This window comes from Haliotis cracherodii, unplaced genomic scaffold (genome assembly GCF_022045235.1).
Source record: "Haliotis cracherodii isolate W230 unplaced genomic scaffold, xgHalCrac1.p SCAF_3, whole genome shotgun sequence".
In the NCBI taxonomy this organism is placed as follows: Eukaryota; Metazoa; Mollusca; class Gastropoda; order Lepetellida; family Haliotidae; genus Haliotis; species Haliotis cracherodii.
Window position 1 is genome coordinate 17956358 of NW_027266286.1, and position 72089 is coordinate 18028446.

General features: G+C 40.8%; 4 protein-coding genes and 2 pseudogenes across 4 annotated transcripts in view; 3 read left to right on the forward strand and 3 right to left on the reverse strand.

Moving 5' to 3' along the window:
- The window catches only part of LOC139476024 (uncharacterized), an 18845-nt gene extending 15371 nt beyond the window's left edge, over window positions 1-3474 (forward strand). The window contains exons 3-5 of the mRNA XM_071259265.1: window positions 1178-1276; window positions 2535-2680; window positions 3395-3474. Coding sequence (XP_071115366.1) covers window positions 1178-1276; window positions 2535-2680; window positions 3395-3439 — 290 coding nt within the window. The 3' untranslated portion in view covers window positions 3440-3474. The remainder of the gene's footprint in view (window positions 1-1177; window positions 1277-2534; window positions 2681-3394) is intronic.
- An 8698-nt stretch (window positions 3475-12172) lies between these two features.
- Window positions 12173-44634, reverse strand: LOC139474366 (cytochrome P450 2C25-like). The gene is made up of 4 exons (XM_071257352.1): window positions 44208-44634; window positions 14862-15386; window positions 13427-13867; window positions 12173-12376 (listed from the first exon to the last, which is right to left on the reverse strand). The coding sequence occupies exons 1-4, from the start codon at window positions 44551-44553 to the stop codon at window positions 12189-12191; spliced, it is 1500 nt and encodes a 499-aa protein (XP_071113453.1). The 5' UTR covers window positions 44554-44634; the 3' UTR covers window positions 12173-12188.
- LOC139474367 (uncharacterized) lies at window positions 31777-43144 on the forward strand (annotated as a pseudogene).
- LOC139473987 (uncharacterized) lies at window positions 34777-41744 on the forward strand (annotated as a pseudogene).
- A 3427-nt stretch (window positions 44635-48061) lies between the features above and the next one.
- Window positions 48062-54234, reverse strand: LOC139474360 (cytochrome P450 2J4-like). Its single transcript, XM_071257346.1, has 4 exons — window positions 53776-54234; window positions 49839-50360; window positions 49085-49525; window positions 48062-48486 (listed from the first exon to the last, which is right to left on the reverse strand). The coding sequence occupies exons 1-4, from the start codon at window positions 54122-54124 to the stop codon at window positions 48299-48301; spliced, it is 1500 nt and encodes a 499-aa protein (XP_071113447.1). The 5' UTR covers window positions 54125-54234; the 3' UTR covers window positions 48062-48298.
- Window positions 54235-62333: 8099 nt separating this feature from the next.
- The window catches only part of LOC139474361 (cytochrome P450 2J4-like), a 15886-nt gene continuing 6130 nt past the window's right edge, over window positions 62334-72089 (reverse strand). Inside the window, exons 2-4 of the mRNA XM_071257347.1 lie at window positions 64637-65161; window positions 63507-63947; window positions 62334-62652 (exon numbers count right to left, since the gene is read on the reverse strand). Of these exons, the coding sequence (XP_071113448.1) occupies window positions 62465-62652; window positions 63507-63947; window positions 64637-65161 (1154 nt within the window). The 3' untranslated portion in view covers window positions 62334-62464. The remainder of the gene's footprint in view (window positions 62653-63506; window positions 63948-64636; window positions 65162-72089) is intronic.

The window sequence follows — 72089 nt, forward strand, 5'->3', positions numbered from 1 at the left end:
AGTCATCTGATCCTCCACGTGCCTAGAGTTTTATCGCAGCATCACTTGCAATACGATATAATCCTAGTCCTAGTTCTCATAGATGGTAGGAAGTAGCATCATGTCACTACAAATAGTTCCTTTCTGAATAGTATTTCTAAATGGATTTACCTTGTCGTTTTACTCTAAAACATCCACAATCTGATTGTCTGTTGCTGTTGTTTCATTATTGTGTGTGTATGGTTATGACTGCATACACAAGAGTGTGATTTTGTAACATAGGTGCATGAGTATAGAGTTCCTTTGCCATGAATATGTTTACCATGTAATTAATTGTGATATCGATCGGATATAACTAGTGAGAACTTTATACATACATGTATATGCGATACCAACTAGCTGAAGCATATTGCATAACGCTATCCTTAAAAGGCTTCCTGGTGTGGGCAGGTTTATGTGAACAAACATGGCAATTTATTTGGCTCTATTCTGATCCGTTATGATCTAACGTGTTGGTTAGTTGGTTTGTTGTTTTACGCCGCACTCAGCAATATTCCAGCTACATGACGGCGGTTTGTAAATAATCGAGTCTGGACAAGACAGACCGCCGTCATATAACTGGAATATTGCTAAGTGCGGCGTTAAACAACAAACCAACCAACCAACTCTATAAAACACTGAACTCTAAGAACCAGTGTACGATGATTAACAGTTGTCCTTCAAATGTTTCCACGCAAAGCAAATTAATACGACCATCTGAGTGCATATGATGAAAACGCTTTCAGATTTTTGTCAGACATGGTGTAGATTTCAAATCATGAAAAATGTGATACTACATTATTTCAAAGAACAATTGCGAAAGTGCAAAAGTTTAAAATTTCAAAGCATCATCACCATGCTTAATAAAAATGAGATGTTTTAAATAGCACAATGGAGCACATTGAATAGATACATTATACCCGCGACGATGTTAAAGGATGTATAACCAATGAATTGATTTTTTTCATCTTTTGTTTGTAACATTCAAGAGATGAAAACAGATTCATCTGAAATATTCATAAAGCAATTATGCTGTGTCGTCAAGATTAATGATGATAAGGCTGTGACTGACTCTAATTCAATACTTTATAAACGAAGTATTTGATGCAGTATTACTCCGACAGGACAAATTTATTTGGATGTTTTTTCACTGTTTCAGGTCACCACACATCGTCTTACATGTCCGCGTTCGCCAACACAGACGCTATCCCAGTGTATCGCGGGCATCCACAGAGAAAGGATACCTACAAGCGTGATGGTAAATGCATTATTTGACACTCCATTAAATTATTTAACACTTGGTTTTCACATGGCATCAGACATAAAATTCAAATGATGAAAGCTGCAACATCTTTAGAGCTCTTAATACCACACGTAGTCTAACGACCAACTAGGACCCCGTCATCCTACATCTACTAGTCCCTCGCTATTATACGTAGTCTAACGACCAACTAGGACCCCATCATCCTACATCTACTAGTCCCTCGCTATCGTACGTAGTCTAACGACCAACTAGGACCCCGTCATCCTACATCTACTAGTCCCTCGATGTTACACGTAGTCTCACGACCAATTAGGACCCCGTCATCCTATATCTACTAGTCCCTCGCTATTACACGTAGTCGCGTTACAACTAGGACCCCGTCATCCTACATCTACTAGTCCCTCGCTGTTACACGTAGTCTCACGACCAACTAGGACCCCGTCATCCTACATCTACTAGTTCCTCGCTATCACACGTAGTCTAACGACCAACTAGGACCCCGTCATCCTACATATACTAGTCCCTCGCTATCACACGTAGTCTCGTTACCAACTAGGAACCCGTCATCCTACATCTGCTAGTCCCTCGCTATCACACGTAGTCTCGTTACCAACTAGGAACCCGTCATCCTACATCTACTAGTCCGTCGCTATTACACGAAGTCTCGTACCAACTAGGACCCCGTCATCATACATCTTCTGGTCCCTCGCTATTACACGAAGTCTCGTACCAACTAGGACCCCGTCATCCTACATCTTCTAGTCTCTCGCTATTACACGAAGTCCCGTACCAACTAGGACCCCGTCATCCTATATCTACTAGTCCCTCGCTATCACATGTAGACTCACGACCAACTAGGACCCCGTCATCCTATATCTACTAGTCCCTCGCTATCACATGTAGTCTCAAGACCAACTAGGACCCCGTCATCCTACATCTTTTAGTCCCTCGCTATTACACGTAGTCTGGTTACCAACTGGGACCCGTCATCCTACATCTTCTAGTCCCTCGCTATCACATGCAGTCTCGTTACCAACTGGGACACCGCCATCCTGAAACATCCGCTGGTCCGTCCCTATGACACGTAGGCACATGACCAAGTATGACCCCGTCAACCTATACCACCCCTTAACTTTATCAATTTCAGTTGAAAAGAATCAAAGCCACTACATTTGTTCAATTAACTGTTGCCTTTTAGGCACCTTTTAGGTAACATTTGTAGCTTCTCTAGAAACTGCTATTTGTGTTACAGCATGCGAGCTCGAGGATGGCACGAAGTTAATACAGTGCAAATCGAACAAGTCCCAGTGTATTTATGACCACATGATCTGTGACAACCACAAGGACTGTGACGGGGGAGAGGATGAAGACGCGGGGTCGTGCTTGCTCAGGATCTGGGTAGGCTATTTGTTTACCTTTGTTCTGTACAATATCCAGTCTCGCTCGCTCGGAATATTGGTAGGCCAGATAACTCATCCACTTTGCTTGCAAGGTATCAGGGTAGATTAGATATTTTAATGGATTGCTGTACCATCTACCTTTTTGCTTACTTTGAATATGGACAGGCTAGAGCTTTATCAGTTTGCTGCCAACCGCACCTCCTATCGCCCTCGTGGGGTTCTGGGTTACCTCGCTATTTGATACAGAAAAATGTGAACACAAACGTTTGGTGTGTCTGGTATAATCAAGGCGTTGAACTCGACGAATGTCCATACGAAGGACAACATTATCACGTTTAGTGCTATACGAGTGTCCATACGAAGGACAACATTATCACGTTTAGTGCTATACGAGTGTCCATACGAAGGACAACATTATCACTATACGAGTGTCCATACGAAGGACAACATTATCACGTTTAGTGCTATACGAGTGTCCATACGAAGGACAACATTATCACGTTTAGTGCTATACGAGTGTCCATACGGACATCATTATCACGTTTAGTGCTATACGAGTGTCCATACGAAGGACATCATTATCACGTTTAGTGCTATACGAGTGTCCATACGAAGGACAACATTATCACGTTAACTGCTATAAGGAAAAATAGTAAAGAAAAGTGTGGATAATAACTTGTCCTCAATGATGATGTCTGACTTTTCCCTTCAGGTTCTCAAATGGATGAAGAGGGTTGAGAAGGCTATAAAACAGTAATGGCAATTCCCATTGCTACACAACGCTCTCCTCACTGACCCATACCCTCCAAGGCTTCGACATGGGTTGATTAAATATGCATATTTTTTTTGCTGAAGTTTTAACTATATGCAACCTTATGCTCAGTGAACTCCAGGACGAGTGAGCCAAGTCTTCTGTGTGAGGCTCAGTCAAGGCATATCGCCATAGCTTTCCAGTGTGGAACATCAGAGACTGCAGCGCCCAGCCAATGTATTGCCAAGGACGTTGCATGGCATGAACAATAACAAGATATGGTTTGACGACGCAACAATGATGGGGACGACGTTGCAACAACTGAAGCAGTGAAGAAGCAACAGCAACAGCAACAATGATCAAGACGTCTGTCTATATGAACGCGAAGACATTGTCTAATGAGCATTTTGTTTCGGAAAATGCGTTCATTCCCTTGTCGTATTGTGTCATGCATCATTTCAGTGACTGCTGATATTTTACATAATCAGTAAGAAAGATGTCTGATGATGTAAAGACGTATTCCATTGCCATTTACGAAGGGTTAGGATCATAACGTTGTTCACCCTTGCATGGGGATTCACATCATTGGGTGGTATAGTTGTTACGACACACACTGTAACCAGAAGCTATGTAATAGTGTACCTAGTAGTCAGCCACGACGACCAATGGAATCCCAAGGGGTACACATCCGTCACATGGTGTAGAATGGACCGAATGGACCGAAGTCTACCAAAAGTATTCTTTTTACCTTTATATTATTATTGCCTCGTAATGCATAATGTGCCGTAATAAATTGTGGTACTGAAAATACACAACTGACAAGTCGTGAATTTACTGTAAAGATTTTGTTAACATGTAACATATTTGCTGTACAAAATAGTTGGCTATGGATAATACACAATATACACCTGAAAAATAGCTTATAATAAAAAGTGACAAAACACTTTCCATAGCCACAAGAAATATCTGCTAAAAGCAAAGTCCATTGAACGAATCCGAATGTAAATCGTATCTTTTATTAATTTTTTTATTTTCGGACGAAATACTTTTGTTTTTATGTCTTTTTTAACTCTTTGTTTTTAAGGCATTTAGAGTGAGTGGGTGAATGAGTATGGTTTTACGCCGCTATTAGCTATATTTCAGCAATATCGCGGCGGGGGACACCAGAAATTGGCTTCACACATTGTACCCATGTCGGGAATCGAACCCGGGTCTTCGGCGTGACGAGCAAACGCTTTAACCACTAGGCTACCCGACCGCCCCTAAGGCATTTAGAAGTGATACACATAAGGAAGAGGATTTATGGATGTCAACTTCTTTTTTATGGGGAACACAACGTTTTGGAGTATATATTTACTCCTTCGTCGGGGAGTTTTTGTTTACGAATTAGCATACTCACTGAAACACAGAGACTGAAATCAATCAATTGTATAATGAAATGATTCGTTATTTGACTATAGTTATGTGGATACCCTTTACATAGCTTCCTCTGCATCTTCGCATCACGTAATATGCGAAAATCAGGAGGAACATACAGTGTCCTGTGTTTTCGTCAAGTTTTGGTGGTATCAGGTATTTCTCAAAATGAGGTGATCTAGATAGTTCCAAAAGATACACGGAGGTGGGGAACAAATGGAAATAAACTTAGCATTAATGTGTAATTATGATCTTGAATAACAATTCAATTTCTAGACACACGTGTTGCATTGAATGTACTCGTGTTAATGTCCAAACGGTCGACTTTTTAATGACGAATGTACAGCTTGTACCACCACCAACCAGTCGCCCTGGTGGCCTTGTGTACTACTTAGTGTTGTAAACGCTTTGTGTGGTATTTGCCGGACTACATTCTAATAATAATAATGCAATCTTTGCTTGTTTTTCAGTTCCTGTTTGTACAAACGGTGCAATATATTGTTATCGTTTCTTTTTAGCCTATCGTGTTTGAAATATATTTAACATGTTTCATCAAGTTATCAATATGAGATTATTTAAGATTATTTTGTTTAGACTTTGTTCTGAATAAAGTTATTTTGATTACTAAACAATGTTGTTTTGGGGTCACGACATGATTTCTAAGGTGAGTGAGTTGGATTAAACAGTATTTCAGGGAGGAAAGCCTAAAGTGATGCAGGTCTCAGATGCTGATGCTAGATGCTGTTTGAAGGAAGTGACTGCCCATCTCGATTGTCCCACGAACAGATTCTATTGGGTGTAAAACGCAAAATGGCGGTGAAAATTATATAAATGGATCACTGGAAATCAGTGATGACATCTGGTGTTCGCAAAAATGGTACGCACGTCCTCCTGTCCTACCCAAGTTTCGTATTCAAAGAGCATATCAAGCATGGCATTTCGAACTTATACAAAGGTTCACATGTAGACACGTGTGGACACTTAACTGATAAACTGACATTAAACTGATAAAATGACACTAAACTGCTTCCAGTTTGGGCACAGGAACCACTGGATCTTTCAAACAAATCTCTTTACTTTTTCCAAAAAAATGGTCCAATGGTTTTAGCGCAGACGCCCTTTGAATGAAAGCGATATGTTTCCAACCACTTTGAACACCGATAAACATTCAAGGATTACTTTCGTTTGCAGAAATAGTTGCTCGGTCCGTGTCTTGACGTCTTAATACAGTGATGTGTTCAATAACCTGTTGATTATGAGTAAGGGGGGGGGGGGGGGGGGGGGGGGGGTGAGTTGGGTTTTGCGCCACTTTTAGCAATATTCCAGCAAGACCATGGCGATAGAAATTGGCTTCACGCATTGTACCCATGTGGGGAATCGAACCCGGGCCTTCAACATGACGAGCGAGCGCTTTAACCACTAAGCTACCCAGCCGTCCCTTTTAATTACGAAATTAATATCAAAGTTAAGTGTAAATATCAATGTTACAAAAGAAAGATTTACTTTTGATGTAGTTAGGTAAACATAGAACATGGACATATGATGCTGATCTGTTAAGTAATTCAGCAGGCACCAATGAATAGACACATTTGGATTCAACGCTGTACGAAGACCCATGACATGAGCTAATTTAGGCGATATCAAAGTGATCTAATAGAAGCATTATGAAGAAACATGTTGACCATTTAAAGACTATTTGATATATAGAACAAGCGACGATCAAGTTACGATGACATCATGAGCTAAATACGTATTGAATATTCTCTATCCTTTCTGATTGAATAACAGTCTGTGAAAGTTGAAACTATTTCTATTCAAATTATAGTGTAAACATGTACAAGAACAAAATTGGTGAAGTTAAAGGTTGGTCGCGGGGAGATTCGAGGGCTTTGGTCCTTCCCGTACTGAAACACGTAACAATATTTATCTGAAGCTATTCACGAACTTTGTATGAAAGAAAAAAGCATCTTAACATTTAAGATCTCAAGTGAATTGCGTAAAAGGAGTTCAGCCGTCACGTATAAATATCTTTTGACCTGGAAACCTTTTGGTGGCCTTCGATGTCGACCTTTAAGCTTATAAAAATGAAAATACCTCCTACACATAATATCCGCCGAGTCCGCATCTACGATATCAATTGATTAAATCGTGTATTCATGTATTAATAAGTTCCAAACGGGAGTGTAATTTGTTTGATCACCTGAAACTCAGTTCAGCCTGAAAAAAATCTGGAAGCAATGTCTTCGTAGCGAGTGTTCACCTACATATGGCATTCACGTAGTTCTACTTTATTATAACGAAATCATTGTAATGTAAGACTCTTGATTCAAATATCATCCCATGTCAGGTTTAAGTGTCATTAAGCTCGTGAGAATATACATGTTACATATTCCTGGGCGTTTCAGTTCCGATTTTTAATAATCACACGACGTACAAATAAAGTATCTTAGAGTATTAGAGTATATATCTCGGAAAACGAAATAGGATACGCGGTATCATGGATCATGTCCAACGTAAAAGCCTTCATGAACGAACATAAAACATCCACTCATAGTCAGTCAGTTAAGTGAGTGAGTGAGTGAGTTGGGTTTAACGCCGCTTTTAACAGTATTCCAGTCATATCACGGCGTGTCAGCTTAATGTGGGAGGAAAGCCCGAAGTGATGCACGTCTCAGACGTTTACCACTTCGGTGAAACCCACGAGCACGGGTATGGTGCTGACAAACCTAGAAACATAATTGGGGCGAACCGGGATTCGAACCCACAATCATAGGTTTCTGGAGTGCCCAAGGGACGCAACTCTGCACAGCGAATCGCTGCGTCTTAGACCGGGATTCGAACCCACAATGATAGGTTTCTGGCGTGCTCAAGGGACGCAACTCTGCACAGCGAATCGCGGCGCCTTAGACGACTGGGCCACCCGTGCTCCCGTATACTGACATAAAGCGCACACATGTAACCCATTAGGTAAAACAAATTGTAATACCTTCTTTTGATTATGTTTTTGACGCTTTTAAACTAACATATTCGTATCTAAACACATGCAATAAAAAATCGTGTGAAACATCGTGAACAACGAAGCCATATTTGCAGTGGATCGAGGTGGTGATAAATGCAGGAGTCGTGTTTTTTTAACGAAGACAAAATCTCTTAAAGTATCTGTATACATGCATCATAATCCAGATGGATAGATGGAATCTATTTGTAAGGAGTAGGTGCATGATGTGGGCAGCACACAAGAGGCTCAAGTATACACACACTCGAAATGAATAAGTGAGTATTGTACTTTGCCGCTTTTTAGCAATATCCAGCAACATCACGGCGGGGGGCACCAGAAATGTGCATTCTACACATTTGGGGAATCGAACCCGGGTCTTCGGAGTGACGAGCGAACACTTTAACCACAAGGCTACCCCTCCTCTTCCACTCGAAATGACTAAATGTACTTTTAGTACATTGTACTCTCAGGTACGATAAGATAAAAGCAAATGCTATTTTATCATGCTTCTATCGAAATAAAGATATATGACAAGACCATTAATGGTAATGTTAGCTAATAACTACTAGATAAAATTGACTCGTTTGTTTGATGGTTAACGCAGCTATATGGCGGAGGACTGTAAATATTCATGAAGTCATAGATAAATAATCAACCATGAATTTGGAAGATGCTCGATTATGTTTGGTCAATCACAAATTTCAAATAACAAAAGAGAACCTCTGTGTGAAGAGCATGAGAGAAACTACACAGAGAGACAAGCATAATGTACTTGCGAGAAATCTGCCAGAAACCTCGCAACATAGAGAAACAAGAATGAGGGATGCTACACAGAGAGACAAGAATGAGGGAAGCTACACAGACAGAGATACGCATGAGGGAATCTACACAGAGACATAAGCATGAGGGACGCTACACAGACAGACAAGCACGAGGGAAGCTACACAGACAGAGATACGAATGAGAGAAGCTACACAGAGAGACAAGAATAAGGGGAGCTACACAGAGATACGCATAAGGGAAGCTACACAGAGACATACGCATGAGGGAAGCTACTCACTGAGACAAGCACGGGGGAAGCTACACAGAGAGACAAGCATGAGAAAGGGTACACAGAGAGACAAGAGTGAAGGAAGCTACACAGAGACACAAGAATGAGAGAAGCTACACAGAGAGACAAGCATGAGAGAAGCTTCGCAGAGCGATAAGCATGAGAGGGATACACAGAGACACAAGAATGAGAGAAGCTTCACAGAGAGACAAACATGAGAGAAGCTACACAGAGAGACAAGCATGAGAGAAGCTACACAGTAAGACAAGCATGAGAAAGGGTACACAGAGAGACAAGAGTGAAGGAAGCTACACAGAGACACAAGAATGAGAGAAGCTTCACAGAGAGACAAGCATGAGGGAAGCTACATAGAGAGACAAGAATGAGGGAAGCTACACAGTTAGACAAGAATAAGGGAAGCTACACAGAGAGACAAGCATGAGGGAAGCTACACAGTTAGACAAGAATGAGGGAAGCTACACAGAAAGACAAGAATAAGGGAAGCTACACAGAGAGACAAGCATGAGGGAAGCTACACAGAGAGACAAGCATGAGGGAAGCTACACAGTAAGACAAGAATGAGGGAAGCTACACAGAAAGACAAGAATAAGGGAAGCTACACAGAGAGACAAGCATGAGGGAAGCTACACGGAGAGACAAGAATGAGGGAAGCTACACAGTTAGACAAGAATAAGGGAAGCTACACAGAGAGACAAGCATGAGGGAAGCTACACAGACAAGAATGAGGGAAGCTACACAGAAAGACAAGAATAAGGGAAGCTACACAGAGAGACAAGCATGAGGGAAGCTACACAGAGAGACAAGAATGAGGGAAGCTACACAGTTAGACAAGAATAAGGGACGCTACACAGAGAGACAAGAATGAGGGAAGCTACACAGAGCGACAAGAATGAGGGAAGCTACACAGAAAGATAAGAATAAGGGAAGCTACACAGTTGGACAAGCATGAGGGAAGCTACACAGAAAGACAAGAATGAGGGAAGCTACACAGTGAGACAAGCATGAGGGAAGTAAAACAGACAGACAAGAATAAGGGAAGCTACACAGAGAGACAAGCATGAGAGAAGCTACACAGACAGACAAGAGTAAGGGAAGCTACACAGAGAGACAAGAATAAGGGAAGCTACACAGAGAGACAAGCATGAGGGAAGCTACACAGACAGACAAGAATAAGGGAAGCTACACAGAGAGACAAGCATGAGAGAAGCTAAACAGTGAGACAAGCATGAGGGAAGTTACACACGGAGACAAGAATGAGGGACGCTACACAGACAGACAAGAATGAGGGAAGCTACACAGTGAGACAAGCATGAGGGAAGTTACACAGGGAGACAAGAATGAGGGACGCTACACAGAGAGACAAGAATGAGAGAAGCTACACAGAGAGACAAGCATGAGAGAAGCTACAAAGTGAGACAAGAATGAGGGACGCTAAACAGACAGAGATACGCATGAGGGAATCTACACAGAGACATAAGCATGAGGGACGCTACACAGTAAGACAAGCACGAGGGAAGCTACACAGAAAGACAAGAATGAGGGAAGCTACACAGAAAGACATGAATGGGAGAAGCTTCACAGAGAGACAATCATGAGGGAAGCTTCACAGAGACATAAGCATGAGGGACGCTACACAGACAGACAAGCATGAGGGAAGCTACACAGAAAGACAAGAATGAGGGAAGCTACACAGAGAGACAAGAATGAGGGAAGCTTCACAGAGAGACATAAATGGGAGAAGATTCACAGAGAGACAAGAATGAGACAGCTTCACAGAGAGACAAGCATTAGGGAAGCTACACAGGGAGACAAGAATGAGGGAAGCTACACAGAGGCAAGCATGAGAGAAGCTACACAGAGAGACAAGCATGAGAGAAGCTACACAGAGAAACATGAATGGGAGAAGCTTCACAGAGAGACAAGCATGAGAGAAGCTACACAGAGAGACAAGCATGAGAGAAGCTACACAGAGAGACAAGCATGAGAGAAGCTACACGGAGAAACATGAATGGGAGAAGCTTCACAGAGAGACAAGCATGAGAGAAGCTACACAGAGAGACAAGCATGAGAGAAGCTGCACAGAGAGACAAGCATGAGAGAAGCTACACAGAGAGACAAGCATGAGGGAAGCTTCACAGAGAGACATGAATGGGAGAAGCTTCACAGAGAGACAAGCATGAGGGAATCTACACAGAGTGACAAAAAACCCGCAACACGGAGGAAAAAAAATGATTGACTTCACTTCCCAGAAAAAACAGGCCTGGTGTACTTTACAGAGTAACCCGATGCACCCTGAGTCCAGTGATGATCAGAAACGCGGCTTCCGTTGAAACAAAGTAACGGTTACTGTACAAGACATTAAGAGAAGCATATGTATATACCATCAAGCATTGTCCTACACCTGGAACACGTTCCTTGATGCTCATCTACGTGTGGACAGATCAATATATGCAAATTGATACCATTAATGTCTCTGACAGTTTGCGTAGGTACTAAATTAGTTAAAACGGAACGCCTGTAGCGTTTCTTGGTTCAGGTTAATTTCACATATAGTGACATATATTTGTGTACTTATACAGATTCGAGAGTGGGATGGGGGCTGCGGGTTAGTCCAGTGGTTAAATCGTTCGCCCGCCATGCCAAAGGATCCTGGTTCGTGAGAACAATGTGTGAATCTCATACCTGGTTGTCCACCTCCGTCATATATATGTTTGTCTAAAAGATAAATGACACCGACGGTTCTTCATCCTGCGATGAAGTACACTTATTGAATTACGTCATAATGGGTTGTCGTCATGACGCTGTTCAAATTAGTCCCCGGTTTCTGATATATCCTTGGTCATTCCTGTAAATATAGATATCGCATCTACATCGATGTTGTAAACAAACAGAGGTGCAACGTGTGGCAATGACTCCATATATGGTGTGCGTGTTGCCACGCCAGTGTTGTACTTGTAAACAAACACAGGTGTCACGTGTAGGAATTATGACTCCATATACGGTGTGCCTGTTGTGTCTCGCCAATATTAAACAGAAATGGTTCATGCGTACTGTTGGTTGTAGTTAAAAGTAAAGAAAACAGCTTTTATCAAGAGATTTCTTTTGATCATGCAAAAGGTTTCGTCGCTCACATATTATTATAACAAAGGTGTCTACATACATGTATATGGTACGTGCGTTGTATCTCGCCATGGTTGTACTTGTAAACAAACACATCTGTTACAAGTATTTATTATTGTACAGACTGGGCACATATTATACAGGGGTAGTCAGGTGTTGTGTCTAGGAGTGGCGATTATTTTGAATGGTCGTGGCATCCGGGTTATACCCAGAATTCCTCCAAGATCTGGTGGAGGTTCCCCTTCCGGCAACCTGAATTTGAACGTCTTCAGCAGTGACGTCAGAAAAAGAAACAGTTCCATCCGGGCTAGTGATTCACCAAGGCATATTCTTCTTCCTGAAAGAATTTAAACCAGTGTTCATTTGATTCAAATAACACCACGAAACATCGGTATTAGCGAGAGTACCTTATCTCCAATATATCAACTTGTTTTTCGCAACATTACTGAAAATAGCTGAAACACAAGTTCGCAACAATTATTGAAAAACGCAAATGACACTTCAATATTAACGTAACACTAAACATAAATATAGAGTTGCGTCCCTTATGCATGGTAGAAACATATAGTTCGAATCCGAGATTCGGACTGAGTATGGTCCTAGGTTTGTCAACACCATACCAGTGCTAGTGGGGTTCACCAAAATAGTGACATCTGAGGCCTGCATCAGACCATCATACGGGGCTTTCTTTCCACGTGAAGGTTACCCGACGTGATATAACTGGAATAAAGTAGTGCATATATATATATATATATATATATATGTGTGTGTGTGTGTGTGTGTGTGTGTGTGTGTGTGTGTGTGTGTGTGTGTGTGTGTGTGTGTTGTATCATGTTGCGACAACTTTACAAGAGTGTTGATTTGGTCCTTATACCATGGCGTATAGATCAGATGTTACATGAAACAGAGTCAACCAACGACCAGCAGCATATGTGTGTATGTGTGGGTGTGTGTTTGTTGTTTAAAGCTGCATTCAGCATTATCCCAGCTGCTTACATCTGCTACTAACAAAAATGCTAAATTAGATTTAAATTTGATGTTAAACGGAAATAAATGTTTGTCCATTATCGAAAATCAACACATCTTTAAAGAAGTGCAAATGTTTATAAGTCATACAAAGAGATTTGGGTAACACTTTGATGTACATACACTAGTCTCTCTCTTTTGTACATTTTTTGTTATCTTTACACTCATCTTCTTTTCTGTTTTCCTTGTATATGATTTACTGCACAAGCTTTGTAAATACCATGGAGAGAGAGTCATAAGTTGGATAACTTGTTCCCAATCCATTTCAATCTGAATAAAATATGTTTAAATCAAACTTACATCTGCTGTTTAGCATTTACATCCTACAGATATTAAGACAGTCCCTGTTCTTGTCACTTACCCATGAAGAAGGGGATGACTGCCTCATCTCGACGGACACTTCCGCTCTCGTCTAGGAACCTCTCCGGTCTGAATGTTTCAGGATCCCCCCACACATCGGGGTCGGAGAGGACGGAGCTGATGTTCGGAAGCAGCATGGTGTTCTCGGGAATGGTGAATCCCCTGAATTGTGTGGTCTGGGGAGGCGCGTGGGGCACAGAGAATGGGACAACATCAGCGAGCCTCTGCACCTCCATGATGAGAGCTTCCATGAAGGGGAGGCAACGCCTGTCACTCATTGAGGGCTGGTGCTCTTTCTCAAAGACCTGGTCTAGCTCTAGTTGCGCCTTCTCCTGAATGTCTGGGTGCAGGATCAGGTACAGGAGAGCCCACCGCAGTGTCGTTGTGGTCGTCTCCGTTCCAGCCACGAAAAACTCGATAATGATATGAGTTAACATCTCATCTGAAATGAATGACCATTAATAAATAAAACCGCATTTGAGCAGATACTAGTACCTGTAAAGGTATAATATAAAAATATGATGTGTATGAACGCTTATAACCTTACTCTTTCAAAAGGTATTGTTTAACGGCAAGTTTTGTGCTTAAAGAAGTCATGGATCGTGAGTGAGTGAGTGAGTATGGTTTTATGACGCTTTTAGCAATATTTCAGCAATATCACGGCGGGGGCCACCAGAAATGGAATCGAACCCGGGTCCTCAGCGTGACGAGCGAACGCTTTAACCACAGGGCTACCCGATAGCCCCATGGATTGTGATGATAGGAAACAAAACCTTACGATTACATAAGACGCTGATGTCTGCTAACGGGTAAAATGGATTTGAACTCGTATAGACTTGCTTGCACGAGAGTGAACGCAGCAATATTCATCAGAACTGCTGGGGCAAAAGATAGAACACCCCCAAGTTTGATGGTGGCTTAACTGAAGTAAACAAGAAATGGTTATTCGATGGTGGTGCATTTGATACGGGTATCAGAGCTGTGTTTTGGGCCTAAAGTTTGCAGTGTTTCGTCGACTGTTTTCAGCCAGGTAAAGGTTTGATAACGTTTGCATATGTTTGATCATAAACTTTCTTCCTGGCAGTTTCTATCACGGCTGCCTGTAACTGATCAATCTGGATATGGTAAATTGGTAACCACGAAACCACCAGGGCACGATGACAAGCCAAGTAAGGCAAGTCTGACGATCAGATCTACTTTAGTCGACTCTTGAGACAAGGATATACGTAACTCGGGACGGAATACTACCACGAACCTTCGGAATTATCCTAGAGTGCGAAATGATTTCAAGCCATGTATTTGTATAGACACACTCCCACAGCGGGAAACACTTATCCAAATGTATTTTGTGGACCTAACTTGCACATTTTCCGAGTCGGGATACCAAGTTGAACGGATTAGTTTATCTCATCGAAAACACCACTAAACTAACTTACCGCTAAACGTAGTGCTGTCCGGAGTAGTGGTGTGCTGATGTTTAACTTCCCTCAGATAGGCATTAACAAAGTCGTCCTGTTGTTGAAGGTTTGGGTCCGCCTTATGCAACTGTATGTGTTTCTGTACAAAGCCCCTGAGTATGACATCCCGCGGAACCATAGTCCCGAGTTTGAGTGGATCTCCAGGACAGTATTTCAAAACTGGAAAAAAGTGACCCAGCGATGTCCCGCCGACTATTTTCATATTCTCGTTGATCTCATACATAAAAGATTTGAAATCTTCATTGTCATATTCAAACCTTTTCCCGAAGATTAGGGACGAAATAACGTCACAGATGCTTGCGTTGATGATGTTGTTGATGTCGAAAGAAGCGCCGTTTTGCGCCAGGATGGCGTCGAGACACGACGTCACTTCAACAAGGATCCTTGTTTCCATGACATTCTTGCCAAGGCCAAGGTCACGCAAAACGGAAAGAGAGAATTTTCTTTGCTCTTTCCACATCTGGCCGCTTGAATTCACGATGCCTGGATTAAAAAAATGAATAATAGTTTCATTTCAGACACTCAGAACAGTGAAATCTCGGTAATCCAGGTTCCTGTGAAACCCGTCAGGATTATCAAATGCCCGGATCATAAAATCGAAATATCCGGCCCCCTTGTGATTGTGGAGCTGCTTCCAGCAGTAGCCGAACGGATTATGGGGTTTCACTGTACATGATCAACGAATTTGTGTGTACACATTGCCTACAAATAGCGCCGTAGGGCTCTGAAGTTCATTCAAATAATTTGATATTTGCAAATTCCGTATTAACATTGGAACACATCCTCATTGTGTTCAAGTTAACCAACACAGGGGACACAACACACCCTTACACTGTAGCGATGAGCACACACACGGTAAATACCTCACGCTATATGTGACGATGAACACATTCACGAGTATATTGCTAACACACAGACACGTAAATTACTAAATTATCTGTGGCAATGAACACACAAACGGGTAAATTACTAAATTGCCTGCAGCAAAGAAAACACACATGTGTAAATTACTAACATATCTGAAGTGAAGAAACACACATATGTGAAACATATTAAATTTTCTGGAACGATGAACACACAAATGGGTAAATTGGTAAATTACATGTAGCGATAAACAAACAACTGTGTAAATTACTAAATTACCTGTAGCGATGAACACACAAACGGGTAAATTACTAAATTATCTGTTGTGATGAACACATAAACGGGAAAATTACTAAATTAACTGTGGAGATGAACACACAAATGTGTAAATTACTAAATTACCTGTAGCAATGAAAACACAAATGTGTAAATTACTAATTACATGAAGCAATTAGTGAGTGAGTAAGTTGGGTTTAACGCCACATTTAACAGTATTCAAGTTATATCGCGGCATGTCAGCTTAATGTGGGAGGAAAGCCCAAAGTGATGAGGTCTCAGACGTTTACCACTTCGGTGAAACCCACGAGCACGGGTATGGTGCTGACAAACCTAGAAACCGGGATTGGATACCACAATCATAGGTTTCTGGCGAGCCCACCCATGCCCCCACCTGAAACAATGAAAACACATATGTGTAAATTACTAATTTGCCTGAAGCGATAAACAAACAACTGTGTAAATTACTAAATTACCTGTAGCGATAAATACACAAACGGGTAAATTAGTAAATTATCTGTAACGATGAACACAGGCACTTTCAAAGGGAACATTAGTAAAACTATAGGTAGCGATGAGCACACCCGCCTACATGGGGTAAATAACTAAAGCTACAAGTAGCGATGGACTTACAATACACAGTGCAAGTAACACACAATAGATGTATTGATGACTTACACGAGGCAAATTATTAAAAATAAACGCAGCGATGAGAACACATACACGTACACAGTGTACAATACACCTTTTAACACGAATTTCAACCCGACCTTGATAGGAACGAAGCACGCATGCACACACGCACGCACACACGTTTTCATGTCAGAAAGTCATCTACATATTTGAAAGAATTATTGGCAGAATGAAAAATATTTTACGTGCGCAATTCGTGTCTGTGGAAAGTACAGTTGATGGATCGGCAATAGTGTACCACATTTTAAATTTAGTTATTATCAACGTTTTCTATTTATGACTGTCGTTAATGTGTGTGTGTGTGTGTGTGTGTGTGTGTGAACGTGTGGGGAGTCAGTATATTTCTGGTTCATAGGGGGGATTTTATGTTTGGTTCCACCTGGTTGAAAATATCAACAATCCGAGTGCAGAAACTTAACCTGAATAGAGGCAGCATATCTTCAAAACTTTACAGACAGTATAAAAAAGGTTGTCGTAATGCAGGCATACCATTCATATATATTATGTATTTATATTGGCAATAAAACCTGTTAATAATTTTCATAATCTCAGAATATGCAAATGTCCAGACACATCTGCTTACGTAACTGTTCTGCCTGAACGAATATTAAGATACCCATATCGGATAAGGTGACCTTATTGTTTTATCACATAACTTGTTAATACTTTTATTCAGCGTGAACTCGTTACTCTGTCAATACCACCTCGAATTTAAGATCGCAAGGCCATATCATTTATGATATTCATAATTCCAACTTTTAGGCACACTCCTTGCATCTGATCCCAGTGCACTAAGACGCTCAGACAAAAAGTAACGTGCAAAAGGATGACCTTGAAGAACACATGTGTAGCGACCAGAACTGGGATACGACCAGAACTGGGATAAACAGTCCACAATTTCGCAAAACCCCATTTACTGCGGTAATGCTTTCGGTTAGCTCTAAAACACATGGCGATATATATGCGGAATATGATTTTAAATTAGTTAATATTTGGTGGTGGTGGGGGGATTTGCTTACTGAATATGATCTTTTGTATATTTCCATGTTCCATTCCAAATAAATAACCCACTCTAAATTCTTCACTATAAATTGGAAACATCTTCAGTTATTATTATTATTTTGTTATTTTGTACTTTTCAAATATTCACACGCCTTTCTGTGCGGCAATTCACGTATATGCACACATGTCACTGTGTCTGTACGATATTTCTTTTAACAAATTATGTTATAATCAGATCAATAATTGAAATCAAGGATGTGTTTCTACATCACATTGTGGTCACAATAGTGTATAGAATGTAATGGAATCGGCCATATTACAAAAGTAAAAGCGGGAACTCGAGCAGTTTCTGAAATATTTCGGATTGTGGCCGTAGAATAAAGGAGCCTCGACACAATATGCATTCCATTTAGTTTTTGTTTTGTTTGTAACTGTAAACAATTTTCCGTATTCTGTTGTTTGTGGCCCAATTTAACATGCGGTCTCCTCAAATCCCACGATGTGAATAGAAATGCAAAACATGTATCCTCATTAATTTATTCAATGTAACTGTGCTGAAGGGAATCCTTGTAATTCACACATAAGTAGATGTGAGAAATCATATTTATATAATTTCAAAACAATTATTTCACTTGACTCTGCATTTAGACAAGCTCTTCACACTTCTTTTAATCAGTTCGATGGGTTAATTGTTTATGGTTTGCCAGAAGATTAAGGCGAAAATTACACAAGATGAAAGTGTTTTATAATTCTTTTTACGAAGATACGGGGAAGTACACAGGTACATCGGACATAAAATATACATTACTCAGAATGAAACGCGGGGTGTTGTATATCAGACATGTTATATACATCATTATAAATGAAAGACGCGGGGGAGTATGTATATCGGATATAAACTATACATCACTCAGAACGATAGATAACGAAAGAGGGTTTGTATCGGATGTATTATATTATACATACTTCAGAATGCTGTAGATGCAGACTAATGCAAACAAGTATCCAAGCTGGATATAGACGATTGTTTCAGAATGGCATTCTACCCACATGTACAAGTTAGTGGTAACCTCAAATACCTCCTTAACTTAACCATATCACATATACAAGGTAATGCAGGTAATGCAAACTCAGAAGTTTGGTGTGCAAATTTATAATAAATGTATAAATATAAATGTATAACTAACAGATATAAGCGGCAAGACGGATATGACTGCTCATGCATGCATGCACCAGTAAACCTGACCTAACAGAAAGGAGTATATAGTTACTCCATAGTGTTTTAGGAACCAGACAGCTTCAATTTGAAATAAAGGAAAGATATATTGAAGCAAGTCGAAATAATATATATATATATATTTAGCCTAAAATCTCGATGATCCATGGACAGTGCATTGTGTATGTCTATGTTGGGTATTGCTTAAAAAATACCCACAGCTTCGCTTGTCATGTGAGGCGACAATCGATGGTTGGTTGGTTGGTTGTTTAACGCCGCACTCAGCAATATTCCAGCTATATGACGGCGGTCTGTAAATAATCGAGTCTGGACCAGACAATCCAGTGATAGACATCATGAGCATCGATCCATGCAATTGGGATACGATGACACGCATCATACAAGTCAGTGAGCCAGACCACCCGATCCCGCTAGTCGCCTTTTACGAGAACCATAGTCTTTCAGGGCAAGCATGGATTGCTGAAAAGATCTATTCTACCCCGATCTTCACGGGCACCACAATCGATTGAGCGGGTGGGCATGCTTGTATAGTGACTTCGTTAATTGTGTGTCATGTACCCCGATATAAATACATGTAAATAAACGATTGGTTTAATTATGAACAACGTCCCACGCCGACATGTACGATGTCTCGAAATCAACCAAATAACGAACCTGACTACCCGGGGCTCGTTAGTCGCCTCTCATTATACGATTCTAAGCAGGACTCCCCATCCGATCAAGGGAATATTACCTGCATGGTCAGCTTTGCTGTTACTGGTTCTTGCAGTAAAATGTTGGTCCACATGGGCAGAGAGCAAAATAGTGATTGATATTATAAGCAAACATCCAGCACGTCGGAGGACGTTGAACCTCCGATCCATGAAGTCACCTAGTAAGACAATTAAAATTAAGCATGTGTTGCTGGGGACCACTTCTACACGAAATCAACTGCCTGAGTTGTCTAGTGGATAGACGTCTGCAGAAGGAGTGAGTGAGTAAGTGGGTGAATATGTATTTACACTGCATTTAGAAGCATTCCTGGAGTATTATGGCACGGGACACCAGAAATAGGGTTTACTCATTGAATACATGATGGAAATCGAAAACGGGCCTTCGACGTGACGAGCGAACGCTTTGACCAATACGCTAACCAATCGCACCCCTGACAGCGGAAGGTAAAATACGCGGATTAAGATAGTACCCGTCCTTTGCGAATGGCATTACGTGGATAAAAGAACGGTACACAGTACATATTCTGTTTTACAAAACTCATGTAAGAATCCATGTATTACCCTCACCCTCATCCTCACCCTCACCCTCACCCTCACTCGGTAAATACAAGAATTTCTGAATTCTGACACTCCTTGTATGACATACTTACTGGTATAATACTCGCTATAAAGGTACGAATCATGACCTCTCTCAATATTTGCTAAGTTTGTGGTCCTAATCACTTTCAAAAGCTAAAATTAATTATAAATATTCAAAAGTTAATAAATTTTAAAGGTGTTATGCCGCTTCTGCACGGTTTGATTACAGTAATACCAGGGTAAATATCTAAGTAATAATTAATAAAGTATTCCATTAATTGTACATGTGAAAGGGCTATCCCATTTCTGGTCAAAGGGACATGAGTGATAATATAGTAAAAGGACTCTTAAAAATAGCAGTATTGACCCATTTCATTAAGATTCTGTAAAGTGTGAAATGTTATGATTCCATTGTTTGTAGATTTTAAAGGCATTATCCTACTTCTGGTCAAGGTGATATGAGTCATAATATAGTCAAAAATCTCTTAAAATTAGAAATACTGACCCATTACATTTAGACCTTCGTTCATAGGTTTGAAATATTATTTACTATCATCAAACCGAGCAGAAATCTTAAGATTCCATTAATTGTAGATTTTAAAGGCATTATCCCACTTCTGGTCAAGGTGATATGAGTCAGGATATAGTAAAAAATCTCTTAAAATTAGAAATACTGACCCATTACATTTAGACCTTTGTTCATAGGTTTGAAATATTATTTACTATCATCAAACCGAGCAGAAATCTTAAGATTCCATTAATTGTAGATTTTAAAGGCATTATCCCACTTCTGGTCAAGGTGATATGAATCAGGATATAGTAAAAAATCTACTGACCCATTACATTTAGACCTTTGTTCATAGGTTTGAAATGTTATTTACTATCATCAACCGAGAAGAAATCTTAAGATTCCATTAATTGTAGATTTTAAAAGCCATTATCGCACTTCTGGTCAAGGTGATATGAGTCATAAAATGGTCAAAAATCTCTTAAAATTAGTATTATTGACCCATTACATTAAGATTCTGACCACAAGTGCGAAATATTATCTACTATCATCAGCCGACAAGAAATCTTAAGATTCCATTAATTGTAGATTTTAAAGGCATTATCCCACTTCTGGTCAAGCTGATGTGAGTCATGATATAGTAAAAAATCTCTTAAAATTAGAAATATTGACCCATCACATTAAGATTCTGTCCACAAGTGTGAAATATTATCTACTATCATCAACCGACAAGAAATCTTAAGATTCCATTAATTGTAGATTTTAAAGGCATTATCCAACTTCTGGTCAAGGTGATATGAATCATAATATAGTCAAATAATATATATATAATATAATATATAACCGTGACATAACTGGAATAATGTTAACAGCGGTGTTAAACCCAACTCACTTAAAAATTAGAAATATTGACCCATTGCATTCCGATTCTGCTCACAAGCTAGAAATGTGCTTTGCTATCAGCAGCCAAGAGAAAATCTTAAGATTCCATTATTTGTCAAGTTTATAGGTGTTATCCCATTTCTCGTCAAGGTTATATGAATAATAATATGGTAGAAAATCTCTTAGAATTAGAGATATTGACCCATTGCATTCAGCTTCTGCTCACAAGTTTGAAATGTTATTTACTATCTGCAGCCAAGAAGAAATCTTAAGATTCCATTAATTGTAGATTTTAAAGGCATTATCCCATTTCTGGTCAAGGTGATATACATGTACGTCATAATATAGTCAAAAATCTCTTAAAATTAGAAATATTGACCCATTGCATTCAGATTCTGCTCACAAGTGTGAAATGTTATTTACTATCAGTAGTCTTGAAGAAATCTTAAGATTCCAATAATTGTAGATTTCAAAAAGGCATTATTCCATTTATGGTCGAGGCAATATGACTTATAATAGTCAAAAATCTTGTAAAATTCTTCTGGCGACAATCCCTGCACATCTGAGGAGGTGATGAACGGTTTGTGAAGATATTCGTCAAAGGCCAGGGATGCTTCTTGCAGTCACTGTTGCTGGCTGGAATCGACTTCGTAGGTGTATTGTTCGAATCCAGTTGTCTTGTCGATTATTGGTTATGTGTGGACTGCCACTCCGAGGATGGTCTCTGACTGCATTCGTCTGTTGCCAATGTTGCCATAAACACCAAATGCCTCACAGGCGCTCATTTTCGGACAAGCGTGGCATTTCATAATGTGGAATAATTGCGTAATTTTGTTGTTTTTCTGAGTAGTTGTTGTCAGCATGATGCTAAACAATGCACATGGAATCCCGTTAACGCACATGTTTTTATACTCATTCTTGGGTAGTGAAATGCATGGGGCTTGCATAAAAGTCAACTTTTGCATGGAATGCATGCTTTTCTGTAGCAGTTGCGTTTTTGTGACTAGATTCCATACATGTACTACAATTTTGAAAACCAAACTTTACTTGTTTGAAAAATACACCAAAATATTGGTGTCACGGGAACTTTTCTTGTTGAGTATAGTACCTGGCAAATAAAACGAGTACAAAGAAGTACTGCTGATTACCATAGTTAATGTATAGAGATCAACTTGAATGTTGAGGTAAAATGTACATATTGATAATCTATGTCAGGCAGAATAGTTTCTTTTTGTCTTTGGTTCAGGAGTTCAGACATGGTGTACAAAGTATTAGTAAGAATTAGTCTTCAGGCGAATCATATGTCCTGTGATGAAAATATGAGGGCTATATTGAATTTTACTTATCGCGTACATGACGACACTTTCAAAGACATGTTGGAAGGGGTTACTTTGATCAGAAACATTATTCTTCAAGGTCAAATTGTTGGTTCTCAGACTCGCTCCAAGAGAGCATTGCTACCTTTTATTGGTGAATTCTCACATAATTTATTTGGTGCCGGCCTGACAGTGACGTGAACATAATATGTCAACATATCAATATCTTATCAAACAGAATGAGAGCTGAAGAAGCAGCTTTTAATGTGTCACGGGATTACATGGGTTCGTACATGTCTAAGGCCAATGACAAAATGGATGGTTTGAAGCAAGGTATAATTGCAAATCATAATGAACTGACTGAACTGATAAAGGTAGAGGATGGTAAGATACGATGGTTTCAGGCCATCTATGTACATTGGATACAACTTGTTGCAAAGGAGTTACGTTTTGCTACTATGGTTGAAAGGAAGATTAATCGGTTGAGCACAGGATTATATAAGTTGTTACAAAATGTACTATCACCTGAGTTGATACATCTCCCGACATTTAAGGCGTGCTCTATCAAAAAAGGAGAGCATTAAAGAATAAATATCCAAATTTCCATCTGGTTCATAAGGATTTGCCATACTATTACACAGCTACCAAGGTACATTACATAAGACATGACAGTACTGTTTATGTCACTATGATGTTACCAGTAACATCCAAAGACAGGGAAACACAACTTTATCAAGTTAAGTCATTCCCAATTCCTCTAAATCACACTTCTGGTGATACCACAGTGGTTCGGGGGACAATACCATATATTGCCAATTCTACAGTTGACGAGACGTTTTTGGAATTCACAAGTGATCAATATGAACTTTGCACTCCAAATCATATGCTTATAAAATGCCACAATCTACCAGCTCAAAGATCATTTCAAAATCCTTCATGCAATTTGGCTTTGTTCCTTAATGATATTGACTTGGTTCATGAAGTTTGTGAAATTGGACTTGTTCCAAATGGTGCAGGTCATTTTATGTTTGAACTAAATTCAGGTGACCTGTTGTTATCTGGAATTTCCAATATACCCTGGTTATACAGACATCATTAAATATTTTACAACCTCCACAAAAGCCACCATCGTTTTCTGACAGTATTTCACTCTGTTTAAGGCATTGTGCAATTCTTATACTTAATACAGCAGTAAAAAATTTGCCAACACAGTTTATATTACCCTGGTAGTAGTAAATATTTTCATGATTAGATTAGATAATACCATTCAGCCAATATTCAGGTATCATTCCGCTGTTGAAAATTAATAACTTTTCCATACCAGGGAGTAGCCTTCCCTCAGCAAATTTTAAATACTCATTTGCCTCAACTCCAGTAACTTTAGGTGTCTTAAGATTGTGTATGACCTGTGTATGTGTATTTCATCTTTAGTTCTATTACAATCAAGAACATCATAGGTGGATTGTTAACTTGTACTAACTAACTAGGGCTGGGACAGGGAACTCGGTAATGAGTAGGACCGGATACCCACAGGACAACCCAGACCCTTGGTTAGTCACGTGATATATTGTTTAATGACAAAATATCTAGAACTTCCACGGTTACACTATAAGTGACATTATTTCTTTCTGACTATGCACACATTCCTTCTGACTTTATATGTTTGAATAGAGGTAAAACTTCAGTCAACTTCAGTGTATGCATGACCAGATCGTTTTCTATGAGTATCTACATACATTTTGCCAGGGCTAGTCAAACTATTCCCGTTCCACATTTGTACTTATCTCTTGGGATCAACAGCGGGTACCCGAGTAGGGTCGGGTAATAGTGGGGTGGGTACCCGGGTAGTTAATTTGGACTCGTCCAAGGCCTATAATTAACACTTCTTGGTCAATGTCTACCGTTTCATTATATTTGATATATATTTTTTTTAAATACTCATAATAAAAGTCTCATACAGCTGTTGTCTGCCTCTCACACTCTCTTTAAAAGTCACTCTCAGTTGCACATTTGCCATCTTGGTTGTATTATTTTGGATGAAAAGACTTCTTAAGCATGCATTTTTACTCAGTGTCATATTGATGATATTATGATTCGACATATGAAAGGTTTTCAATATCTTATGTGTTCTGAAACAAGCGCTTTATCTGTAAAACTATCTGCTTCGTGAGTAGACTCATTGTAACTGTAAACACAGTCAAGAACTCTTCAGCAGTTTTTTTATCTTCTTAAGCGCTTTCTGTACCCATTCACGGCTAATCCATGGATGTGACACTCTGTGTTCTGCATTCGCAGGGCTATCTGCTGTTCAAATGTGGCATTTCCGGCCCATAACCAGTTTCTCTATCAGTTCTAATCCTGAAACCAGTAAAAACAATTGTGAAGACAATCACAACAGATTCAGGAGGAAATTCAAATAGGAGTCAAACTACTTATTGTGAAATTTCTTATTTCATATGTACCATTTTGCTATCTTAGAAAGAATACAAAATTGCTACCATCATCTTACATAGACCCTTTGGTGAGCAAATAATATACGGGAAGTCAATTTCTTCTCAAATAAAAATTCTTGTCCTTTTACCTTGAAAGCAAGATTGTAATGGAACTGATAGTCCTGCACCATGACCGTGGAATATATTTATTTTATGAAAAAAAACATAATCTAGAAATGCATACAAAAGCAAGTCCAGCCAGCTCAAGCTAGCTCTATTCCAAGCAAAGGGAATTTTTTTTTTTTTAGAGTCAAGAAGGATATTGTGTAATAAAAGATTTCAGAGACTAAATGTTAGTCTATGGAACTGACTATCCTCAAACAAAAGCAAATACAACAGTTGATACATTTTAAAAAGGTTATGCTACTTCATGACAGAATGATATATTTGATAATATTAAAGCTTTATGGATGGGATGGTATGTTAAAAAAAAGGTGGTAAAACATAATTATGTTACACTTGTTGTTGTTTTCATATATCTTACTTAGCTGTATTATATCCATATATTTGGTCAAGACTCGATTATTCACAGGCCACAATCATGCAGCTGGAATATTGACAAGTGCAGTGTCAAGCAAGAAACAAATAATCTGCTTCATTTAGTGAAACATTACTTGGAACAGTATTTCAGGCATATCATGGCATGTCAGATTAATGGGAGATGAATGCCGAACATGATGCAAGTCGAAGACATTTACCACTCAGATGAAAATCAAGACGACAGGTATTCTGCTGCCAGACCAAGAAACATAACCTGGACAATTCTATCACTTGAACCCATAATCATAGTATTCTGGCATGTGTAATGGACACGACACTGCACAGCTAATTGCATGTCTTGGATGACTGGGTCTAGTCTGCCATACAGACCCTGAAACAATTATATCTAAAAAGAGTCTCTCCCTTTTATTATATTTTTATAACTATAATATAACAAATGTTTTGATCTGTAAAATATGTTCATTTCAGAGACAAGGCGTTTGTCTAGACTGGGCCATATGTGCTTCTGGAACTTCTAAAAACTTTTGAGAATCTGAGCTACTAGTCAAAGTATACCCTTACTTAAAAGAAGGTGTCCTGAGGTTATAATGTGTTGTGTTTTGGTTGGATAACATGTAGCGGGTCTCCATATCTACAGCTTTCCATATGCCTGTATCTGATGATCTGTTGTTAAACTTCTTTTCTTGGCCAATGACCTTCGCATCATAATCATATCTATCAGCATAGAGGAAATGTAAATGGTTAGTTCGTAAACGATGAAGGCGTAACAGTGTGGTTCTTTAAGATAATATTATCATTTTTATTGTGTTTTTTCATTTAGTTCTGTCTGCACCAAGTAGTCATGACTGTATGGCAGCAATATGGTAAGCTAATTTGAATCCTGCAATAAAATGTGGGACAAAAAGAAAACATGCCTTATTTTGAAAGGCAGTTATTCTCATTGTCGCTTAGTATATAAGTTTTGAAGACATCAGCTTAAAGACTGTATGCATGTAACTTCTTGAAAATAATGATAAGAATATTCTTTTTACAGCCAGACTCTAAACAGATTTTTGCGCAGTTGTTGTGATAGAGCACACAGTACAAAACAGTGTTGCTCGTTATAACAATTTGTCAAATACTGCTTCTTGCAACAACCGTACTTGAATATGTTTTTGTTTTGTAAGCTGCATCATAGGCTTGCTACAACATTATCAATGAGAAAGGTCAGTGTTAGTGATACTCATAGGTTATCTGTAACTTTGGACATACGCTCAAGACAAGCGGACATTAAAAAAGTTAAAACATAACCTTGCCATATACAATCATATCTAAATTTCACAGATTTACAAATTATTTCACAAAATATTATTAAATCTTCTTTTGTGATCATTCCCATAGGTAATTAAAATAATTCAAGTAAAGTAAAATTATTTTTTTCTGCTACAACATTAACAATATGAGCTAATGACCTTGCTTAAATTTACACTGAGGTTCTCACACCCTTTATAGAGCCAGTTCCTCCTTGGGATTCAAGTATCAACAATCTCCTGAGCAGCAAGAGATCTGAACCGACAACTAGTCAGTAGTAATTAGGGAATCATCTGGTGACATGTTTATGGCTAGTGTGTCAGGTCAGTGCTAGCAGTAGCTAGCCTGTATTCAGTTGTTTGAGCCCTCAACAGACCAATGAACCCTTCAGTATAAACTACCAATTTCCACATCACATTTCTAACTTGTGAGCAGAATCTGAATACTAGGGGTCAATATTTCTATTTTTAAGAGATTTTTGACTACCGGTATATCCCTACTATATTATTATTCATATAACCTTGACCGGAAATGGGATAACACCTACAAACTCGACAAATAATGAAATCTTAAGATTTTCTTTTGGCTGATGATAGTAAATCATATGTCAAACTTGTGAGCAGAATTTGAGTGCTATGGGTCAATATTTCTAATTTTAAGAGATTTTTGACTATATCCTTACTCATCTTGCCTTGACCAGAAATGGGATAACACTTTTAAACTCTACAATTAAGGTAATCTTAAGATATCATTTTTGGCTACTGATGGTAAATCACATTTCTAACTTGTGAGCAGAATCTAAATGCTATTGGACAATATATTTAATTTTTAAAGATTTTTTGCTATTTTATTACTCATATCCCCTCGACCAGAAATGGGATAACACCTATAAAATCTACAGTTAACGGAATAGTGAAGATTTTCTTTTGGCTGCGGATAGTAAATCACATTTCTAGATTGTGAGCAGAATCTGAATGCTATGGTTTAATATTTCTAATTTTAAGAGATTTTTTACTATTTTATTACTCATATCCCCTAGACCAGAAATGGGATAACACCTTTAAAATCTACAATTTATGGAATCTTAAGATTTCTTCATGACTACTGATAGTAAATAACATCTGAAACTTGTGAGCAGAATCTGAATGCAATGGGTCAATATTTCTAATTTTAAGAGATTTTCTACCATATTATTATTCATATTACCTTGACGAGAAATGGGATAACACCTATAAACTTGACAAATAATGGAATCTTAAGATTTTCTCTTGGCTGCTGATAGCAAAGCACATTTCTAGCTTGTGAGCAGAATCGGAATGCAATGGGTCAATATTTCTAATTTTTAAGTGAGTTGGGTTTAGCACCGCTGTAAACATTATTCCAGTTATATCACAGTGTGTCAGCTTAATGTGGGAGGAAAGCCCGAAGTGATGGTGCTGACAAACCTAGAGCATTATTGGGGCGAACGGGGATTCGAACCCACAATAATAGGTTGCTGGCGGATCCAAGGGACGCAACTCTGTACAGTGAATCGCGGCGCCTTAGACTACACGGCCACCCGTGCCCCCTCTAATTTTAAGAGATTTTGACTACAGTATATCATTACTCATCTCCCCTCGACCAGAAATGGGACAAAACCCATAAAATCTGCACTTAATGAAATCTTAAGATTTTCTTTTGGCTATTATAGTAAATCACATTTCAAACTTGTGAGCAGAATTTGAGAGCTATGGGTCAATATTTCTAATTTTAAGAGATTTTTTACTATATTCTTACTCATCTTGTCTTGACCAGAAATTGGATAACACCTTTAAACTCTACAATTAAGGTAATCTTAATATTTTCTTTTGGCTACTGATGGTAAATCACATTTCTAACTTGTGAGCAGAATTTGAGTGCTAATAGTCAATATTTCTAATTTTAAGAGATTTTTTTACTATATTAGTATCCATATCCCCCTCAACTGGAAATGGGATAAGACCCATCAAATCTACAATTAATGAAATCTTAAGATTTCTTCTTGGCTGATGATAGTAAATACATTTCAAACCTGTTAGCAAAGCCTGAATGCTATGAGTCAAGATTTCTAATTTTAAGAGATTTTCTTCTATATTATTATTCATATCACCTTGACCAAAAATGTATAACACCTATAGAATCTACAATTTATGGAATCTTAAGATTTTCTTTTTACCGCTGATAGTAAAGCACATTTCTAATTTGTGGACAGAATCTGAATGCTTTGGGTCAATATTTCTAAATTTAAGAAATTTTCTACTATATTATTACTCATCTCCCCTCAACCAGAAGTGGCATAAATGAAATGCTTTTAAGAATGAAAGGAATCTTGAGAGTTTTGTTTTCTGAACATTGAATGAGTTGGGTTTAACACCGCTTTTAACATTATTCCACTTATATCACAGTGTGTCATCTTAATGTGGGAGGAAAGCCCGAAGTGATGGTGCTGACAAACCTAGAGCATTTTTGGGGCGAACCGGGATTCGAACCCACAATCATATGTTGCTGGCGGATCCAAGGGACGCAACTCTGCACAGTGAATCACGGCGCCTTAGACGACACGGCCACCCATGCCCCCTCTAATTTTAAGAGATTTTTTATTATATCATCACTCATCTGCCCTTGACCAGAAATGGGATAACACCTTTAAAATCTAAAATTAACGAAATCTTAAGATTTCTTCTTGGCTGATGAAAGTAAATCACATTACAAACTTGTGAGCAAAGCCTGAACACTTTGAGTCAAGATTTCTAATTTTGAGAGATTTCTTTACCATATTATTATTCATATAACCTTGACCAGAAATGGGATAACACCTTAAAAATCTAAAATTAATGAAATCTTAAGATTTTGTTCTTCACTGATGATAGTAAATAACATTTCAAACTTGTGAGGAGAATCTGAATGCTATGGGTCAATATTGCTAATGTTAAGAGATTGTTGACTATATTATTACTTGCATCCCCTCAACCAGAAGTGGCATAAATGTAATGCTTTCAAGAATGAATGGAATCTTGAGAGTTTTGTTTTCTGAACATTGTCATTCACATTTACAACCTTTGAGAAACATGTACTTTGACAATAAGGTTTGCATATGAAACTACATAGTTTTGAAAAAAAAGTTTCGTCCCCTTCACAGCTGTAATAGCTAGGCTAACTGATCATCATGGAGGGACTGACTGCACAATGTATGACATTGTGCTAGGTCTGTACCTGCCTGGATAGAAACCACAGAAAAAAAAGTAAAAAGTAAAGGTATAATGACTTACCTACACATTCTCGTCTTTCAAAGAAATATTATCTTAGAAACTTCAGCCACTTGGCCTTCAACAGCAAGGACCAGACGACCATTTTGATCAAGTTGTAAAGGGAGGATAACTCATAGGAGATTTTGTCATACCGGGTATTACATATGGTATTTTTTCCTTTAAAACAATGAGAAAAAGAATAGAGTGGTGGGTGAATCAAAGGAACATTAAAGAAATCTTTTTCAACAAGAGAAATCTTTTTCAACAATTTCTACTCTAATATTTCTATATGTAATTAGTTTCTTTTATTTTTTAAGTTAGACTTGATGAAGCACAAACTCTCTCACATCCTGCATCTGCTATGCCTGGAAGCAGTTACATGCACCTCCACCATTAATATAAAAAAATAGTTGCTTTTATCATCATATACACAATAATCAAATGGAGTGATTTTGAATAATTGTTACCACTAAAATCTAACATGATAATGATAGTAATATTTACAAAAAATGACTTTGGGACTTGAGAATACAAATAAAAATACACGCATCAGTTGCCAGAGGGCTGTGAGGTGTTGGGGCTTAGAAATCCCTTGAATAGTACAAATTTAACTGTACCGCTTTCAACTCTTGATGTACATACCCTCTCACATATATTTTGTGAACATCATGGCCTATTGTACAATGTCATGAGTATTTATTCCTAGACATTTACCTGCTGTGTTACTGTGTATGAGAAGAAATATGTCCAACTTTCATAACTCTTGAAAAATAGCATAACGTTATAAGGTTAAAAATGCTACTCAAAAACATTAGAAAATGATAACAAATAAAACCATTATCGCTGCAATGAGGAGTTGCATTAGATATAGTTTGTGACAGAACTTTTAGTTTGAAAGGAATCAATAGATAAAAGACATTTCACAATTATCACAAGTGTATTCTGGACATTTCATAATTATCAATGGATTGGTTTCTGGCTATCGTCCATTAGTTAATGAAACTAATAGAGAGTTTCAAGGTATATTTCATTTGGAGCTTCCGGATGTGTGTCACAAAATCAATAGAGAGATGAACAATATGGCACGTCGGCTTCTGTATTTTTCCGATTACGACACACATGAGTTCATGGTCAGATCTAACTTTTAACGAATCAAAATGAGGTATTGTGACATGTGACAAGGACAGGCCAGGCTCGAACACTATATAAAGGATACCTTCAACATTAGGAGAGGAGAGCGCGGTTTGCAATCGATCGAGTCGAATCCCGATCGTTCTAAGATTCCCCCAGTTAGGGACGAGTCTGGCCGGTCTGATCCTGTCGTGTATTGATAGATGGGCTGAGAGTAAGTAAAACTATGTGAGTATAAAACTAATGTTGCGTTTTCATTATGCGAGTGTGAATGCTGTTAGAGACAACTTGGAGTAAGTGTCGTTAGACCAATCACTCCTTGACGGAGCCGAGCCGCGGCGGACAAGGCGAGTGGCAATGTCATGGCGTTATTGACCACAAGGACCAGGAACGGCAATACATTTAGTAACTGTAATAGGGTCGCTCTGGACGCCCGAAATCAGTTACGACATGGTGGAGTATGCGGGTTTTCTCTTGAAGAAAATGTTTAAGACGATCCCATTCTTTGTTTTTCATATTGTCGTTCCCATCCTTCAATTCCGTCGCCCCACCCAGACTTCCGTTTGACGGTACGGTTTCATTTTGACGTATGGATAGGGTATTCTGGACATGGTGTACTTAGGCTGGTAATGTCTCATACACCAAATTCTGATACATCTCCGTCAGGGGACCGTCTTGCCCCAGCTCGCCTCCTTACTGGTACGATTTTCTCGAATTCCCCCCGAGTTGTCATAACTCAACCGCCCTCCCAACCACCCCCACCACCCCCTCCTCCCCAGGACCCCTCTCCCCCTATTTCTGAACAGAGTTTGGACTTATCGCCCTCTACCAACGAGCTTTTACATCAGTACGCTTGTGTTCTCCCTGACGTTTCCTCATTAAGTTTGTCCTCAGGCCCCGACGCACAAAATCCACCCCCTGACTTCAATATGGGAGATTCGACCTTGATGCCAGAACATTTCACTGGCAGAGACACGATCCATGCTGCGGAATGGCTTGACCGTTTCCTTCATTTTGGAACTTTTAAAAGTGGATTGACGCACAGAAAGTAGAAGTTTTTCCACTATTTTTTAAGGACTCGGCGTATCTCTGGTATAAAGATCTTATACAATCGCTAGGGGAAGATATCATCATTTTCGATGAGGTAGAGAAATTATTCAGGGACAAGTACGTCCACCCAACTGACCGGTGGGCCCTCCTTGAATCTTTCTTGAGTCGTAGGTTATCCCCAACTGAACCTATAGACACGTATTTAGCGGATTTGACCCAAACAGCTAGCCTATTAGGTAAGACTGACATGGACTTGATGGATGCATTTGTTCGGGGACTGGATGACGGTACAAGGCAACACGTGCTAATGAAACAGCCGACGGCTCTGAACGAAGCTGTTTCGTTTGCACGTTTGGCTCGATCCATAATCCCTCAAATTGCAGAAAATACAGGTGTCAAGTTAGCAATCGATACTCTGAAAGACCAGATTGCTACACTCTCGGCAAAGCTCGCATCATCGTCGTCCCATATTAATACCTTCCAGTCACGACAGAATCGATATTCCCAACCCCCAGACAGTCCTCTAGGTATACAACTCGGCCGTGGCAGCCTCCCCGACAGCAGTTCCAGTCACTCTCGTATCCGGACGGACCACACCAGCAGAGACGCCAGCTCCCTCCTCAACGCACACAGTACAACACTGGACGGACCATGGCTCGGGCACGCCCCTGTTACAGATGCGGTGGTGAGTATGATTCCTATCTCCCTGATAGATGTCCCGCACGTAATGTAAGGTGTCATTATTGTCAGAGAGTGGGACATATGCAACGTGTTTGTAATGTCCGGTGGCAGTCAGGAGCTCCCCAAAGCAGATAGCAATTAAATTCACGACCACGCAGGCCACCTTGCCACTGTGCTGAGCATGTTTTTGACCCCACTAATTTGCACTCGCGTGAGTCGCCGGTTACTATTTCACCAAGTTACAGTCGTCCTCAATCTCCTGTTTTGCAAGTCACTTCAAAAAATGACACCAAGCATAGGATTCATGTTGTTTTGGGAGAACAGTTAGTTTCTACACTTGTGGATTCAGGTGCTTCTATTAGTATTTTAAGTCGGGAAGTTTTTTATCACTCGGGTCTGTGGAAAGAAATTCCCATTCAAAAGTCTGATGTGACCTCTCTTCAAGGAATAGGTAAAATTTTTGTACCAGTATTAGGACAAGTTTTACTTCCCATCACTATTGGTGATTTCCAAATGGAACAACGCTTTCAAGTAGTTGCAGAGTTAGCGTCACCAATGTTTTTAGGATTAGATTTTCTGATTCAGAAAGATGCTGTCTTAAATTTCCAATCTTGCACTTTGACGCTGCAAAATGGCTCAACAGTTGTTCCCATTTGGGCAAACAGTGATATCCCACCCCTAGTATCGGATCCCCATTCACAAACGATAGAGCAGGAAACCATCCCGGTTCGAGCACTGCAGGCATTCGCAATTCCCCCTCAGTCTGAAATCATTTTCCCAGTTTTCATGGGTTGCTCCCCGTCTGATCAGGTAGGCATATATGAACCTAACCCAGTCCTGTCGGAAACACATCAGGTTTTAGGTGCTCGTTGTCTTGTTTCGGCAAGTTCAGGGAAAAGCGTGTACCAAATCATTAACACCAACGATTTTGCTGTGGACATTCCAAAAGGTCATGAGGTTGCGCATTTCACTTTGGTACACTGCGATGAAATTACACCTCTACAGTCACATTCCCCCTCCGAATCGGAACCCTCCCTCTCTGTCAGAAATAGACGCGAGATTGAGTGAGTTGAATATTGATTTTTCTTCATCCCACTTGTCACAGGAGCAACAAGCACAAATAGGTAAGCTGATAGCCAGGTATCGCGACTGTTTTGCCATTAATCTCTCAGAAATTGGGTTAAATGATTCAGCGCAACATGATATTGCTACAGGAGATGCCCCACCCGTTAGGCAACGATTTTACCGTACAAATCCTGCTATGCGTGCAGAGATAGATCGTCAAGTTCAGGAGTTAGTAGACTTAGGCATATGTGAACCAGATCATGATAGCCCCTGGGCTTCTCCAGTTGTTATGGTGCCTAAGAAACAGACTAAGGGTTCTACTCCATCATGGCGTCTGGCCATCGACTACAGAGTTGTGAATTCGTGCTCATTGCCGATAGTATTCCCAATGCCGAGATTAGAAGATGTTCTTGATGTTTTGATCAAAACAAAATATTACACAACTATAGATCTGGCAGCGGGATATTGGCAATTAGCGCTGAATGAAGAAAGTAAACCCAAACGTGCATTTGTGACAGCTAGTGGTACCTATCACTTCAATCGTTTGGCCTTTGGTCTTGCCTCTGCCCAAGCAACATTTCAAAGACTAATCTATGACGTTTTCCGCAATCTAAATTGGCGTAAAACAATGTGCTATTTAGATGATGTTTTGTGCTTCTCCTCGGATTTTGAGACATATTAAGCAGATTCAGAAGAAGTATTTTTGTGCCTACGCAACGCAAATTTGAAAGCGAAGCCATCAAAATGCCAATTTGCTAAACTGTCAGTTGCTTACTTGGGACATATTTTTTCAAATAGTGGAGTACAAGTAGACCCTGAAAAAACTAGCGTGATAGCTTCGTTTTCGACGCAAACAACGCCTAAAGACGTTAAATGTTTCCTCGGAATGGTAGGATTTTATCGTCGCTTCATTCAATGTTTCTCCAAAGTAGCAGCTCCTTTACATTCATTGTTGCAAAAGGATACAAAATTTGTTTGGACGGAAGCACAAGAACAGGCATTTCAAACCCTCAAATCTGCTTTGATAAAACCACCCATTTTGGCATTCCCAGATTTTGAAAAACCATTTATCCTATACACAGATGCTAGTGATGACGCTCCAGGGTATTTGCTCGGTCAAAAAGATGCCAGTAAAAGAGACGTGGTAATAGCCTACAGTGGTCGTGCTCTGTCAAAAACAGAGAAAAACTATGGAATTACAGAAAAAGAATGTTTAGCAGTAGTATCAGGTACCAAACATTTCAAGGTATATTTGACACATGCCCCATTTACTGTAGTGACCAGATCACAGAGCTTTACAGTATTTGAAAGACAATAAGGACCGCTCAGCCAGACTGAGCAACTGGTCACTCTTATTGAGTGATTACACTTTCACAGTTCAGTATCGACCAGGCAAAAACTTGGGTAACGCAGATTTCTTGTCCAGATTGCCTTACCCAGAATGCCCACCAGGGTTAGATGACCCACTTTCAGATGTCCCCTATTTGTTTGCTACTGATACGAACAGTACAGACAATGATCTCGCCACGTCCGATGACCACGGCGACCAAATATCGATTGTGACTGCAACAGATGTAACATCAGAGTTGTATGATGCCTTTACAATTGACGACCCTCTTAGTGTAACGTCCGACCCCCTAGGAGATTACTCCATAGCACAGAGGCAATATGACGACCATAAACTACGGGCGTTGATTGATTGCATTAAGTCTCAAACCTTTTCTACTGATGACAAGGCCACACGTACGTTATTGTTACAAAGCCAGGATTTTATCCTTGACAATGACATATTGTACCACTTGTATGCGCCACCCGGTCGGGGCCACAGGAAAGACAGAATCATTCGTCAACTGGTGATACCTCAGTCGTTGGTAAAACATGTTTTACAATCATACCATGACAGCATGTTGGCTGGGCATGTTGGTATTGATCGAACATTCAATGCTATTAGACAGAAGTACTATTGGCATCATATGCTGGAGGACCTAAAACAGTATATTCTGTCATGTACTGCCTGTCAAACAAATAAACGTGACTTTCACATGAGACCTGCCCCATTACAACCAATTGTTTGATCGTGTTCAAGCTGACTTCCTAGGGCCGTTACCACCCACAAAAGCAGGTCATAGGTATGTTTTTTTGTTAACTTGCGCATTTTCCCGATGGAGCGTGGCTATTCCGATTTCCTCGTTGGAGGCTGTTGGAAGTAACCAAGACATTCTACTCAAAATACATTTGTGTTTATGGGATCCCCAGAGTGTTATTGACTGATAATGGCACTTCCTTTACCAACAAACTTTTTACAGCGGTGTGTTCAATATTGGGGATCAAACCATTGAAAACTAGTAGTTACCACCAACAAACCAACGGAGCTTGTGAAAGACTCAATTCGTTTATCGTGCAAACGCTCCGCATGTTTATCAGTGATAACCAGGACAATTGGGATGAGCTTCTCCCTAGTGTGATGTTTGCCTATAACACTAGCCCGGCAACGCAGAGTACTGGGTTTCCCCCCTACTTTCTCCTGTTTGGTCAAGAATGCTCAGTACCCGTTGATGTTGAATTACAATCATTTGAACCCCTGCCACAAACAATTAAGCAACGGCTTGATGTAATTTTACATCATATAGACGTAACTAGAAAATTGGCGCGTACCAATTTACAAGAGGCCCACAACAAAGCGAAATATTACTATGACAGGGAGACCTCAAATCCCATCTTCCAGCTCGGAGATAAGGTATGGCTTCATTCCACGGCACGTGCTGTTGGGAAATGTAAAAAGCTAGGCCAGATATTCCAAGGACCTTTTTACATTGCGGATGAACTGCCACATTTCACCTATAAGTTACGCCGTTGTAATGATCACAAAGTCCTGATAGTTCCAGTCCACGCGAACCGGCTTAAACGGTTGGTCAACCCGAAAGATAGACCAACTAACCCAATCCCAGTTGTTGCTACGGACAACCAAACGAATCCGTCTCAATCTGACAAAAATCATACGGAGATGACCGCCCCGACGCCTCAGACATTAATCCCCAAGCAGGCACAGAATCCCGATTTTGATTTACAGGAGGATGACGTTTTCATAGTAAAACGAATCTTAGCGCATAAAATAGTGAATGGAGAAAAGTACTACAAGATTCACTGGGAAAATTTCACGTTACAGGAGGCTACATGGGAACCCGAATCTAATATCCCTCAAGGATTGATTCGTGGTTACATGATCCAGAAGTCATTAAAAAAGAAGCGCAAACGTTAGAATATATCTCAATATATATTTCGAATAGCGTTTCAAATTAATTGTTATGTTTCGTTTCCTTTTTAGTTCAGACACTGCAGACTTCGTGTTGGAGACGGGCCCCTCTGATATTGATTTTGCATGTGTTTTATTTCAGGTTTAGAATTACATGATGCTATATGCATGGAGCTAGCACATGCTATAGATCGTTATTACATTGTTAGATGATTCAATTGTCACAAGGTTATAGGAAAATACAATCGTGCATATATGTTGAAAATGTGTATTGTTATTGTCAAATATTGTGTTTTGAATACTCCGAATACTCGGATTATTTACAGAGATGTGTTGGTTGACATTGAAGAATACAAATCATGTTCATGGGTTATGGCCGCACCTGTATTTCGCGGGCCACGAGAATACAAATGAGTTACAATATACGAGAAATGACGACTACGGGTCGCATGGTTATATACTACTTCTACGAGATGATTTTGGCCGCACATGTATATCGCAGGCCACTATAAAGCAAGTTCGCTTTGTGTGTATATACGAGAATACAAATGAGTTACAAGATACGTGAAATGACGACTACGGGTCGCATGGTTATACAATACGGTTACAAATACAGTGAAGTGAAATACGATGATGAGAATTGAGATACAGTCATGTGACGTGAAATACAATGACGAGACAATGAATAACGTTGTGATGATACACGATGATACTGTAACAGAAGTTCACTATTGTTGGATGTTGCTTACTCGCACGGTTCCCAGTGTGAGATTATATATTACCTACTTGTGACAATTGTTATCATACTTCTAAGACACAGTCAGTTATTATAAGCGAGGTGAAGATTCGAGATGAATACAGTCAGACAGTTATTAGGTTTCACAAGACATGGAAACCTTTTCTTACGAAACATGAGTGATATATGATATTTAGTTTGAAGTTAATATTTATGTTTATGCACTTATTTCTTTGAATTTTAGAATCCAGAGGCCTCCTCCGACCAGTATGGGTCTTATTCATTGTCATCGCGTTGGTTAGCATCCAGAATCGGGTTAATTCCGTGCATACGGAACTCCGACTTCCATGGGGAGTTGTCTTCGTACATATGTCACTAATCGACATTTCCCAGAATAAATGGATTCATATCTTTCAATATAAATTGCCTGATTTAGATGGAATGGGCAATAGATCAAGATATCGAGACTTTTGTGCCACATATACTTTGGCTTGTTATACCGTTTCGGCGGTAGATGGATATATAGAACAGGCCGAACGAGAGTTGTTCGCGTATTGGACAAATGTCCATAAAGACATTAACATATTAATTCCCCATATTAACATTTTTCACAAGGATTCCCGCACTAAACGAGCGATACTTCCTTTTATTGGATCAATAAGTCAATTGGATCAATACGACTGGCGCAGTATGTTAAACAATTGTCGTTGCATGCTGCTAATACTTCTCGTGCTTTTCAAGTCCAAGTTCGTCAGATGTCGTCATTTATGCCTAAAACAAATAAACGCATTTCATCCGCTCGCGGGTATTGAAACAAACCATAAAGATATTAAACTAGTCACTGAACAAATACAAGATGTGGAGAGATTTATTTTTATTACGATGAAAATCTTGTTAGATCGCCTCACGTTCCTAACTACAATTAGACAAGAAATTGATGAAATGTATTTAGGCATTCAACAGTTAGTTAATCAACGATAGAGTCCATCTTTACTCCCAGTTTCGGAAGTAAAGAAAGCCTTAAAAATGATTCAAAAACGCCTCAATGCAGAATACCCGTTGTTTCACGTTGCATATAAGGATACAGGTTATTATTATCGGGAACGCACTGTTCACTGTTCTCGGAATTCAAATTCAATTTTAATTTCGCTTATTGTTCCTATCCAGACTCATTCTACTCTCATTGATGTATATCGAATAAATTCTTTTGGTTTACCACTTAATCAATCAAGTACGCATGTCACTCAGGTTATAATTTACCAGATTATCTTGCTGTTTCGGAGGCTAAAGATCAGTATATTGAATTTTCGGCTAGGGATTTTCAAACATGTTATGGTGAACACGAAAAACACTATCCAATTTTTCATAGTCCGAAACCAAAAACATCGCTCACATGCGCACTTGCTTTATTTACTAAAGACACACAAGAAATTAAATCCTTGTGTGATACAAAATTCCGATTAAATGGGCTACGTTCAATGGCTCTCGAAATTGAACCAGGCACAATTCTTTTAACTGGCATAAAAACCATAATACTAACGTGCAAGGGTCGCATTGAGAAGCGTCCAGCTTGTCAGATTTGTATATTTAAAATTCCTTGTTACTGTGCGTTGAATTCGACATAGACATGAGAATTCATAAATGTGAGAAAAAGACAACTGCTTCAAAATTATACCCACCTAATCTTTTACTTTTATCGGAATTTTTTAATGCATCCATCTTAAAAAACATTGATAGTTTACAGCCCCTTCTTAAGGATTCCGCTTTTAAGATCCCACATTTATTAATTGATGATAAAGTTTTCGATGAAATTCGTAGAGAGGACACAGAAGTTGATTTACGCCTTATTTCTCAACGTATGAAAAAGGCACAGGTCATTTCGGATAATTTAATTGATGGTAATTGGATGGATTCCCTTCCACCTTACGCTTTAGGTGGGAATTTAACCAACCTATATCACTTAACGGCAAGTATAGCCCTATTTCTCTTAATAATCGTTCTTTAAACGGCTTAAAGTTCGACGCTAATTTTTGCATTGACCTTACTTACGACAGGCTCCCCAACTGACGGTTCGACAATTTGGAAAACACATCAAACTACACCCTATCCAAATTATCCGCCTCCTGCATCCATGTCGTTGATTAAATCCACTATTTCCATGGATGTTTTTCTGATCATATCGACAGTATTTCTAGTATTTATTTTACTTTTATGAAGAATAAAAAAAGTCAATCGACCGGTTACGTCACTGGTTTTACATTTGACAAATTCCTTTGCTTGTCATGAAATTGTGGTCTCACAATTCTATCTTTGTCCCCGAGACCTCACGTTAACGGCAGGAAATCATTTAACTAATTTTCGTATTGAGCGGGTATTTCTTATTTCTTATTAACACAATCTATATACATTTCGGAAACAAATTATATAAGTTGGCTAATGGTGTTTCGTTTAAAACGATTCCTTCCTTCGACGAGTTTTTTTTTATGGTACTTCAACATTGTGGAGTCGCTTTTCCATTACCTCTGACATGATTCTTATATTAATTGCCATCTGCCATGAGACGATGACGATGATGATTCCCTTATCTAGATAGGTTATTCTTGCCCGTAATATTTCATATTGTAATGGCTTTGTTTTAACTATTTTACGGACCAGTTATTTGTGAGTGTTATAAACGATTGTCAGTAGGGTACAGTGAGAAGATCAGACTATAAGATGGTTACGAATTTGAAATATGTTTTCATATTAGTTATCCCCCTTTACAGATACTGAATTACAAGGAGAAAAGTTTATTTCTACTTATTGCATCTCTTTACTGTGACAATATTGAATGAATTACTTTTCTGTAGAGACAAGACCTGTATTTGGAATTGGGTTCTCTCATATGATGTTCATCTGATAGTCACTTGGTGACATTACGTTACATTATTCTACTATTGTGTATCTTCTATATTACTTTCTAGGTTCAATTACTATCGGTGTTTCAATGTGTGCTCTCAGTCCATCCCATAATAATTATATATGTTGTACGTTTTGGTGTTAAATAACTACAAAACATTTGCTGAATGTGGTTGGTTAGAATTTTATGATAGTTTATCCGACTGTAGTGTTCAAGCAGTCCATGGGTTTTGCGATTTGTTCGTGCTTATAAATGTCTCTTTATGATTGATTATATAACCGCTACACAAGTGAACCTGTAACGAATAATCCAGAAATTCAATTCCTGCCGTTATGATCCTCATATGCAAATATGCATATGCCAGAAGACTATTATTGTTTATATAGTCTTATTTTTACAGGCAGAAGTCTGAGCTGCTGCTGTCACATCTTTATATGTTTCATATTTCTATAGTTGGTATGGTATTATTCACTTGTTGTTCGTGAATTACCAGAATTTTAAGTGTTGTAGATGATGGCCGTACCCCATTCTATAAAGCGGTGAGTCAAGAACTTCCCCCGCTGTCGTCTGGTCCACGCCAAATAAATAATCTGGCTTCTGGCTCCACGCTTGCTGTCGAGGATGAACGCTGTCCTATAACCTCTGCCGCTAAACACAGACCGCAAGCAACAGAGGTTATCCATATCTGTCAGCACCCCCGACGTCTACATCTACAGGTGCTCACGACCCCCGCATACACGCTGTGACTCTATCGGCATACAACATCTTTAGGGAGCAACCAGTCAACACTCAAGCAGTGTCAAGAAAGGTCGACCTCTCGCTTTGCCACCCCAGCCGAGGACCAGACTGTGTGCATAGGCCGTGCGTTTTCCAGGATTCCAGGACGTTGGACAGAGTTCCGCCAATTGACTTTTCAAAACCAGAAAGGAGCCAGTGAATTCGATTGGGACCAGCGACAAATGAACTTTCGTGAATGGTGATGCCATATTGTGGCCATGTGCAGTGACATTTGACATTTATGCATCGCTATTAATTAATTCTACATGGTATTTGAATAATATTTCGTGGTGATTATGCTTTGTGGTTATACGAAGTAACATAGGATCATTTCTCTTATTCTTTACCAGGTATATACATTTTGACTGTAAGGGTATTCGCTGTTTTCCAAATCTTTATAAAATTTGGAAATTGATTACGATTTAATATATGGAATGATCGATCCTGTTTTACTTCCATTGTGTTTATTGTGATTGTATTTTACATCTCAGACCTGAACTCATGCTTAGGTCTTCCGAGCTGTGGGCAGCTCTTGTCCACAGGCGGAGGATGTTATAAGGTTAAAAATGCTACTCAAAAACATTAGAAAATGATAACAAATAAAACCATTATAGCTGCAATGAGGAGTTGCATTGGATATAGTTTGTGACAGAACTTTTAGTTTGAAAGGAATCAATAGATAAAAGAGATTTCACATTTATCACAAGTGTATTCTGGACATTTCATAATTATCATTGGATTGGTTTCTGGCTATCGTCCATTAGTTAATGAAACAAATAGAGAGTTTCAAGGTATATTTCATTTGGAGCTTCCGGATGCGTGTCACAAAATCAATAGAGAGATGAGCAATATGGCACGTCGGCTTCTGTATTTTTCCGATTACGACACACATGAGTTCATGGTCAGATCTAACTTTTAACGAATCAAAATGAGGTATTGTGACATGTGACAAGGACAGGCCAGGCCAGGCTCGAACACTATATAAAGGATACCTTCAACATTAGGAGAGTAGAGCGCGGTTTGTAATCGATCGAGTCGAATCCCGATCGTTCTAAGATTCCCCCAGTTAGGGACGAGTCTGGCCGGTCTGATCCTGTCGTGTTTTGATAGATGGGCTGAGAGTAAGTAAAACTATGTGAGTATAAAACTAGTGTTGCGTTTCTTTATTATGCGAGTGTGAATGCTGTTAGAGACAACTAGGAGTAAGTGTCGTTAGTGTCAATCTCACCTTGACGGAGCCGAGCCGCGGCGGACAAGGCGAGTTGCAATGTCATCGCGTTATTGACCACAAGGACCAGGAACGGCAATACATTTAGTAACTGTAATAGGGTCGCTCTGGACGCCCGAAATCAGTTACGACAATAACACAAACATCCTAGGAACTTGAATTATTACGCTTGTATTCCCACCAATGAGTGGCATAACATCATTTTATTTCCATTTGGCTTTTGCTATTTTGTAGGAAACACTGTGTTCAGAAGTGGCCAAGATAGCTATTTAACAGAACATTTACTCTGTTTACTCGATTATTTACAGACCGCCGTCATATAGCTGGAATATTGCTGAGTGCGGCGTTAAACAACAAACCAACCAACCAATCTTACAATCACCATTCGATGTGAACTAAACAAATGACGTGAAGTCATCATTAAATAAAAGACTTGGCTTTTATTGTCGCAATTGAAAAAAAGAAGAAATGAAAAAAAGAACTATTTCTTATTGCTAAATAATCTCACGGTGACTGTATGAAAAGGAGCGAGGGTCCACTTCACAATGGTTTCAAGTTTATTGAATACCCTCGTTTGTGTATATTCAAGGCGGGTTGTCCCATCCTCCTTCATCAATAACCTTCGCCACGCTCGTTAAACACAAGGAGCGTACGACGCACCACGCCAGGAGCGTGACCTTTAACCCCTCCCGTTTCTCTTCTCTGTGTGTGTGTGTGTGTGTGTCGTGTGTGTGTGTGTCTCTCTCTCTCTTTATTTCATTTCTGATAGGTTAAGTTATCTCACTAGCAAGGGTAATAAATGCTCATATAGCCATGGATGTAATATGATACCTTGTAGGCAGTTAAATATTGTTATCATACTTACCCATTCTCTTTGTAAATTCGTCATACATCAGCCCCTTTGGTCGGTCACTGAAATTGTCCCCATACTTCACAAACGCCTCTTTGAGCGTTTCATGGCCATTGAAGACAATGACGAGCTTGTTGCCAAAATAAAGGCTGAATACATCGCCATACTGTTTCCTTAACGTCTGGAAGATGTGTCTGACATCACCCCCCGACAAGGAGAGGAGATTGCCGATCAGCGGCAGTGTCGGGGGACCTGGGGGTATGTGGTGCGGTTTCCGCGTTCCGAGCCACAGGCCGAGTATACTTACAGCAGCAACCAGAAGCCAGGTCGGGCTCACACAAACACAGTCGCATACTGACATTGCGGTGTCGGAATATGCACTAATGCACTACAGATGGTAACGTAAAACTGCAATCCCATACATACGCTGCAGTACCATGGCCTGGATCAGCATCCTGTTTTTTTCCAACTAATTAAATGAAAAACTTCCGGAAAGGGTTTTGTCAAAACATGCAATGAAGAACTAATGGAAACGAATAATGATTCCCTTAAATAAACTCTTCTTCTTAACACTTCTTTTCAATTGAAAATAGGAAACAAGTATATGTCACGTTCACATCGCAGGTTTAAGATGTATTTGTTAATTTATAAGTTGATGCCCTACCATAGTAAGACAATGTGATGAAAAACGAATATAAAAACTAATATCCACACTGACGCTTGACTGTATTAATGTATAGTAACAGATGAATATGAAAGTGTCGAACCTGCCGATCGTGGTGTAGAACCATACCACTTTAATCTTGATCGTCCCCAAAATGATACTGACATAGAATATAATATGGCAGCAATCGGCCTTTCCGTGTTTTGCAAAGATTAAGTGAGTGAGTGAGTGAGTGAGTATGGTTTTACGCCGCTTTTAGCAATATTCAAGCAATATCACTGCGGGGGCCACCAGAAATGGGCTTCACACATTGTACCCATATCGGGAATCGAACCCGGGTCTTCGGCATGACGAGCGAACGCTTTAACCACTAGGCTACCCGACCGCCCCCAGAGATTTAGTGATATTACAAAACCAGGCGTATCAAATAATGTTACTGAAGATATTTGTTCTTCAAATTCAAACACTCAATAAAATATTTACGTCGAAACAACTCGAGCTCGCTTAGTATGCTCCCTCTCTCTCCGTGTGTGTGTGTGTACACACACACACACACACACACACACACACATATACAGAATAACAGTTACATGAAGACACGAGACTGTACATACAAAATATCACACATTCTTCAGCAACCCATTCTTGCAGTAAAAGGCGACTGTGCTTGTCGTTAGAAACGACAAGCGGGATCGGGTGATCAAGCTCGCTGACTTGTTGACTAGTTGATGCATGTCATCATATCCCAATTGCGTGGATCGATGCTCATGATGTCAATCACTGGATTGTGTGGTCCAGACTGGATTATTTACAAACCGCCGTCATATAGCTTGAATATTCTGATTGCGGCGTTAAACAACATTCAGAAAAACTACAAAATATCAGCGAGTTATCGTGGAGCTCCTCGTGGAGTCGTGCGATGGCTTGCTGATACTTTGTATTCACTGTCGAGTGCCAATCATGTAACTGTTTTGTCCAAAAGCTGACGAACATCCGCACGAGGGCCAAAAATGTTTCATAATCAGATCATGAATGTCGGTACCTCTTTGTGTCAGCATTGTTCTACTTTGTATAACTACAACGAACGCAATCAAAATGTTGTTATTTCTCCTGTCTTTGTTTGATGTTGTTACATTGTTTTTTGTGATGGTGGCCATGTTATCCGCCAAACCCGTCATCTTTCTGTGAAAAACAAATCAGCGATACCCCAAATGTTTGGTGATATTTTAGATACAACATATGTGATATTTGAGATATTTTAAAGTGTGCCAATTATCGCCATATAAACATCAAAGAAACTTTTGCCGGGTATTGGATAATTCACTGTGCAGAATTTCCAACAGTCAAATTGTCAACTGTGACGTAATCTGCCAGCGCTATAATGTCATCAGGCAGAATCTTTGCATAATATTATTCACTTCAACTGCCTGTGTTTTCTTATCCGATTGGAAACCTTGTATACACAGAGAAAAAAGTTAAGCACACCGCTATTTCTGAACCATGACAAATGGCAAAAATCATGGCATGGGATGACTGACCACAGGAGCTGGGCGGTACCAATGTCATCGGATAGAACAAACATTTGACAACAAATAAAGAAGATATTGGTGAGATGTGATTGAAATTTACTGACAAAAAACATCATGGTAACACTGTTACTGTTTTTGACCTTAGACAATGCCTAAAAAAAGTATGGGGCTGCAGGATTATGTAAACGAGTTACGTTTGATGTTTCGTGTGAAATGTTCCTTACAGTCTCCACTTGACATGGCTAGTGAAACAGATCAGTAGCGGGTTGTAACCGCCACAGGCCCGGATGAGGCATTCCACCCTAAGTCTCATGCCTCCAGTCAGACGTTGGATCTGTTGATAGGTCAACAACAACCACCCCTGCTTCCAATTGGAGTAAAACTTGTACAGGAGGATCTCTCGCCTGTATGCGCCGCCCCAGAATATCTCAAACATGTTCAAGGGGGTTCAAATCTGGGCTCATTGCTGGCCAGGGTAGAGTCGTTATTTCATTGGCCCTCATGTAATCCACGACTGCATGCGAACGAAGGGGCCTGGCATTGTCACCCATGTACTGAGGTCGAGTAGCAAGAGGGTGAATGTCAAAATGAGGAACGACGACTGGCCTCAAAACGTCCCGGATGTGCTGAGCCCCCGTTGAGTAGCCCTTAACATGCAATCATTTTAGACACCCCCCCCCAAACTATTACTGAGCCCCCGCCGTATGTAACTGTCGGTTTAATGTTCCTGTGGGTGTAGGCCGTGTTCCGGTGCCTCCAAACTCTCGTTCTTCCATCAGTGACGTGGAGCAGAAAGCGACTTTCGTCTGACCAATGGATCCGTCTCCAAGTTCTCAGATTCAAGTTCCGTCGCGCAACGAGCAGCTTTGTGGTGATCTCGCAACAAGGGACGCTTAATGACTCGTCTAGCCCTCAGTCCTGCTGCTTTTAGCCGGTTCCTGATGGTTCTGGTGCTGAAACGTCAATTGTGCCGGCAACCACAGCTGTTTCAGACGAGTACTTGTTAAAAAGGGTTCTCGGCGTATGAGACGAAGGTCCCTGTCTTCGCTATGTGTCGTCACAGGAGGTCTTCCGGGTCTGGGACGGTCCTGTACATCACCGGTCTGAGCATGTTTCTCGACTAAACGGCTTACGACCCTGTGATGATACCCCAAATTCCGACCAATGGCATTACAAGACATTCCTGCGTTATGCATGCCGATTATTTGCCATTTTGTGACGTTTGATAATCGCCTTCGTGCCATGGTCACACAATGTCATGGAATAACTTTAAAATCAAGCAGAAGAAAACAATTGTAACGTTTGGATATACTGCTTTCAGAGATACTCGAGGATAGCATGTTGCACGCGCATACCATCCATGGCATGTGAGCTTTCATCACGCATGGCTGATTACATCATCTCGAGAAAACATAATACTTCCTGTAAGTATGTCTGTTTTGACTGTTACAAATATTGGGACCAAACAATAATGAAATATATTAGGGTGTGCTTAACTTTTGTGTTTGTATATATATATATATATATATATATATATATATATATATATATATATATATATATGTATGTATGTATGTATGTATGTATGTATGTATGTATGTATGTATGTATGTATGTATGTATGTATATATATATATATATATATATATATATATATATATATATATTCGCGGGCAACAAATTTCGTTTGTGAGTAATGCAAAATGACATATTACAAATGGGATCTGTTGAATTTTCAAAGGACACTTTGTCAAACTTGGATGCTTTATCACAGATCTTGGCTTTATTAGGTGAGATGTGTAATGAGTATAATTATTAGACAGGTTACAAATCGTTATCACTTCCAGTGTCAGTAGACAAACACAAATACAACTGATTATTACTCTTGCATGGCATGTATTACGCAGAGATGGTTAGGTGCTATTTCTTGGAGTGGCGATTATTTTGAAAGGCCGTGGCATCCGGGTTATACCCAGAATTCCTTCAAGATCTGGTGGAGGTTCCCCTTCCGGAAGCCGGAATTTGAACGTCTTCAGCAGTGACGACAGAAACAGAAACAGTTCCATCCGGGCTAGTGACTCACCAAGGCATATTCTTCTTCCTAAAGAAAAAGACACGAAGCCAGTGATGTTTATATGATTTCAGTATCATGATTTGTGGTCATTACCAAGATTGTCTTGCCAGTATTATTCCGAAACATAATTTCTACAAAAGTGAACGATCAAGTGGATTATTCTCATGACATTCGCGAGCAAATGGATGTTCCTAAGATTGACTTGCCGACATTGTTGACTCGAATTAAATGATATCACGCAAACATATACCCTAAGACATAATATACGGACTATACCAGACCTTTTTTAGCCCCTGTATTCCGAGCGCCAGGCATTGAGGGGTAAAAAAGGGACCCGTTTTAATCTGATGGTAAGGATCACACGACCCAGTGACCTTTCGCAGACGCTCTATCCACTACGCCCCGAAGGCGGTCTTTGTGACTTCAGTAACAACTGGGGGCATGTGTGAGGGGCACGTGGGACATCTTTAAAGCATGCCAGAGACCTATATTGACAATGTTGGCCCATCAACTAACGATGACGTCATGATCGTTTGCGACATCCATCGACCAAACTTACTACATCACATATCATTACCCACTTATAATTTTACATATTGGCAGAGACCCTGCACACGTCTCTTACCCATGAAGAAGGGGATGACTGCATCATCTCGTCGGACACTTCCGCTCTCGTCTAGGAACCTCTCCGGTCTGAATGTTTCAGGATTCCCCCACACATCGGGGTCGGACAGGACGGAGCTGATGTTCGGAAGCAGCATGGTGTTCTCGGGAATGGTGAATCCCCTGAATTGTGTGGTCTGGGGAGGCGCGTGGGGCACCGAGAATGGGACAACATCAGCGAGCCTCTGCACCTCCATGATGAGAGCTTCCATGAAGGGAAGGCAACGCCTGTCACTCATTGAGGGCTGGTGCTCTTTCTCAAAGACCCGGTCCAGCTCTAGTTGGGCCTTCTCCTGGATGTCTGGGTGCAGGATCAGGTACAGGAGAGCCCACCGCAGTGTCGTTGCGGTCGTCTCCGTTCCAGCCACGAAAAACTCGACGATGATACATACCAACATCTCATCTGAAACAAGTTAAATATTAGTGGCAAACCTATTAATAACATTTTTAATGACATTTTTGTAAACTTAACTCACCTACCTAATAAGATTATTTTGTCTAAAAGTAAAATGATGTCAAAATATTTTCCAACCCTTTGACACTCGATAAGCAGTATGTATACGACTGAGCCACATGTGCCCAGACGAGCAGGATGAAACAGCTAAACACACTAAATGCCTTAATATCCACAAAGTATAACTCTTAGCCATAAAACGTTATTAGATCAATTCATTACACAGTTAACTAAAATGTATTATGAAAAGAGCTTGACTTACCGCTAAATGTCGTGTTTTCCGCATTATCAGTTTGCTGTTTGTCGATTTCCTTGAGATAAGCATTAACAAAGTCGTCCTCTTGTTGAAGTATTGGGTCCGTCTTGTGTAGCGCTATCTGTTTCCGAATGAAACCCCGTATTATTTTGTCGCTGGGACCCAATGTCCCCAATTTCAGAGGATCTCCAGGACAATACTTGAAGATGGGAAAGAAGTGACCCAGAGACGTTCCGCCCACTACCTTCATATTCTCATTTATTGTGTCCATGTAACATCGGAATTCGGGGTCGTCATGTTCAAACCTTTTCCCGAAGGTCAGGGACGATATAATGTTGCAAACGCTTGTGTTGATGATGCTGCTGATGTCGAAGGAAGCAGGATGAGACAGTATGAGGTCGAGGCAAGACATCACTTCTTCTTGTATCTGTGTTTCCATGACATTCTTACCAAGGCCAAGGTCACGCAAAACGGAGAGGGAAAATCTTCTTTGTTCTTTCCACAACTGACCGCTTGAGTTCACGACGCCTGGGTTTAAAAGAACAGACATTATTTACTACCTGTAGTAGAACAGTACCCATTGCCTACCTGGGGATGTATGAAATACACATTCTTCTGAAACAAAAGTTGTTCTTCGGAGATTTATGTCAAAGAAATAAGAACTAAATGTTTCCTTTTAGAATTTATGTGAAACGTGACAGGAATGTTAAAACTGTTATGGCGGCCACATGAGAAAATAAGAGTGCTCTGAGAGCACAACATCCCCCGCATGAACTTTTTTAACGAGTTTACATTTTCTTTGTATTTTATGAAAGAAAAACAGTAGATGGCACTGCATTTGAAACAAATTGTGCAGAACATTTTCTTGGGAGTAATCCAGTCTGAATGCTAATGCCATAAGGGTGTAGCTCACCCACAAAAGCCTTATACAAGGAAACTAACTATAGTTAGATATTGTGACATTTTCACAACAGAGACTAAATGGCATTGTTTTATAATGGTTGTTACCTGGGGCAAAAGTTGTACCTGTATCAGTTGACAAAATTGAGGATCATAAACCACGGTAGTAACTCAAATTTATAACGACTGCGATATGTGTATCAGTAACACATGTTGTGTGTAGAGCGGCATGTGTTTAGAGCTAAAACAGTACCCTCTCTCACAGTTGTGCAAATCGAGCTTCATAAACCAAGGGCAGTAACTCTCTCAACATGAAAAGAAATGAAACGTGACTGTGATATGGATATATTAAACATGTGCCCATTTAAACTGTAGGAGGAGTTGATTTCACAAGCTAAGTACCCTCTCTCACAATTAGGCAAATGAAGCTCCGTAAAACAGGGGCAGTAACTCTGTCAAACTTTGTCGAAATGAAACGGGACTGCGATATGCGTAAAATCATCATGTCGACATCTTGTGTGTAGAGCATCAGGGATATTCTCTGGAAACTGGACGAGGAGTAGATTTCATGAAGCTCCGTAAAACAGGAGCAGTAACTGTGTTAATAATAGTCGAAATGAAACGGGACTGCGATATGCGTATCATCAACATGTCGACATCTTGTGTGTAGAGTTTCAGGGATATTCTCTGGAAACTGTAGGAGGAATTGATTTCACAAGCTTAGTACCCTCTGTGGGACGGACAGACGGACAGACAGACAGACGGACGGACTGCGCCACGACATAATCCCCCTTCGGCCATTCTGGTCCGGCGGGGGATAAAAAGCCACACACTGCTTGGAGAACTTGGGAAGCAACAGATAGTATTTGAAAAAAACACATTACAGGTCACTGGCCATTTACCACTTGTCGCAGGCAGGCAGAGATGCAGCTTGTACGATTTGTTTCATCCATATGTGTGATTATCAGGCTGGGCGTTACTAACAACTAGAATTTACTTTTACAACATTCCTGACATGTTTCTTGGCGGATTCATAAGCCATCTACCAATCACATAAAATGTATTATTTATTCGATAGAATATGCTTCATATGTTCTAAATGGCAAAAACTGTCGGAAACTATGACATTGATTTGATTTTGATTTGTTTGTTGCTTAATCCTGCACTTAACAATATTCCTTGACGTCAGTCTGTAGATAATCTGTGATAGATATTACGAACACCGATGGGCGACACGCAATCACCCAACTGAAATCACCGAAGTTGTTGCTGAGGACCAATTCTAAGCCCGAATATCCACCTGAGATCGTGGGTTTGACAACTGTGTTATACATCTACGTGCCTTCAGTATTATCAAACTGACGTTACATGGTGTAACTTTACAATGATTTCAAAGCAGCATAAAAATTTGGCTACTATCGTATCGACTGTATACATCGTTCATGGCGCAGCACATATACCCCCCACCCCCACCTCTCTCTCTCTCTCTCTCTCGCCGTAATCATCACCTTGACCTCCTATGTGGATCCTTGCAAGCCCTGGTAATGAATATAAGATTTCACTTAACCAATGAGATAAAGTTGCATCGTTGTTTCATATCCATACACGAGTTGCTTTTTATCGGCTTTGGAGAGTATCTAAGTTATATCACGGCATGTCAGTATGGTGTGGTGTTAAAGAACGGAATGTTGCATGCCTAAGAGGTTTACCACTTCGATGGAACCCAGGAGTGCGGGTATTGTGCTGAAAGACGAAGAAACATAATCAGGGCCATTCGGGATTCAAACACACGATCTCACATGTTTCTGGCACGCCTGTTAGGAATACAACACTGTACAGCAAGTTGACTATATCTGGCTCTAATATTATCCCGAACGCAGTGTCTACAAGACTGTGTTGACGATTGTAGACTTGGTAAGTGTTTGGAGAGTGTAGGTGGATGACAGAGTTGCTTCCCTTTGCATATCGATTTACTGTGGATGGATTCTTATTACTGACAGTTGTCCGCAGACTCAACGAGAGAAAACGAATCACCATTGTCAATTTTTGGTTCATCGTGGGATACGTAAATCCAGTAATTCATATGGTCTGCCTCAGGTAACTGAAATGTAACAAATATACGTGTGTTGCTCATAATGATCACGAGGTTACAGCTCAAGATGAGAAGTTTTGTTTTGTTTGTTTGTTGTTCCAGCTATATGATGACGGTCTGTAAATAATCGAGTCTGGACCAGACAATCCAGTGAATGACATCATTAGCATCGATCCACGCAATTGGGATCGATGACATGCATCAACCAAGTCAGCGAGTCTGACCACCCGATCCTGTAAGTCGCCTCTTACGACAAGCATAGTCGCCTTTAACGACAGGCATGGGTTGCTTAAGACATATTATACCCCGGATCTTCACGGGTCAGATGAGAAGTAGTCCTAAGGATATTGATTACAGCATTTACACGTGAATAAGGAGAGGTTAAAAGTAATGTCAACCTTGGGAGCGAACGGTCAATGTTAAATGAAACGAAAGGATCACGTCGGACCCGCCCATTGTTACACGCTGGTCGTATCATAATGTTTCTGGTATAAGTCGAACAAATGAAACATGTACATTTTTTATATTCATTTTTTCTATAATGGCTGTAGTTGTTGACAATATTACTAAAATACTGCCGGTGTGACTTTAAATTATAACTCAATATTACCAAGTTTTACAACAAAGGGCGCGGTCCTCCTTGTGTGATAATACGTTTGTGTCACAAAGCTACCTAATTCACATATGGAATTGATTTAAAGCACACAAAACTTAGTAATAATCATGGACAAACCTTGTAATTCCCGAGGGGATATATAAATAGTTTAGAAAGTACTTGATATAAAAATCAGAAAAAAGAAAGCTTTTATTTAGTCTTGATTTTAACAAGACATAGAATAATGTTTCGGGTTCCTTCTCGCAATTAACCCATTTGAATATAACGAATTGTTTTTAAGGACGGTATTCCATAATCTGATTTTTTCTTTAACATCCTTGGTATTACTTACTTACCCATTCTCTTTGTATATTCGTCATACATCAGCCCCCTTGGTCGGTCACTGAAATTGTCCCCATACTTCACAAACGCCTCTTTCAGTGTTTCATGGCCATTGAAGACAATGACGAGCTTGTTGCCAAAATAAAGGCTGAATACATCGCCATACTGTTTCCTTAACTTCTGGAAGATGTGTCTGACATCACCCCCCGACAAGGAGAGGAGATTGCCGATCAGCGGCAGTGTCGGGGGACCTGGGGGTATGTGATGCGGTTTCCGCGTTCCGAGCCACAGGCCGAGTATACTTACAGCAGCAACCAGAAGCCAGGTCGGGCTCACACAAACAACACAGTCGCTTATTGACATTGCAATGTGTAGAGTTCCGCTAAGTATGCACTACATGGGGTTGTGCACAGCTACAACTGCAAGTATATGTAAATACTGCGGTAGCTGGGCTTATATTCGTTAGTAACATGTCACACTTCCGGGCTGGGGTTTGTAAAAAAATGTACCAGAAAACTATAGGAAACGAAAACTGATTAACGGTAAAGCGGTCGTAAAAGCGCAAATCCAATTTGCCTGAACGCTTGAGTGGATATGGTAATGGTTTTTTAGACAGCCAGTTGTTAGACAGTGGATTAGAAGATTAATTTGGGCAATACTCACATCTATAATGAAACAGTCCTACTTATCCTTATCTCCAGTATTAATACGGTTACAGATTTGTGTTTGTTCAGTATTTGTAACAGTATTGTAATCTAGTATGAGATTTGGTTGATGTTCCTGACAGTTTTTGCACACTGAACACCTCCCTTTGTCATATTTGTTGTTTCACTTGATATCTTCTCTATTTGTATGTTAATTCTATGTGAGTGAGTGAGTGAGTGAGTGAGTGATTGAGTTGGGTTTTAAATGTATTCCAGTTATATCGTGGGGTGTTAGCTTAATGTTGGAGGAAAGCCCGAAGTGATGCAGGTCTCAGACGTTTACCACTTCGGTGAAACCAACGATCATGGGCATGGTGCTGACAATCCTAGAAATATAATCGGGGCGAACCGGGATTTGATCCCACAATCATAAATTTCTGGCGTGCCCAAGGGACGTAACTCTGCACAGCGAATCGCGACGCCTTAGACGACTGGGCCACCCATGTCCCCTTATCCTATATGAAGTTTGTGGATAATGAAGACCTCTCTTTATCATGTTTTTTCACTAGATTGCTGCTCCAGATGCACTTTTCCTATTCTAATAACATTCTTAATTACAAAACCATGAATCCTTTAAAAAAAAGAGAAGCAATGAGACCACTTTGTAAGAATGACCTATTATGGTATAAATTACATGTTCTGGTATGACCATGGTAGCATTATCAGAATGGCTGGGTTAAGGAAAGTTGAATATATCGCAGAGAGGCACACCACAGGTTCCTCCACATCTACAAGCCCAGCAGTCCGCTGACAGGGTGTACATGGACGGCACCTTCACCTCCTACTCTGAGCTGTGGAGCCAAGGTTACATTCTTCAATTCATGCCAGAGCTAGTTTCAAGACCTCCCTGCCTCATCGCCATCCCAACATCTCCCGTTTCATCGAAGTTATCAGACGCATTGAACATGCAGAAAGAAGTTGATTCCTCCAGCTCGACTTTGGATCCGCACGTGTGTCTACCGCGAGATTGACAAACGAATTGCCAGGTTGAAAGACCAGCTTCACCACGGTCAGAAAACCCCAACTCAGTTACTGGATGCTCTAGGTAATCTCCTGAGACTTGGCTTGAGATTATATAGCTAAAATATTTAATATTTATATTCTGTACATTTTGTAGTGCTATGGATAATATTAACATTGTCTAATAAGTGAGTGAATGAGTGGGTGAGTGAGTGAGTTGGGTTTAACGCCGCTTTTAGCATTATTCCATTTTTATTACGGCGTGTCAGCTTAATGTTGGAGGAAAGCCCGAATTGATGCAGGTCTCAGACGTTTACCACTTCGGTAAAATCCACGAGCACGGGTATCATGTCTAATGAGATGAGATCTATCAAATATGAAGACTATTTAACACTTAACACTTCTTTGATATGTACATGTATAGGCCTATTGATCATTCCATTATTCATGGGAAGAAACAGTATGATGCCTGGCTGTGCACTCAACCAGAAAAGTTTTGAGGTGTCTAACAACTGGCTGTCAAGCAAATAGGAGGTAAACCTTTTGTGACACTACTGCGTGAGAATGTGTTCATGGACCATGTGTTCACGAGAGTCATGTTTTTGCGCCTTCAGTTTTAGGGGAGAGATTTTTTTGCTTCTGACAAAAGAGCTCAGATATTTTTTACGGCACATTTCAAATTCAACCTATAGATAGAATGTTAAATTTTCTCACTGTTCACTAAAATTTAATATCTGTACACCCCTAGAAATCAATTGGCCCGCCCTTATTATTCTTTCTGATATTTTTTGAGACGCTTGTTTTGTAACACTATTTTAATTGAAAATAGGAAAAAACGTAAATTTGACGTTCATATCGCGGATTTAAGCTGTCAGTGTTAATTTATCTGTTGATCCCCTACCAAAGATAGACAATATAATGTAACGCGCATCTAAAAACCAATATCCAGACCGGCGCTTGACTGTATCATGACAGCAACAGATTGACACGAAAGTATCGAACCTGTCGCATCGATATCTGACCACTTCAATCTTGATAATCCCCAAAATGATACTGATATAGAATACAATATTGCAGGAATCGGCCTTGCCATATTTGAAAAGAGTTAGTGATATTACAAATCAAGGCTATCAAAAAATGTTACTGAAGGTATTTGTATTCAGGTCACTGTTCTTCCAATTTAGACGCCCCATTAAATATTTCGTCGTAACAGCATCATGTCAGATACCATGGCTGATAAGGATACACTTGTTACAGTTGTTATTAAAGTGTCTTACGCCTCCTCAACAGTTGTAAATGTATAGAGAATAGTAAGCAAGCTCCCGGAGCGAATGTAGTACAGTAAACTACGGTTATAACGAACACGCTTATAACGAACTGACGGATATAACGAACTTACTTTTTTGGTCCCGACTATTTGCTGTAGTTATGATGTATATATGCTTGTAACGAACTACGGTTATAACGAACTGAAATGAATAGTCCCTTTGAGTTCGTTATAACCGTAGTTTACTGTAATTTATTTATTACTTGCCGTTTATAACTTTAAACAAACCCAATTCGTCGCCGTGTCCTCACCTTTAGAATTCTGGAGTCCGTTCCACAAAGTTATCGTTGCTTCAAGGTTATCGTAAGTCCCACGCTTTAAACCAGGGAGTCTATATATAGGGAGTTGGCAATCTTGTGATTTCAGGGGGAATAGAGCAAAATGTCTGCGCATGCGCAGTAGCACCTGAAGGCTTCTTCCGAGGTTGACAAATTTACGCCTTAAAGGGGCACTGATCTAACGCAATTCCCCGGGACTGGTTGTTGCCTTTGTTATTGTTTTTTCCCAGTGAGTACCCGGATGTAGAGCAGAAATCTAGACTAGCTCGCGACCTCTGTTGCGCCATTCGTAAGCGCATTAGTCACTTTTATGGATACCGGTAGTAATTGATCAACAAAATGAAATACAGTTTTCGAGATAATAAGGAAATGTAGGTATCTTTGTGGGTAGCATCGGTAATGGTGACGAAGTTTTGATAAGTCACTTTCTTGGTAATTTTGCGATTTTCGTTTACACTATTTTGACTTGCAACACAAAGTAAATATTTCACCTGATCATTGCTTTTTTTATAGTGTGTATATTTTTTTACTGTCAAAATGTGTAACATATTTATTAAACGTATAAATATTCAGTTATTTTACAAAGTGACTGAAAAACATTTCCATCTGTATTATTATGATAACGAATTCCAAACATTTTGATGTTTAATGTCATCACCAAGAGACTGAAAATGTTACGTTGAAAAGTACATTTCTATGTTGTTTGGCTTCTAATCCTACAAAATAATCTGGTGTGATGTTTGTAGGCCCTTTTGATCGTCTTAATCAATCTGGACAGATTTTTTAGTCAAAATGACTGAAGTATTTACACATTTTATAAATTGCCTGAGAGAATCACATTTTACAAATTGACGGTAATCTATACACGCTTACAAAGGAAATGACCTGTGAAAACAACATCTATCGCGTATTGAAGAATTTTCCAACCAAGACGTAGAGAAACAAGAACGAATCGGTTCAAATGAAGGAAAACAAAATGCAAATACCATAATTACAACTTACCAAATTTATGTGTATAAATAGGCAGCTTCCTTGTTCGAGGAATGTATCCGTGAATATCCACACAACGGAATAATGTCCCACTCATCTGCAGCTATACAAAATAACTTATTCGATGTCACGTGTCTCTGTAACTATCAAATATTCTAAAAGATATATATCGTTTCGGGATATTATAACCAGTGTTCGTTTCTCAACTGATCACTTGGATTGTTTCAGGTGTTTCACATAGGTGTCAAGTCTCAAGGGTTGGCTGAGAAAGGCCACGTGACAACTATTTACATTACGTCCACGGTTCCTAAAAAATCCACTGAGTTTGATAACAATGAGCAACCAATCAACGTATTATCAGTTAACCCTTTGAACAAAGTATGTTGTTTTTACATCGGCACTTCACGCCATGATATGAGTGTATTCCCTTTGTTTAAGTAAACCTAGACATGTAAACACTCACTTTTGACATATCCACTGTGCCAGATAACAGTGATTAATCAATCAACGTATTTTCTGTTAATCCTTTGATGACTAGTAACGATCCGTTGATTTACCTAAAAAAGTAAATCAACTGATCATTCATCTCTTGCTGGGCTGCCACGTGCATATTACATAACGCACATTTCACCTCACTTCAAACCTGGATTTAGATTGAATAATTACCCCAGACACAATAAATGCGAAATGAGAACCTTTGTCAGGTAATCTAAGTGGTGCTACCACTAATTGTACCTGTAATAAATTCATTAACTGAGCATCAAGTGAATGACGACAAATACACAAGTGTAGGGTTATACGAGAAAACGTGGATGACAACAAGGGAGTAGTAATCGTATTATCGACGCAATCCGAAATCCGAAAATGCTTTCACTGCATGGATACTCTTTTTTAGTATTAAACTATAACCATCTGGGGTATTTCCAAATGACGACTTCCGATGAGCTCCGCCGTTCTTTTTGTCTGTTTGTTTAGGCTGAAGAAATTAATTAACATGGGCCCTTTGTCGAATCTTTATAGATCACATCTAACCAATCAGTGTTTATTCAAAAATGCGTAAAACAAATATTGCCTCCAGCCTCCAAGTTTATTTAGCTGTCCTTGCAGACGGTAGCCCAGTCTCTGGTCACGCTCAGTTGCGTTGCGTATCATCCGGGTACTCACGGGGGAAAAAACAATAACAAAGGCAACAACCAGTCCGGGGAATGGCGTTAGATCAGTGCCCCTTTAAGATCACAATTCCTATTTACAGTCAGACAACATGGCAGGCTATTTTCCTTTCCAATATCCTCTTTACTTATCCTTCATTAGCAGGTGTAACACTTTAGGTTAATGTGATGTATGATGTTTTTTTCAAACAAATTAAAATCCTTAATTGATGAACTTGGATATGAATTAAAATATGGGGCACAGGAAATAGAGATAGTTCCTGATTTAGAGAATATATTTTGAGCAGGGAATGGTGAACAGGTGACAAAAATTAGTAGCTAGTTTATGAACGCCAACCACTAACCGAATGAGAAATGAGTGACGTCGTTTCTGTTTTAGATGTATAACCGAGACATCAGAAGATGGATGTAAACAGCGTCAAAGGGACGTGACACTATAGGTTAAATTTCGGCTGTTTACACTAGTTCCAAGCACTATGCCGATTCGGTTTTCGTGTACAATGTATTCTCGGGTGACCTCAGTAAGCAGCTAACGGCGACTTTTCCATTTCTTACCGTCGAGCACAGAATCGGCCAGCGGACAGCGACTACCGGCCAGGGAGGCACACACTAATTAGCGGCCCCACTTTATATTGTTCATAAATGGCTTATTAGTGCCAAATACCTCTTTGTCTCCCTGCTTTATACTCACAGCAGTCATTGCGATACGATTGCCTGGTGGAGCGTGGTTCTGGGGCCCGATCCACAAAGTTTACAATCACGTCACAATACCCCATGACGTAATTTGTGAATTGTTTGCAAGACATAGTGGCGAAACAATTAAGAGTTGACTTTCACCTTGTTTAAGTTCATTGGAGTATGAAACTTCATAGGTTGAAGGCCAAACATATGAACGTTGTCGCAAGCTCTGATGACAAACTGTATGAACGTCGGAGCTTGCAAATTGAAGCGGGTGAGAAAGAATGGGGATTCGTTGGCTTTGTTTTACGCCACAGTCGTCACTATTCCAGCTATATCACGGCGGTCTGTCAATATTCCAGCTGCGTCAAGTCGGCCTGTCAATATTCCAGCTTAATCATTCCGCCCTATCAAAAATCAAATCTGGACTAGGCAAACAAGCTTGATCAAAGTCAGCCAAGACACAGCCTGACCATCTGCAGCATGCTGGACCTTTTCTGATCATGAATCCCCTCAGGATGCGGAAACGAAGCAGTTATACTGTAACATTGTAGCACGGGTTGCGAGCGGTACCTTTGATCTTACCCGTGCTGTATCATGGTAGTAAGAGCACGGTTTGTTAAAGATTATTACCATTGGATGATGCCAAGATACGCAAGCCTCGCCTACTAGCTTGAGAAATTTCAAACTTACAATGTTTCTTTAGTGTTGTACACAGTGTTCAAGAGTAATAACGTAAATAAACAACAAAAAACAATAGAAATGTTTATAACTTAATTAAAAGATTACAATGTAACTGTCAAACATAAAAACAACTGGACACAGAACGCATTTTGTTAAATTCGGAAAATTAATAGTTGACATTTCTAATGTGCCTTTGAAAATTCCAAAGTTTACACTTGATTTAACAATTAGATTAAAAGTTAAACGTTAACGTTAAAAGTTAACGTCATATTAAACGTCACTAAATTTTACACAAACTCGCGCAATTTTGGAATGACCGTCGCAACCCGTGCTACAAGTCACTTACAACACACCCACCAACTCGTTGTTTGGGCAGTAAGAGCACGGTTTGGCTTGGTCCTTTTCTCTGTCAATCAAATGCCAAGCCAAACCGTGCTCTTACTGCCCAAACAACTCGTCTTGGTGTGTTGTAACTATAACATACAGTGTTACTATGTGAATCATTACCTCTGTGTGTACTGTAATAATGTTGCTTCTTGCATAATATCCATTACACCCCCTCCATTCTGCAACATTGTTGCTATTTGTATCATTACCACTGTGTCCTGTAACAATGTTGTTATCATTTGGGGCGCGGGTGGGACAATGTTCCAAGGCTCTGCAAGTTATAGTTACATGAAGACAAGAGACTGTGCATACAAAATATCAGCGAACTTTCGCGCACGACGGTGGAGCAGCCGAGTCGTGTAGGCTTGCTGATACTTTGTATTCATTGTCGAGTGCCAATCATGTAACTATTTTATCCAAAAGTTGACGAACATGCTCCTCAACTGTAACGGGCACATCCGCACGAACAATTTCTGACGCGGAATCTAATTCATCATTTAATAATCGCCTTACATGTTAGGACCAAAACGTTTTCATCGGTTCACAAATGTCGGTACCTCTTTGAGTCAGCATTGTTCTACTTTGTATAACTACAACGGACGCAATCCTGTCTTTGCTTGATGTTGTTAATTACCCCGTCTTCCTTTTGTGAATAACCAATCAGCAATGCCCCAAAAGTGTAGTGATATTTCAGACACAACATATGTGAAATCTCAGATATCAGGGCCTGTTTCTGTTCATGGTATTTATTGCTAATTTAACATCAAGGAACATTTTGTCAGCTATTTGATACTTCACTGTGCAGAATTTCCAACAGTCAAATTCTCAACTGTGACATAATCAATAAGTGCTATAATGTCATCAGGCAGTATCTTTGCCTTAATTGGTTTTATTCACTTCAACTGCGTGTCCTTTCATATCCGGTTGGATACCTCGTTTTTATTCGCGGGCACCAAATTTCGTTTTTCAGTAATGCAAAATGACATATTACAAATGAGGTCTGTTGAATTTTCAAGGAGGACGATTTGTCAAACTTGGACGCTTTATTACAGATCTTGGTTTTATTTCGGGAGATGTGTCCTGAGAATGATTATTACAGGATAGTGATGCAACCTTGGAGTGTAAAACTAGTTCCTGAATATACAGTCTTATGCGTACGGACACCTGTCGACATTCGTTAATGGCAGTCATATATAAAAAAAACAGTTCATGAAGACATATTTGATATACCTGACTCGTGTATCCCTCAGTTCTTCACTAAGAGGTGGCGCGTAGTATTACAAATACGTTACAGCCATATTAAAAACCAGTTTATGAAGACATTTTTAATATGAATCATACTCGTATGCCTTAGTTATTTCAATCCTTAGGTTCTAAGCGTTGTGTGTTGTAATGTTAGTGCCTGTAAGAGTGTCAAGGTTGTACAGAAATGTCAACAGACAGGTTACAAACAGTGCCAGTGCCAGTAGACAAACACAAATACAGCTGTGTTTTACTCTTGCATGGCATGTATTACACAGAGATGGTCAGGTGTTGTGTCTAGGAGTGGCGATTATTCTAAAAGGCCGTGGCATCCGGGTTATACCTAGAATTCCTCCAAGATCTGGTGGAGCTTCTCCTTCCGGAAGCCGGAATTTGAACGTCTTCAGCAGTGACGACAGAAACAGAAACAGTTCCATCCGGGCTAGTGACTCACCAAGGCATATTCTTCTTCCTGAAAATCATGAAGCCAGTGTCTTGCCTGTATTATCCACTAGTTTTATTTGAAAAAATCTGAAACTTTAAATTCTACAAAATTGAACGATCCAGAGGATTATGGTCATAACACTAGCGAGCAAATGGCTTGCCGACATTATTGACTTGAATTAAATAATATCACGCAAACACTCTAAAGCTTATACAGTGATTACATTCTGTTAATAGGTGCCATTATACCTGTGTGTACAGCGACTGCTCTCTCTCTCTCTCTCTCTCTCTCTTTCTCTCTCTCTCTCTCTCTCTCTCTCTCTCTCTCTCTCTCTCTCTCTGTGTGCGCGTGTGTGTGTGTGTGTGTGTGTCTGCTTGTATTACTCCGGACAAATTATAGTGCCGGTTTTAAAGTGCATGCTCACTGAGATAGCATGCTGCAGTTTACCAAATATACCCACTCAGACACTTAGTCCGAGCCGACCAGAACTTTCTATATCAACTTCAGCCCGTGCACCAGGCAGGGTAACAACAAGTACCACACAAACAACTGACCTTTCGCTGCCTGGGCAAACGCTCTATCCACAAGGCCACGGAGGCGGTCTTTGTGACTTCAGCAACAACTGGGGGCAGGTGTGAGGTCCCACGGGTGACATCCCTCAGGTGTGCCAGAGACGTATATGGGCACTACTTTCCAATCATCTAACGATGACGTCATGCTTGCATTCAACATCCTTCGATCATACTCATTATATCACATATCATTACTCACTTGTAATCTTGTCCAGGCTCAATGGCTGGAATACTGCCGAGTGCGGCGTTAAATAACAAACAAAACTTGTAATTTCACATATTGGCACAGACCCTGCACACGTCTCTTACCCATGAAGAAGGGGATGACTGCCTCATCTCGACGGACGCTTCCGCTCTCGTCTAGGAACCTAACCGGTCTGAATGTTTCAGGATCCCCCCACACATCGGGGTCGGAGAGGACGGAGCTGATGTTCGGAAGCAGCATGGTGTTCTCAGGGATGGTGAATCCCCTGAATTGTGTGGTCTGGGGAGGCGCGTGGGGCACCGAGAATGGGACAACATCAGCGAGCCTCTGCACCTCCATGATGAGAGCTTCCATGAAGGGGAGGCAACGCCTGTCACTCATTGAGGGCTGGTGCTCTTTCTCAAAGACCTGGTCCAGCTCTAGTTGGGCCTTCTCCTGGATGTCTGGGTGCAGGATCAGGTACAGGAGGGCCCACCGCAGTGTCGTTGCGGTCGTCTCAGTTCCAGCCACGAAATACTCGACGATGATACATACCAACATCTCATCTGAAACAAAATTAATATTTGTGGCAAACATACGTATTAGTGACATATAAAAAAGGTTCACTCATTGCCATTCCATGCAAATTTAATAAAATGTCTATTTTGTCTAAAAGTAGAATGTGTTCAAAGTATTAATCAACCCTCGATGAGCAGTATGTATACGTAGGTTTATTTTGTATCTGGATTAACCATTGAACGTTAAAGCTACAAGATGATTTTCATACATATGAGATGTATGAATGTGAAAATATTTCTAAAAATATTTTTTGAAGGGTTAATGGAGGAATGAGGAGCAGGGTGAGTGAGTGAGTGGGCTTTAACGCTTCTTTGAACAGTATTCCAGTTATATCGAGGTGTGTCAGCTTGATGTGGGAGGAAACCCGAAGTGATGCAAGTCTCTGACATTTACCGCACTTTGGTGAAACCCCTGAGCACGGGTATGGTGCTGAAAAACCAATAAACATAATCGGGGCGAAAAGGTTCTGGCGTGGCGAAGGGATGCAACTCTGCACAGCGAATTACAGCGCCTTAGACGACTGGACCACCTGTGCCCCAAGGAGCAGGGTAAAACAGTAGACTCTTCATAAATCAATATCTTAAAAAATATAACTCTTTGCCATAAAATATGACCACTAGACCAATTCATAACACAGTTGAAATCAAATCAAGTATTTTGACAAGTGCTAACTTACCACTAAATGTAGTGTTTTCCGCATTAACTGTTTTCTGTTTGTCGATTTCCCTGAGATAAGCATTAACAAAGTCGTCCTCTTGTTGAAGTATTGGGTCCCTCTTGTGTAACGCTATCTGTTTCCGTATGAAGTCCCGCATTATTTTGTCGCTGGCACCAAAAGTTCCCACTTTCAGAGGATCTCCAGGACAATACTTCAAGATGGGAAAAAAGTGACCCAGAGACGTCCCTCCCACTACCTTCATCTTCTCGTTTAATGTGTCCATGTAACATCGGAATTCGGGGTCGTCATGTTCAAAACTCTTCCCGAAGGCCAGGGACGATATAATGTTGCAAACGCTTTTGTTGATGATACTGCTGATGTCGAAGGCAGCGCCGTTCTGAGACAGGATGACGTTGACGCAAGACTTCACTTCTTCGTGTATCCGTGTTTCCATGACACTCTTGCCAAGGCCAAGGTCACGCAAAACGGAGAGGGAGAATTTTCTTTGTTCTTTCCACAATTGACCGCTTGAGCTCACGACGCCTGGATTTAAAAGAACCAACTTAATTTACTACCTGTGGACATTATACATTGCCTTTCCGGGGATGTGTGAAATACATATTCTTCTGAAACAAAAGTTGTTCCTCGGAGTTTTATATCAAAGAAATGAGAACTAAATGTTTCATTTTAGAATTTATGTGAAACGTGACAGGAATGTTAAAATTGTTATGGCGGTCACATGAGAAAAAGGCCACACACTGCTTGGAGAACTGGGAAGCAACAGATAGTATTTGAAAAAAAAACAACATTACAGGTCACTGGCCATTTACCACTTGTCTCAGGCAGGCAGGGATGCAGTTTTTACTATTTGTTTCATTCATATGTGTGATTATCAGGCTGGGCGTTACTAACAACTAGAATTTACTTGTTCAACATTCCTGACGTGTTTGTTGGCGGATTCATAAGCCATCTACCAATCACATGAAAAGTATTATTTATTCGATGGAATATGCTTCATATGTTCTAAATGGCATACACTGTCGGAAACTATGACATTGATTGATTAGGATTTGTTTGTTGCTTAACAACCGCACACAACTATATTCCATAACGTCGCCCTGTAGATAATCGAGTCTTGACCAGACACATCTGTGATCGATATTACGACCACCGAATGATGAATGAAATCAACGAGTCTAGCCGACATGAAGATGTTGTTGATGACCAATTCTAACCCCGAATATCCACCTGGGATCGTGGGTTTGACAACTGTGTTATACGTCTACGTGCCTTCAGTATTTTCAAACTGGTAATACCAGGTGTGACTTGACAATGATTTCAAAGCAGCATAAACATTTGGCTACTATCGTACCCACTGTATACATCGTTCATTGCGCAGCACATTCACCCCCTCCCCCCCACTCCCTCTCTCTCTCTCGCCGTAATTATCACCTTGACCTCCTATGTGGATCCTTGCAACCCCAGGTGATGAATATTAGATTTCACTTAACTAATGAGATAAAGTTGCATCGTTGTTTCATATCCATACACGCCGTGAGTGAGTTGTGCTTTATCCGCTTTGGAGAGAATCTAAGTTATATCACGGCAGTAGTTAAGTACCTCGGTATAGAACCGCCTCAGGATTATGGAACCACTCAGGATTATGGAACCAAGATGGCGGCACATCCTCTGTGACGTCACTTCCGGTCACGTGACCTGCGCAGTGCATGATGGGACTCTGCGCGTGCGCCTCCAAGAGGGCGTCGCTTCCGTTTCCGGTGGCGTGCGCCTCCAAGAGGGCGTCGCTTCCGTGTCCGGTGGCGTGCGCCTCCAAGAGGGCGTCGCTTCCGTGTCCGGAGGCGCGCGCCCCCAAGAGGGCGTCGCTTCCGTGTCCGGAGGCGCGCGCCTCCAAGAGGGTGGCGGTGGTGGAGGGAGGGAGGGAGGGAGGGAGGGTGGTGGTGGTGAAGGGAGGGAGGGAGGGAGGAAAGGAGGAGGAGACGGGTTCATGGTGTGGGTGGGTGGGTGGGAGGGTCGTCAAAGCAAAGGAGGAAAGTTGTCTTTCGGGAGAGATGGCGATCCTGTTTTGTTTTTCTTCATCCTACAGACCACACAACACGACTATGGGTTCAACTTTTTTTAATCCCCCGCTCACATGAACCAACACAACAAAACAAAAGTCACAGGATTAGGGGCGTCCCTGTGACTTTTGTGAACATGAACGTATGTACACGTATGTGAACGTATGTGAACGTATGTACAGTTTGAAAAAAAAGAAAGAACTTTTGCCACTTTGATAGTGAACGTATGTACATTCCTAAAACGCAGTGAACGTATGTACACTCCTCAATCAGGAATGTTGACAGTCAGGTGATCGTAGGTTCAGTGAACAAGTGTCAGGTCAATAAGGGCAGAAAGGTTGGTTCTTTTGATGTAGGGTACGCGTCTGGGCACTCAGTCGAAAGGCAGGCATCTCATCCACAGGAACGGAGGTAGACACTTTGGTATGAAACCATGCTAATACCGTGGCATCATTCATGGTGGTGTCCTTCCAGTCCAACGTATCTAACACTTGATTAAAAGTCCACCCACGCACGCGATAGGTCAGCATGTAGAGACAGTACACCCCACACAACGTGCTGTATCCATGTTGTAAGGGGCGTGTATTCCATCGTTGTTGAATCTGACCCATGCGATTCAAAGTCTCTTTAAACAGGGGTAATGAATACAGTCCATAGCTATCCATCATTTCCACGGATCCAGGAGCTGGACGATAGATGCTCACCCAGTGTGTGCCAGGTTGATCGCTTAAATCCGTGTTGATCACGTAGGCTTTGGGGTAAAAGGGGTCATCCTGTTGCCATCCCAGTCTGGCAAAGTCATCTCTGGCCAGGGTGCCCCGGTAGATGGCATGAAGTGGTTCGTCATCAGCCACGAGGGCTTCTAAATCCAAGGTGCTCAACCCGAGTGGTTCATCCATGGTTCCTTGTAGGAGGAGAAAAAGTGTGGCATGACCGTCTGTCGCTGCTCTTTTTATACCATCATCGCATTCCGGAAACGATCTATTTCCAGAACATTTTCGTATTCCTCATAGCAGATGAGGGTGGCTGGGTCCTCGAGAGCTTGTCCAAACTGGATTTCCAAAGCCAGCTTGCCAGTGTGTCGAGGGTAGTTGATGCCTTCATCAGCGCCAAGGTCTGGGGTGAGATCCACCACCCACAAGGTGTAACCTTGAGTAAAGGCCTTGGGAGTCAGTTCGCAGGTCTCAGGTCGCCATAGCTGCCCCGTATTTCGGAACAGATTCATGTAGACTTGTTTCAAATTGGCGCTGTTGTTGCTGAAGTCGCTTTTCATTTCCGTGCCATGGACTTCCTGGCCGTTGACTTTGAGCTTCATCATGGTGACATGATTGTGTTTGAAGTTGTACGGATTCTTCTCTTTGCTTCCTACGTAGGCACTATTGTCCACCAGTCCCAGGACCACGCGTTTTGGTAATTGGCCACCGATGAGGTGATCCTTGTGAAAGTCCCTACCGCCTCTCGGGATGTCATGGGCAGTCACATGCACACGTGAAAGGGGATACTTGGCAGTCACCCCAGCGTTCAGACTGGACACGTGTGTTTCTCGGACAGCAGGATCGATGTTGAGCTGACGCACATAGAATTCGGCTTTGGTCAGCGCTAGTTTGTAGGCACCATCAGCAGCACACATGAAGAAGAACTCATCGGGACTTCGTAGCAATTCCAGTTTCATAGGGACACCATCCAGCAGATAACGGTCTTGAAGAAACAGGTCACAGTGTAGACGGCCTGTAAGTTCCACTTCTTTGGTGGGTACGATAAGATCGCGTCGCGTTCTGACACCTGTGTTTCTAGTGTTCGCATCTGCATCAGGATTGAAGACGTCCATTTTACCAGCATCGTCGGTGAACCATCCAGGACATCGAAGGTGAGATGTTTTGGCTCCTGTACCATAACTCAGATGGGTTTCCAAGTAGGCTCTGTAAGGGTAAGTGCCCATGGAGGGTGTGATCTCCAACTGATTGTGTCCTACTTGCAGCCGCACTTCGCGAAACAGGGAATGCATCACATTGTTGACTGTCGATACAGGGTTATCTGCTAGAACGGTATCCGTGCCATCATCTTTCGTCACGCGTAGACATACTCTCAGGTAGCACTGTTTCAAATCAATGTAAGCGTTCACGGGATTGGAAATGTTAAACTGGAGTGGTCCTGCTACAGAGGGTGGTGCCAAGGGACTATAGCGAATCCACTGACCCTCTTGCACAGAGGTGGACACAGGGGGTACAGTAAAGAGATCCAACTGGGCCTTTGAACATTCGCAAGCATCTCGGCGCATCATGATGATGGATGTTTCACCCTTTTCTCTGCCTTGAAGGACGTCTGGTCAGGTTGAAAGTCTGATGAGGACTGACCTTTAAACCGTTTTTCTTTTTCTTTTACGCTGTTTGTGGTGGTTGGTGGTGGTGGTGGTGGTTGGGACGACTTTACGGCTTTTGGGGGGTCTCGGCTCCTCACGTTCCTCCAAGACATCCATCAGGGCTGCTGTGCCACGATGTTTCAAACTCTCTGACCATTTGCGTTTGCCTCCAACCACATCACTCACCAACCCAGGCAGGATCTTTTTACCCATCTTGAGCACAGATGTTCCGGCAGATTTAAGGAAAGGCAACGCCATCTTCAAGATACCTCCAAGACCACTGCCACGTTGATGATAACGTCCTTTGTATACTTTGATACCACTCCCACGCTGGCCAAACTGTCCTCGATTCATCTGGTGTGCCATTGCGTGTCCCAACATGTTGTTTTCTGCGTTAGTAGCGGCGTCTGAAGTGAAGTGTCACGATGGCTTTTCCCATTTGAAATGGCACGGGTCGCCCTGTGTCGTCCATGATATAGAGTTTAATACCGTCAAAGGAACCATGACGCAACCCAAGGTAGTGAATGTGCTGAGGGCTTTTAATCACCACACTGTCTTGCATCATCTTCTTTGACACAGGCACGTAGATCAGCAAGGGAGCCATCGTATTGCCCACAATTTGATCTTCGACCAGGTTGGTGTAAATGTACACAGTATCGAATCCTGACAGACGATGTGCTTTTGTGTCACCTGTGATTTCCACATAGCCACCGGTCATGGGAGTAGCCCCCACTTGCCAATGGGCCAAGGCAGTCAAGGGAACGGCCGTCTCTGTGTAGGTTTTATAGTCCTCCTCACCGAGGAGCGGTAGTTGAACAAATCCGAGCATTCTCGAGAGTGGACTTGGCATGATCACTTCCGTGGAATAGAGTGGTCCACCAGTATTTCCCATGAGAGGATGATTGATTGCTACTTCTTGAGGGGCTTGGAATCGCACCTTTCCATCTTCAAGCATGTCAAATCGAAGACTATCTGCGGGATACTTGACATCAATGACAAACCGTCTTCCATCACTTTGGACGCTGTCTGAGGGCTGTTCTTTCAAGACATCCGTAATATGTTCCTGAATCAAACGGTTGAGGGTTTTCACCAAATCTTCAGATGAATAGACACCTTTGTCGATAGGAATCTTCTTGCTTTCATAATGGACGACACCATACTGTGGCTGTGGTATAGCGCTCCCCGCGCTTTCATACACAAGGGTGTCTTTTTTCAGTTTGAGGTTCAGCGCAAACCAGTCAAAGGGTGGGGCGACGTTGTACCATGTCATCGGAAAGTGAACTTCGCTGACGCCCACCTCCCACTGTTGACGGTCCAGATGCAGAGGATAAGGCAACTTGATTTCATACGCATTGACGGTGTTGTTTGGATAGATGTCCATGGAGGCATCACTGGGCAGGGTCATGTAAAAGTCTTGTTTCGAAAAAAAGGTGGCAGCCATGATGACGTGAGTTAGGGTAGAAAACTCTGGGTGGATGAGGTATCAAGTTGAAGTCTTCTGGTGGACGGGGTCGTCGTGGGTATGCCTGGTGAGGCGGCCAAGGTGGGTGGTGGAAGTATGTATCCCAAACAACTGGAGAGCAGGGCTGTCCACAACTGTTTCTCTCCGTGATCCAAGGCCAACTGTACCATGCTCATGATGATCACGCCATATATCACAATGATCTGAGCAAAAAACACGACTTCACTGCGGGGTAACGTCATGCCAAAACAACACCAAGGTGAGTGTCGGCGCTGGTGATGACGAGGTGCAGCAGCAAGGGGTGGTTCATCGGTACCCACGGATGCTGAGAGGCTTCTCTGCAGAGGTGATGACGGTGGTGGTGGTGGTGGCGGTTCTGTCATCGCGTGTGTCCACCCTCTGAATGAGTCTGAGAGACAGCATGCTCCTTATTTTATCTGTAAATGATCTGCAGGGATCCACGAATTAAAACTGGCAGGGTAACCAGTCCATTTCACCAAGACCTCTTCTTGACCCTGTTTCGGTCCTGGACGTCTTTTTAGCACGCGATCCACGGCATACACATCGTCTGTTTTCAAGATGGGTTGTATTTCTTCAGGGTAAAAAGTTCCTTGGAGGACTTCACCATGATCATCTTTGATCCGATACACAGGTGGTGTTCTCCCTGTCACCAACCGGTCCACCGTAAACAGTTCGGTGGTCCAATTGGGGAGATAACCTTTCTCAAAGGTGCCTTTGGTTTTGTTCAGACGTACACGGGTGCCCGGCAGTAAAAGAGAGGGGGATCTTGTCTTGGGGGACGACAGTCTTTGAGCTGTTATTTTCTTTTTGCGCTGAAGCCGTTGTTGTTGTTGTTGTTGTTTTTCCTCCATGTAGTCTAACACCCGAATTTCTGACAGGGGATCTCCTGGGAGGACGTCCACAGGTCGCTGGCCAATGGTTCGATGCACACGACGGTTGTAAGACTTGATCAACTGGGGTAAGACTTTCAAATAGTGTCTGGTCCCATGCTGTGTAAAGTATCGCCACATTTTATTTTTCAGAGTCCTTTGAAACCGTTCCACCACGGCTGCTTTCGTTTCAGGATTTTGACTGGTGTAGAAATGAATGCCATGCTTCGTCATGAGAGCCTGGAAAGGACGGTTGACAAATTCTCTGCCTTTGTCTGTTTGCAATTGAGCAGGGAGTCGATCTTTGGCTTGTTGCATCAGCAAGGTTTGAAAACCTTCTGTCAATGCAGAACTGCTCTTGGCCTTCAGGGGTTGCACCCATGCCATCTTTGAAAACACATCGATCACGCACAGCAGATATTTGAATCCTTCGTTGTCGTCTTGAAAGGCAATCATGTCACTCAAGTCTGCTTGCCACAGTTCATCGACCCCTCCCACACGATAGTGGTCTCTGGGAAAGGAGCGTCTGGCTGGTTTGTGCAAGGTGTAGGTACTTTTGGTTTGCAACCAACGCTTGATTTGACTTTGCGATGGCATGGTTTTCTTCTTGCTTTTACTGGTTCTTGCATCTTGAGCGTGGATGCGTGCTGCTTTCCACAAAGGTCGCCAGCCTCCAAAACTT

Coding starts and splice junctions, on each gene's coding strand:
- LOC139474366 (XM_071257352.1), bottom strand. CDS start 44,553: ATGTCAGTATGCGACTGTGTTTGTGTGAGCCCGACCTGGCTTCTGGTT. Junction 15,387..44,207: donor CGAATTTACAAAGAGAATGG/GTAAGTATGATA, acceptor TTTTTAATCCAG/GCATCGTGAATTCAAGCGGC. Junction 12,377..13,426: donor AGTCATCCCCTTCTTCATGG/GTAAGTGACAAG, acceptor AAATTCTTTCAG/GAAGAAGAATATGCCTTGGT.
- LOC139474360 (XM_071257346.1), bottom strand. CDS start 54,124: ATGTCAATAAGCGACTGTGTTGTTTGTGTGAGCCCGACCTGGCTTCTG. Junction 50,361..53,775: donor CGAATATACAAAGAGAATGG/GTAAGTAAGTAA, acceptor TTTTAAACCCAG/GCGTCGTGAACTCAAGCGGT. Junction 49,526..49,838: donor GGAAAACACGACATTTAGCG/GTAAGTCAAGCT, acceptor AACTTGTTTCAG/ATGAGATGTTGGTATGTATC.